This window comes from Melitaea cinxia, chromosome 12 (genome assembly GCF_905220565.1).
Source record: "Melitaea cinxia chromosome 12, ilMelCinx1.1, whole genome shotgun sequence".
Classification (NCBI taxonomy): Eukaryota; Metazoa; Arthropoda; class Insecta; order Lepidoptera; family Nymphalidae; genus Melitaea; species Melitaea cinxia.
This window is the reverse complement of record NC_059405.1, coordinates 5,762,211-5,834,299: the sequence shown is the minus strand read 5'-3', so window position 1 is coordinate 5,834,299 and position 72,089 is coordinate 5,762,211.

Sequence of the window (72,089 nt, the reverse complement as noted above, 5' to 3'; positions counted from 1 at the left end):
TTTTGAATATCATATCAAAAATTGACCGCTCCAGCGGGATTCGAACCCGCGTCTTCGACATACCGTGTCGACGCTCTAGCCAATTAAGCTATGGAACGATATACTCGCTAGAGCGAAACTTTTGATATGATGATTTTTACTTTCGGTTAAAATGTTTAGAATTCCTAATTGTGGGTAACACAAAAATAAAAATCGTACATATTAAAAATAGCATGGTGTCGTCTCCTGTCAAAGATTTTCATTGTAATATGAAACTTTGAATAGTTACGAGTCTCTGTAAAGAACTCACTATAGACGGCGCCACGGTTCGCTTAAACCGAAAGTAAAAATCATCATATCAAAAGTTTCGCTCTAGCGAGTATATCGTTCCATAGCTTAATTGGCTAGAGCGTCGACACGGTATGTCGAAGACGCGGGTTCGAATCCCGCTGGAGCGGTCAATTTTTGATATGATATTCAAAAATGTTTAGAATTCCTAATTGTGGGTAACACAAAAATAAAAATCGTACATATTAAAAATAGCATGGTGTCGTCTCCTGTCAAAGATTTTCATTGTAATATGAAACTTTGAATAGTTACGAGTCTCTGTAAAGAACTCACTATAGACGGCGCCACGGTTCGCTTAAACCGAAAGTAAAAATCATCATATCAAAAGTTTCGCTCTAGCGAGTATATCGTTCCATAGCTTAATTGGCTAGAGCGTCGACACGGTATGTCGAAGACGCGGGTTCGAATCCCGCTGGAGCGGTCAATTTTTGATATGATATTCAAAAATGTTTAGAATTCCTAATTGTGGGTAACACAAAAATAAAAATCGTACATATTAAAAATAGCATGGTGTCGTCTCCTGTCAAAGATTTTCATTGTAATATGAAACTTTCAATAGTTACGAGTCTCTGTAAAGAACTCACTATAGACGGCGCCACGGTTCGCTTAAACCGAAAGTAAAAATCATCATATCAAAAGTTTCGCTCTAGCGAGTATATCGTTCCATAGCTTAATTGGCTAGAGCGTCGACACGGTATGTCGAAGACGCGGGTTCGAATCCCGCTGGAGCGGTCAATTTTTGATATGATATTCAAAAATGTTTAGAATTCCTAATTGTGGGTAACACAAAAATAAAAATCGTACATATTAAAAATAGCATGGTGTCGTCTCCTGTCAAAGATTTTCATTGTAATATGAAACTTTGAATAGTTACGAGTCTCTGTAAAGAACTCACTATAGACGGCGCCACGGTTCGCTTAAACCGAAAGTAAAAATCATCATATCAAAAGTTTCGCTCTAGCGAGTATATCGTTCCATAGCTTAATTGGCTAGAGCGTCGACACGGTATGTCGAAGACGCGGGTTCGAATCCCGCTGGAGCGGTCAATTTTTGATATGATATTCAAAAATGTTTAGAATTCCTAATTGTGGGTAACACAAAAATAAAAATCGTACATATTAAAAATAGCATGGTGTCGTCTCCTGTCAAAGATTTTCATTGTAATATGAAACTTTGAATAGTTACGAGTCTCTGTAAAGAACTCACTATAGACGGCGCCACGGTTCGCTTAAACCGAAAGTAAAAATCATCATATCAAAAGTTTCGCTCTAGCGAGTATATCGTTCCATAGCTTAATTGGCTAGAGCGTCGACACGGTATGTCGAAGACGCGGGTTCGAATCCCGCTGGAGCGGTCAATTTTTGATATGATATTCAAAAATGTTTAGAATTCCTAATTGTGGGTAACACAAAAATAAAAATCGTACATATTAAAAATAGCATGGTGTCGTCTCCTGTCAAAGATTTTCATTGTAATATGAAACTTTGAATAGTTACGAGTCTCTGTAAAGAACTCACTATAGACGGCGCCACGGTTCGCTTAAACCGAAAGTAAAAATCATCATATCAAAAGTTTCGCTCTAGCGAGTATATCGTTCCATAGCTTAATTGGCTAGAGCGTCGACACGGTATGTCGAAGACGCGGGTTCGAATCCCGCTGGAGCGGTCAATTTTTGATATGATATTCAAAAATGTTTAGAATTCCTAATTGTGGGTAACACAAAAATAAAAATCGTACATATTAAAAATAGCATGGTGTCGTCTCCTGTCAAAGATTTTCATTGTAATATGAAACTTTGAATAGTTACGAGTCTCTGTAAAGAACTCACTATAGACGGCGCCACGGTTCGCTTAAACCGAAAGTAAAAATCATCATATCAAAAGTTTCGCTCTAGCGAGTATATCGTTCCATAGCTTAATTGGCTAGAGCGTCGACACGGTATGTCGAAGACGCGGGTTCGAATCCCGCTGGAGCGGTCAATTTTTGATATGATATTCAAAAATGTTTAATGCGTTTAATTAAAAGAAAACCGCTTTTTCGATTTTATAACAAATCAATGATCGAGCAATTACAAATTATCTTCGCATAAACTCCAATGAAAATCAGTATAGTCAATATTATACGAGGAACTTTTGTAACAGTTCGTTAAGAGTGATCTGTAATTAAAAAAGTTAATTAACCTGTCAAATTAAAAATAGTATTATTATTTCTAATCCCTTATTGAATTACTAAATGTGGTAAAAGTTTAATTATTTTTCTGACTATTAACAGTCATAAACTTGTACCTTATTACGGCCCAAATGAAGTACATACTTTAATTCCAGTAAGCACAGTAAAAATAGAAGCTAGAATAATGATAAAAGGTTCATCTTAATGGGAATCGAATTAAACTTCGATACGATGCTGCACTCGGACATGTTATAAACTACCTGTTATCTCATCTATTATAAAGATAGAATAAAAGAAGAAATAAAACTAAATTAATTTTATTAATGCAAAATCTTACTCCCGGGTTATTCGCAACTTAAGGCTATAGTTGCGTTCGTGTAATTTAAGGCATAAAAATACAATTTTTTTTTTAAATATAACCAACTGAAAATCGCTTCAGCCTGTAATATCCCACTAGTGGGCATAGGCCTCTTTCCCCATGCAGGAGAAGGATCAGAGCTTAATCCACCACGCTGCTCCAATGTGGATTGGCGGCTATATAAATTTATATATATATTTATATAAGCAAGCTATATAAATTTATAATATTTCTAAATAACAATATTTTATTATGTTCAACCCTGAAAGAAATTTTCTCAAGAAAAAATCTTGATAATAATTACTTCTATGATAGAAGATAAAGACGTTTAATTTAAAACATTTTATAAGACTTTCATATATAAACATCTCAGCAAGTATCGTGGAAAACAATTTAATGAAGCCATCAACTTGCAACTTGTTAACTTATAAAAGGGCTTATAAATGCATTTTGTGAGCGAACAGCACGTCAATCCGCCGTGAACAAATAAAGAAAGCTTCATTCCTTCAACAGCTGCAAACTGCGGCCAATCTTTTGATCAATCACCACCAACGTTTACATAATTTAAATAATGTTTTACTTTTGAATTATTTTATATTTTAAGAAATTAAATTATTGTTGGTAGTAATCCGATTAATTTTAATATTTAGTTAAATCTAAAAATGACTTTCTTAATTCAACTGTATATTTTTTGCTTGTATTTGTTACGAAAAACAGAATATAAAAACATTGTTACCAGATTATACATTATTATTACAAAGATCTGGAAGTTGTTTATCTGACCTTTTTATTTGTTCGGGTTTTGGCGGTCGTATTTGTCCGGTGGTTGCATTACCTGCGTTGTCTACTGTATCCTTGTCCATAGGTCTGGGTTAAATACAGTGCAAGTAGGAGTTCACACGAGAGAGGAGCTTTGTTCGATAATTATGCATGGGGATAAACTACTTCATAGATAAATGTACAAGTACGAGTACCAACGCGAGAGAGCACGCGTTGCTTCACGGTAGGCACCCTGGTGACCTATCAATGACGTCATTCCTGACTAACCACGCACCTAGAACAAGCAGGTTGGTAAACTAATAGGTTGGTCAATATTAACAAGCTTAAATATAGTGTAATCGTTTATTTTAATATGTCTTTTTGTTTATCTGGAGTTTCGCGAAATTTTTGTTACGAACATATTAATTAAATGTTTCTAACGTTTCCAAAATATATTACAGGTTTTGTACAGTAATACAAGTATAAAGGTTTCGCGTTTCCCTCTGTACTATAAAATCTTTGTTAAGTTTGAGAATGGACAAGGCAATGCCTACAACAGAAGATTTGTTTTTATTTATTTCTTTATTTTAATTTCAAAATGTAATTTTCACTTTACATTACTTAATTATAAAAGTTTCTTTAATTTTACCAGAGTAAAATGCCGGTTCAGAAGTTTAATTTTGATAAAATCAAATAAAATGTTAGTTTTTATCTAAATTGAATTGCATACCACAATATAATCACATATCTCCCGACACCAATATTGAAGACCTTTATCAGAAATTAAAAAAAAAAGATATTTCGCGCCGGTATCTACTTATAAGCCTTACAGGTGTGTGATTTCAAATACTTTTCTGAACGTCACAAAGTTGAATTTCGAACGAGTCGTAAAATTAAACATACCGAGTGTTTATTTTGCGAAATGCAATTTTCTGCTGACATCTCATCTGTCAAAAGTGAACCTGGGGTGTTATATGGGTGTCCGAGTAACATCGCTTGACGGTAACTTATGTACTTCGAAGATTGAGCGATTGTGAGAATAAAATGACAGCTAAATTTAAAATTTGATTAGGTATTGAAAAATACGTTCGACATGTTTAACTGCCTTTTTTTGAATAGTCTGGTTTGGAGAGTTTAATTTTAAATTACCATCATCGTTCATATTTGACAACGCGTTGTCGCAGCGATCACAGCACTGGTTGTTGCGCTGGTGGTGTGAAGCGTTTATAGAAATAGAGCTTCCTTGTATATACTATATTGTGTGTATTTTATAACGTAACTACAACATATATATGTCTGAAATTGTAAAAAATATTTTCTGTTTCGGTTTCTGTTTAATAAATTTCATTTCAAATTTAGTTATTTATGTAGAATTAATATTACTATTTACTTTTTTATTAGAAATATTAAGCATTTCTGGACAATTCGATTTATAGTTGGTCCAGTTATGATTTAATACGATTGTTACGTAAGACTAAATTAAAGCAAGCTAAAGTACCTTAAACACCTTCAGCGAAACGCTCCAGCTGGAGCAACCGGGGAGGATCGTCAGGGAACTCTTTCCTGACGAACCCGAGAGCTTGATGCCACCAGGATGGCTCGGCATACGCCAGACGACGAGGAGGAGAGTGTTCTGCCACCCGTCACAGTGGCTGAAATGGAGGCGACTCTGTCCCGTTTTCAAAATAAGAAGAGGGCGCCGGGTCCAGACTGAGTGCACGGGTGAGTACTTAGTCGGACGGCCCACAGGGAGCCGACGAATGGATGTCACGATTGTGATTCGGCGGTGGACTCGGCCCAGCACACCCTCGAGGTGTGCCCGACATATTGCACTCCCAAATGCTGAAGCCGACATACGGTCTAGGGCTGCCTACCCGGGCGTCCTGGATATCACCCGTAAATGGTTTCCCCTGCTATATCATAAAAAAAAAAACTTAAATACCGTAGGTACAGTTCGAATTGTCGACATACATAGGTGCACTTGACAAATAAATGGACTACGAGTACCTATTTACAAAACGCATAATAGATCAGAATACGAAGGGTCTAATAAAAGTCGTTTTTACCATAAAATAAATATTCATTAAAATTGATAAAATAGAGACTTTCCATTTTTCATATCTCATGTTAATATAGTTATTATAAACATCATGTCACTTCAAACTTTCTAGATAATCTTTACCGAAGATTTATTTTGTTAAGCTCAACACACACTACCGCCGAACAATGAATCTCAAGCCCTCAAGGGAAATCTCACATTATTTGAAAACTCGCAATGGCTACGGCGAAATATACACGCTTCCCTTCCGACTAACTTTTACTTCATAAAACCTTATTTACGCTTTTAACGACATGAGTTTTTCATTAAAAATATCAGTTCCTGCTTTGTTTCTAACGTTCTCACTACTTTTATATTACACTTATTCAAACTGGGTATATTTATACACAAAAATAATATTGTATCTGTCATCACTTATCACAGGTCTTCCTAATACGTTAAATATATCATTGCAATATAAGATCACTTTAAAACTTACTCAATGCAAAATTGTTCTTCGTTAGCAATTCAAAATAGTTCCATCTGAATCAAACGACTCACTGGTTCTGTACACTTAAGAGCAATCCTTATTTTTTAAAGAGCTAAAATTAGCCTGGTTAGGAGTTAAAACGATATAAATGTAAATGTATAACGTTATAAAGAACGCGTTCCGCCTTATAAACCCCGGCAAAGAATCGCATGCTCGCCAATTCGAAATATCCACAAACCACCAACCCGCGGACCGAAATTAAACGAGTAATTACAGTGCTTATCCAATTTGGCAGTGCAGAAAAACGCGACCCCCCCGTTCTGCAGGAAATTTGTTTTAAATTTCGACAACAATGGGAGATTGCAACTTGGATAATTGCGTACGGGAACCGTCCGTGACGCCAGCTCGGAATAAATCTACAAGCAATGAACAGTTAATGATAGCTTGCTTAGCTTAAACAGGGCTTTCAATGGAACATCACGGCGAAGCAATCAGCTAAATCTTCAATTTGGAATTGCGTGTAGTGCGCCGTTTTAGTGCATCGCTGCATACGCAAATGAAGATATTCAGATTTTACATAACGAGTTGTTTTGTACTCCTGAAGAATCAATGCAAATACCTTAAACCTTACTATACTTCAAGAACATAAATACATCAAAGCGTGAATCCTATAAAAAAGACGGTAAAATACAATCATACTCAAAGATTATTTTTAAAGTTTTACAATCTCATAAATCAAACAATTTTAAATAAGATTACTACCGGTAGAGGATCGTGAAAACGATAATAAATCACATTATAGTTATATTTTTAAGCTCAGCCCCTTGATGGAGGTTTACTTGAAGGGATACCTGATGACAAACTTGCACAAATGATAAATTTGTTACAGATCGTATTTATTGTAAAATATTTTTTGAAAATAAAATCATGGAAAAATTAGTAATAAATAGCTCATTATTAGAGTTACATGAACTATATTTATAATTGAATTGAAATATAACGTAATAAAAAAATATCTTAAAAGTAACTTAACCTAGACTATATATCATATCTTAAAATAATGTACACATTTAAGAGCATAGCACTTCTACATTAAGTTCTAAGAGTTTGTAATTTTATTTGACCAGATTCAACAGAACAAAAAGTCATCTGCGTAAGTCTTTAAAAATCGAAAGTAATTTTACACATACTCGGTGAAATATTATACTGTTAAAACCAACAATGATAACGAACTATCGTCATAAAAATATACATTTCCACAATCAAAATAAATCCATGGATGTAATGATGTCTATCAATCATAACAGAAATAACGCCACCGCAGAAATCAGAAATTGCTTTCATATATAACTTATAATACTTTAAGACTTAATATCTTCAAACCGTTTTGATACTCTAGACTTTATAAATAAAGTTGAAAATGTAAGTGACATTTATATAATCCCTAATATCTTTTATTATAATCTTAAATGTCCACAGAAACATTACCAACTAGATATTAGTGTAAATCAGCGACATTTAACGCAAACCAGCAATTTGATATTTTAAACTTTACTGCGCTAGTATTAAAGATTAAAATCAATAAAACATTCAAGTGTATTACGAACAGAAAAATTGCCAAATTATTTAAATGACTATATATATTAATGAAAATAATAAATAAAGAGCACATTTTTAACAGCCTTGTTCACGAAACTAGTTAACTATCTGATAACGACATTTAGATCTTGATAACATTGATAAGTTATTGTTATAGATAAAACGGTATAATTTTATCCTTTTTCTTCATCATTTTTAAGTTTTTTTTTTCTATTGATAACTTCTAGTAAAATCGTTATTAAGGCTTAGAACACTGCGTGCCTCTCATATCAAGAACTGTGATGTTATAAAGATCGTTAAAAAAATATAATTAAAAAATTTAACAATTAATATATATTTTTCATAATCTGTAATTAATTTGAAACATTTTTTAAATACAAATAAAATATTGTTTCACTTCGTATGAATATTTTTTTTAATCCGTTTCTTATATATTGTTTTAAAATAGTTTGTTACGAAAACATTACAGCATATAGAAAAACAAATTAGTTCTTCTTTTTTGAAATTGTGATAAATTTGTGTGAAAATAATTTTAGAACACTTCATGTTCTTTTTGCCCGATAACAATTTTTGGTGTATTGCTAATTCAATCCGTCTGTAGAGTAACTGAATTTGTCATCTTACACAATTACTGAATACGAAATTTTAACGAACGTCTGAACTTTTAACCTTTAATAACAAGAGACCAATTTTTTTATAATAAAGTCTGCTAAATTAGAAGTCAGTAGCAATGAGAATAAATACTAATTCAATTAGAACTTCAACTGAATCTTAATTGAAGTTTATTAGATTTCATGACGTGTAATAATGATTTTGAATGACGCAGAGGAAATAATTTTGTAAACAACGACTGGTCACGCGATAAGTCAACAAACAATAAAAGGTTTCGTAGTCGAAATTGTTTCATAGATTTTTTGTTAATGAGGGTGAGAACCCTTACATAAAAACCCGTATACATATCCGTTTGTCACAGTCAATTCACGCGACAGTTACAATAATTTTGTTAAAATTTTGAATTCATAGAAACATCTATGAACTAGGTAAGGACGTAAAATCACTGATGCGTTTATAAACCTATGTAGATATAAATAAATATAAATCGCCGAAATTTATTTAGGTAAGCGCAAAATTTTCGAACGCCAAATTGGATTAAAAAAAATTAACTGACTTCCAAAAAAGGAGGAGGTTCTCAACTCAACTGTATTTTTTAATGTATGTTACCTCAGAACTTTTTACTGGGTAGACCGATTTCGATGATTCTTTTTTTAATTGAAAGTTAGTTGGTACTTGTTATGTGGTCCAAATTAAATTTAATCAAGATCTGATATTGAGATCGGTTCTTTTTGAGTTATCTAATAATCCATCGTTGTAGGACTGGTCGATGTAATTGAAGTTGATTTTTTTTTTGTTTACGAGCAAGCACAATTATTTTAGCCAGTACTAAGTTTAAATGTTATTAAATTTTTTCTTAGAAAAAAAAATATACAGACACACGTATAGAGTTCACCGGTTCACCTAGTTTAAAACACTCGCATAGTTCACGTGTTTATAAAAACATGCCTCTTTAAACGTACCAATTGCATAATTTATTAATTTTAAAATAAATACTGTTGAAGATATTTAAGACAATAAATGAATGTGATCATTTCACCGTTAATTTATAAAACAAAAAAAAAATAAGCAACGCTTCTTGTAACTCATAATATTAAGCTATGTCTAAGTTACGGACATAATTTTCAAAACTAGTCTACTTTCACAATTCCACTCACGAAAACATTTGCAATTTAACACATGTATATTTTAAAATATAGAAAAAGTTAAAATAATTTTTTGAGGAACACAGTTTATATCAGACTAAATTTAATTTATTCCAACACTTAGTAAATTTATCTAACCAATTTTGTTGAAAAAAAATAATAATTTGAAAACAAATATTGATATTTTTTTCTACCGTTTTTCACAAAAATCGGTCCAACAATTGCGCCATTACAGCACGACAGTAAAAAAGTTATCCCTTTGCTAAAATTATATTATAGATCAATAAGTATTACGAAAGACGCTTGTACAACTGCTTGTACTACACTTTACATATGACTTTAATACCTAGTAGTACAAAGCACATCACAATCACATACGGTAGGTAAAATAAACCGATTACGGACAGACGTCAATATGACACGCACACAATAGTCCGCAGAGGATTTAAAAACAAGATATCTCCGTTTAGATTTTAATCATCTAATATAGATTGTTATCGTATATATTTCAAACGAAATCAATAACATAATGAGGCTTTGAATAGTTTATAAATATTTAATAACAATAAATACTAAACTACTTACTGTAGTGATTTGTAAGTTGATTTTAATGTTACGCTTCATTCCTTTTTTACGGGTACTAATGTCATTTCGAATATCTGATCATAAATGTTATTCTTCCTAGTGTGTATATCAAACGTATCTTGTATGGTTTTATAAAACTTAGGTAAGTTATTGCTTATAACGTAAATTGAAAAATTTCTATGTATATTTATAACCCAGGGAATTAAATGTGTTAAAAAATCGCCATATGAAAAGCAAACCATTTCTAGGTAACAGTCAGCTATGTCACATTCACTACCAACCAAACAAAGAAGCGAGCACAGAAACTTGTTTTTTAATAAAATAATGCATTTGAAATTTTTTCATAAAGGTATCCCCATAAATTTCCCATTCGTCCGTGGATAGTAAATATAGAAGATAAACAAACAAAAGATATATTTCAGTAATAAAACACAGATTGGCCATAGCGCAAGCACAATTGCAAAAGTTTGCATCAAATTATAGCGATGCCTCAATTTTGTAATATTCAATAGTAAAATAAGACGATCAAATAGAGGGCGGACTAAATTGCAGTCCTCGGTCAGTTGATCGAGCTGTATAGATAAAACGCAAAGCGACGGGAACAATAACCGATGCACTTCCTTTGACAATACGGGCTAAGCGACCGGGGTTCGTAATTTATACGACGCCACGAGATCGCAACGATATGCTTCACTAAATCGATCAATAATCCTAGAAAGTGATAAGGAATAGGTACCATCGAATTGAAACGTCAGCGAAGTATAATCAAACCCGATACGCAATTTATAATGCGGTCAGTTCGCCGTTCACGGCTGTGCCGAATGGTTAGTTTTCATATAATTACTAAGGTAGCCGATATTCACAGCGTCGGTGGTCCACAGTACTCCTTTCTATTTTGTTCACGTTTGAATAAGATACGCATCCACCACTGTTATTTAAAGGTATTTCCACTAAACATGTATTATTGTAATGTTAAGACAGACGTGAAACTTAATAGAATTTAATATCTACATTTGAATCAGCTTCATCTGTGATATCATTCTAAAGATAGCATTATCATATACGGCGACTTCGCGTTCGATTTCATATTTTTGTTGTAAATTTTAAATTATTTTATATCTACATTTCAGTATCCTGTTTTATTAATTTAATTCATTGCTTATGACTTGTTACGGAGACCTTATTCCAATGTATAATCTCAATACCTCATTTATATTATCTTAATATTTTTATATAAAAAGTGGGACAAACAGCACCATCAGATGCTAAATGCTTATTGCCGCTTATGGACATCTGCAGCGTTTGAGGAGTTACGGGCACGTTTCCGGCCTTATTATTCATAACGGTGAATTTGGTAGCACGACTTAAGTATATAAAAATCACTTGCTCACTACTTTCGATAGATTACTATTATTAATCGGAATTTATTTCCTTAAACTATTTCAACGTAATTAACTCACCGCTGGACAAAAGATTGTTCTCCATTAGGGTACAGGACTTACTTTTTAAAGGGTTAACGATAGATGTATGTCTTAGACGTTGTATTATAAGATGGCAAATGTACATAGACAGTTGAAATTTTCACAAATTTTGTATTTCTGTTGCCGCTAGGACAACAAATACTAAAAACAAAATAAAATAAATATTGAAGGGTTGCTCCCATACAAAAAAAACGCCATTTTTTGCCTATTTTTGCTCGATATCAATAAATGGCAACAGGTAGGCACTTGAAATTTTTACAAAATACTTAATTGTATTTTTAATTTAACAATAAATATTAAATTTAAAATAAAAAAATATTTAGACAAAAATTTTTGTCTAAATATTTTACCTAGTCTCCGACTCGCACTTGGCCGGTTTTTTCTTTCAGTAAATGAAATCACGAGAGTAAGTTTAGATAATTAAAATATCCAAGTGCGAAACTCTGTATTTGATGTAAGAGCCATTTACTGTTTTACAAATATCAAAATACATGCAATTAATCTCATAGTTATCACAGCGTGCTGATATCTATCCATGTACGCGAATTTTTTATTTCAATGATATTTGAGTCAAACTTTGTATTGCTTGCATTGTATATTCCCAGGTTCAATCGATGTTAGGATGGGACTCTTGAAGGAGATGCATTTATCTAAGACGCTACGTGGACCACAACTAGTGAAATAGGATGGCTACTATGGTTTATGTTACTGTAAATAGCTTAACAAGTATAGTTAATATATATTAAGAAAAAATCGAAACTATACTTACAACTTATAGTTTTTTGAACTATAATTTTTTTTCGATAATGTCGCTGCCGCTTAACACTATGCAGGACGTTAGGAATTATGCGTACTTCCCTTTTGCCAAGTAATATTTTTCCATATTTTTGGCAAATCCCCTACCTTTTGCTTGTAAACTTCAAACTACTTAAAAATTAAAAAAAAAAAAACATTTCGTAATCAAATTATGATACAAAAGCAAGAAGTAATATGACCTACATTAACCAAATTAGAATGTAGCATGTAGATTGGCTTAAAACCAAAAATATATTTTTTAAATAAAATTTTCCCTCGTAAGTAGGTAATGGCATGGATATGTTAGAACGAGTACCAACATCGAGTTTGTCTTAAGCGACAAACACAAATATTAGACACGAACAAGCGAGGCAACGGAATAGCAAATCGCGGGATATTTGTTTAAGAAGTACTTTGATGCTGAAGTAAACAGAACAGAAATGTTCAATACAGTTAGTTGTCAATGAAGGAATGTGTACAAATATTAACTGTATTTTGTCACACACACACAATTTTATTGAAAATGTACATTTATATATAGGTACTTTACGAACTCCTTCAACCGCTCTGATGTAGTAACAACAGTTTTAGTTGTGTGGTGCGTGCGCCGTTTAGGTGCCTAAACTCGAGATGGATATTTGTATTTACATAAATATTTGTTTCCGGTTTGAATGTCTGTCCTTGTGGCTCTCTCCACTGCAGTTCTCTCCACCTCGGAGAGCACGCTTAGCTATCGGTCCCGGTGGTTATCATAGATACTTGATAATCGGTACCTGATGGCAATCGTTACTCATAGTATTCCGCCAACTCGTAGTGGAGCAGCGTGATGGACGAAGCTCCTATTCCTCTCCTACATGGGGAAAGAGGCCTATGGCCAACAGTGGAATGTTACAGGCTGAATTGTGATCGTGATCATGAACGCATTCACTACAAATATATTTGTATATGTTTCAAAATACATATATACAATAGCTTAAACTTCATGTCAACTGTGCGTTAATGTTATGTTATATTAATGTTATGTTAATGTAACTATGTTTAGAACCTACGCTTATTGAAAATGGAAAACTTAAAGAAAAAAGTCCAGAAATATTGAAATCGCATAATTAGCTATAAATCTATACTAATATTATAAAACTGAAGAGTTTGTTTGTTTGTTTATTTGCTAGTCTCAGGAACTACTGATCCGATTTAAAAAGAATTCAGTTTTAGATAGATCATTTATTGAGAAAGACAATAGGCTATATAATACTTTAGTACATCCTTTTTCTTAAATTAGCGTGGGTAAAACCGCGTGGCACGTCTAGTGTAATAAACAGGCGATAACTATATCATTTATATAAACTAATTATTAATTAAATAGTTCTTAATTTTGAATTTTATTGTTAATAGGTGATTTTTAACACTTTAATTTATCTTAAGCGACAATTAATATTTACGACAGTATTATTAGCTTAATTGCATTTATTTATTGTTTGAAGCAATATTTCATCATTATATATTAAATTATGATAGAATGAATTATTGAATTATTATATAATAAAAATACGCTAAGAAATATTCAATTCAATTTTCATCGGTTCCTCATATAGCTGTATCGTGTAAAAAGTTCTCGATCAATATACATCTGCTATATGTCTCGGAAGAAATAAAAAGTTGTTCCATCATGGAGCCGCATCAGAGTCGGTCTTGCGAGTGAAATAAAAAATTGTATTTTATTCATGGTATAAACTTTAACATCAGGTTTATGTTAAATTTCGTAGTGTAATGGAAACAATGTATAATGCATCGAACAGGCCTGACACGATGACATATGGAGTAAGTTGCTTTGACGTTAGGGACAAACTGGAATATCGAAATAATGAATGCCAACTGAAGTACCGAAATGTTTTTCACAGTTTTTCTTTCGCCGTTAATGTTTTTGGCGCAATGATTTTTGCTTTGTATTTTACCAAAAGGCAAAGTCGATGTACGATTTAAAGAAAACGAAATGAGACTGCGTTCGCGCATAATTGGAAGAACTTTTTGCACACGAACTGAATATAAAGTAAGTTCGATATAATTCAAGTTTTTTTAATGCGCCGCAAATCTTCGGTCCCGTCTTTTAAGTTTCGTGATATGTAGAATACAAAAACTGATCGGTATTTTTATAAAACAAATGTCCAAATTATAAGAAAAGTGCAGGTACATGGTGGTTTGTTTTAACAAAAATAAGTTATGTTTAAGAATGTTTCTGATATTAAACATTTGCGATTTTTACTTCAGGATGAACTGCTACTTCAGCCTGTAATATCTGCTGGGCATAGGCCTCTTTCCCATGTAGGAGAAGGATCAGAACTTAATCTACCACGCTGCTCCAATGCGGGTTGGTGGATATATTCCCTACTATGAGTAACGATCGCTATCAGGTGTACATGATAACAACCGAGACCGACGGCTTAACGTGCTCTCCGAGGCACGATGGGGAGACCCACAAGGACTGCACAAACACCCAGATCACGGCAAACACCTGTATGGCCAATACAAATGTTTGTCATGTGCGGGGATCGAACCCGCAACCGCCAGCTCAACAGGTACAATCCAAGGCTGTGACCGTTTGGAATTATTAGTACAACGACAAAAATATAAATATAAGTATTATATTTATTATGTCAAATTTCACAAAAAGATAATTAAATTTATGTATGAAAACGCATGAAACCTTTAAGATAAGAGACTGTAATGTACTGGAGCTGTTCTGTACTGGTATATCTCACCAATGGACGTTAGCCACTATTCTATGAAAAAAAAGGTTTGGAGCGTAACCCGAAACTGCTATACTGTGGATTAGTGAATAAACAATTCGGAGAATTTATTTTAATTATTTGTTAAGTGAATAGGTTCTTCTGAAATACGCAGATTTCCTCACGAACTTTACCTTCTAAGCATGAGATGAATTTTAAAGGCAGTTTCAAAAGCTCAGATTTGAATCCGCAACCGTTTGGTGTCGTTCGTAATCTATCGCCTATTTAATCTCGAACAGAGCAATACATTATAGGTAAGTTGAAATATTTGTTCGCTTAATATGCACATTTATCTATAAATAACAAATAAAGTCACATAAAACTTAACCTCGGAGAGTATGTACGTCACGATTGGATCTATAAGCATTCTTGAAGCCATCGATGATCAAGATAGCGTACCTATGAACAATGTATGATCGCTGAGGGGCGTGACCTGCGCGTGGGCATGCGCGTCGGTGGACATTGTTTAACATAACCGATATCTGAGCCCAAATATTGAGAGCGAGATGCTATCGTAGGTTATAATGTTCTTTTACTAGTATTTACATAAGTATAGTCATTTGGGTATCTCACGATCAGCAAATGAATTGTCGGAGTTCCCTACGTTTGTTGAGAAAACCCCCAAAATGTAATAATTTTATAGCGTACTATTTATTCTAACAAAACTTTTAATATGTTAATAGATTACATTTAATCATTGCTTCAGCAATATCATAATAAACAGTATCTGTCTTTGATACAGTTTTTAACTTTAGTATAAAATTCGAACATAGTGCGTACAAAATATACGAGTATTATGTAGTATTACGCTTCAGCCTGTAATATCCCACTACTGGGCATAGGCCTATTTCCCCATGTAGGAGAAGGATCAGAGCTTAATCCACCACGCTGCTCCAATGCGGGTTGGCGGATATATTCTCTACTATGAGTAACGATAGCTATCAGGTGTACATGATAACAACCGGGACCGACGGCTTAACGTGATCTCCGAGGCACGGTGGGGAGACCCACAAGGACTGCACAAACACCCAGACCACGGCAAACACCTGTATGGCCAGTACAAATGTTTGTCATGTGTGGGGATCGAAACCGCAACCGCCAGCGCAACAGGTACAATCCATGGCTGTAACCGTTGTGTACAAAGTACATATTTTTACAATATTAAATTAATAAAAATTTATACAAAAGAAAATAAATACACAAGAAATGAAAATCGAATGAGTAACTAGTCACAAGAGATAGTTGTGTTAATAACTGGAATCAAATATACAGAACCTTTGGCTAAATTGCCCTAAACCTTGGTTAGTTTTTTTTTTTCGTGTAGTTTTATAATAGATGTTCTATCCTCAGAATATTTCTTAGATCAATTAATTTTTATTATGATAAGATTTCATCACTCTCTTCTAAAAACGTTTCGGGGGCATAAACAACTAAATTAATTTTCATACTTTATTGTTTATGTTATTAATATTTCTTAAGAGATTACTATCAGTGATAAGACTGCTTTTGTACTTTTTAAGTAAGAATATAGATATTTTCTTAAAGTACTAAATCATTAAAATAAAATTTAAAAAGTTGATTTTACTAAACTAGATCATAGCGAGTTACGAATCAAAGCAGAACTTACTGATAACAATCATCACTACATACTATAAAACAAAGTCGCTTTCTCTGTCCCTATGTATGCTTAAATCTTTAAAACTACGCAACGGATTTTGATGTGGATTTTTTAATAGATAGAGTGATTGAAGAGGAAGGTTTATATGTATAATACATGTATAATATAATAGAGGAACACTGATAGTTTTAGCAACCCTGCGAAGCCCGGGCGGGTCGCTAGTATAAAATAAAAGGGTGAATACAAACAGAGTACTAGAAAAACCAGAACGAGCATTACTTTAACTAGTTTAGTTGGAGATAAAGGCAATGTTGCTCTAAATCGGTGCTAACAATGCAACAGAATGGAGTCCTCAAACGCAGTATTCAAATTCGCACGTGAGCAAAGTATCGCGATGCGCCGAGTTCGATGCTAATTAAGCGGATCACGACGCTGCGTCACCGCGTCATGGCTGCCATTGATGTCAGATCCAAGGGATACGATATTTAAAAAAAGTTTCTGCAAACATTTTCTGATAACCTTAAAAATAAAGTGTACAGGGTTTCATTAAAACAACATCAAAAATTATTATTTTAGAGGATCAAATTAATTTATTAAATTAATAGTGCAAGCTACTGAAGTCATTCTTTTGTTACATATTAATATCAACGACGAAAATAAAATCAGCAGTTAAACATAATACTGCTACGTTTTTAGTAACGCAACAAAAATTTTATGACAACCTAGCTCATCAAATTTTTAATTTTTGTCACATTGGCGTTGAAAAATACATTGCGATGTTGCTCAAAAACAAAATTCACATATCATCCTATCGACGAATATTAATAAAATCTATATCAAAGTTACGTGTTCAGTGTCATATAACAAGTTAGGCACTTGACTGTGCGAAGCTTTGTATGTTAGTTTGACAAATTTACTAATTTTTAAAATAGTTTCTACAGTATTATCTATTATCTATCAATCTACAGTTGAAATTGCTAATTTTTAAATGTTAACTTTAGCTTTTAATCTTCGTTTCATCCTTGGCTAAAAAAAATAACTTGAGGGAGCCACACTCGTATTTCAAAATAATTTTAACGATGATTTATTCGCCAGCGAAGGTGAAGTACCGTAGTGGGTCAAATTCAGTCCTATATTTAAGGCTGAAACTAGGCAATTAACTTTAAAATTTGATCTACAGTCAATTGTAATCCTGAAAATTGAAATCGGTCACAAGATCCAATATTTAATTATTTTTTTTGAAAATAACAGCACTATTGAACGATAGAGCATCGTTCTTAAGTGTACGAGTCCTTTGAGGCTGAGATAAAAGATTTCATTGATAGTTTTCAGCCATTTAAATTAGCGATGCATTTTAGTGAAAGTATTTAACTCTGTTTACAGATGAAACAATACTGAAGTGCTGTGATGATGACTAATTGTGCGAGAATTTAAGTATTTTACATTTTAGTTACTTGCAGAAAACCAAGAAACGTAAAGGTTCAAACTGACCGGATTGAACCGTAACATCGGTCCGGTTCGATTGAAAACAACACCGGATTGCAATCCCTAAATACTAATTGCTTAGTAAGGATTTCCCATTTCTTATACTACTTTTTATTAAATATGCTATTGCATCATAATATATTTAGTGATATTTATTTAACGATACACAAGGCGTCATTATAATAAACATATAATTGGGTTACTTTATTTTATACCTCAACGGCAGCTGCTATTACAAACATTACTCTTAATAACAATTTCCTGTTTTTAACCTAATTTTGAAACGTATAAGCGCAGTAAGTATCTACACTGCCTAATGAAACATTTATTATATTTTTTTATATCGTTAATACTTCCTGGACTTATAACCTACTACTATCTATTCGACTTATTATTTACAACTAGCTGACCCGGCGAACTTCGTATCGCCTAACACAAACTTTATCGTATGGTATTAAAGTTCAAATTCACTTTTAAGTATTATCACAAATCTTTTGTATGGGAGTATAGAAAAGTGTTGTTTTTAGACTTTTTCAGGAAATTTATTTTTTTTTTTTTTAGAATTTTTCTCTCCGTAAGAACCATCCTCGTACTTCAAGGAATATTTTAAAAAAAGAATGAGCGAAATCGGTCCAACCGTTTTCGAGTTTTGCGCTTAGCAACACATTCAGCGACTCATTTTTATATTATAGAAGAAGATTAGGCCCATTAGACACAGACAAACCGAAAATGTACGACGAGTCAATTTACGAATTTTAAAGTAGTTATTTCGAAATTAAATGACATACAGATAAGACATGGCGTTAAAAAATAACCTAAAAAATATTTTAAAAGAATGTATAAAAAAATATTTTCTTATATGCATGTTTTTCGAATTCCAGAACCAGATGACTACTTCGAGTGAGCAAATGGGACCTATTAGTACTTGCCACGTAGTTCCCAGCACTCATCTTATTAGCTCGAGACGTGTGAAAAATGTTTTTTTTTTTGAAAATTAAAAAAAGGTATTAAGGAATGTCCTAACTTACAAAAAAATACATAATTTATTACTAAGCGGAAAATAATAACGATAAAAGTATAACAGGAAATTTTCTTCTCAAAAAATGGAGCAGCCCGACTGGGGTAGTACCTCGACCTTACAGAAGATCACATTTCAGAGATAAGTAATACTGTTTTTAAGCAGTGTTGTGTTCCCGTTGGTAAGGTGACCAGAGCTCCTGGGGAGAGATCGGGGATAGAGTCGGCAACGCGCTTACGATGCTTCTGGTGTTGCAGACGTCTATAAGCTGCGGCAATTGCTTACTATCAGATGAGCCGTACGCTTGTTTGCCGACCTTATATTTTTAAAAAACTCTCAATATCTATGAGGACAGAGATAGGGTTATTGTGTGCACACAGCCAGTTCCTGACAGCAGCAACTGTAATTACTAAAAGAATAATTGCCATAAGAATTCAAAGCTTAAAATAAACTAGAGCTAAGTGACGAATTGAAGTTTGAAATGAATGTGATAAAAATATCGACGGCAAAACGTCATGTTTATCTGTTATTTATTTATTTAATTTCAATGAATATGCAGACAACTAGCAACAGTTTTCTACCTAGACGCTCAAAAAACATAAATTTAAACATATTCTAAGCAATTACACAACTAATCCTTGATCCTTCGATCCTACCAAAATAATTTACCGTAATATGATCGTTACAGAGATTATGACAATTCTTACAAACTAAAATACACTAAATCTTTAACCTAACAGTCATTTTCTTAAAGAATAATCCCTTATTTACCTACTTGGTTAAAAGGAATAAAATATTTCGAAATGTTACTTAAAATTCAAGTGAACATTAAATCGTTCACCTATCTTATAACGGATGCAGTAATTTGCCCATACGTCTTGTTATGGCCGTTTCGTAAGATTAAAACGCTTCCCACCCTTCATAAATCCTACCCAACACACCTAACTTCATTTATAATTCACTCTGATCCCTGAAATACGGAAAAACCTGACCAAGTTTCCAGTAAATTGTCAATACGGCGAGTTCGTCGGTTACCACTTTTTACTAGGATTTTCAGAGTTAATCTCAAATAAAATGGATTCTATGCATATTATAGTATCATCATCCGAACCGAACGGTGGTTTATTTGAGAGAAGGGTCGAGTTTATAGTGTCGTTTTTATTGGTGAAAATTCGATAGTAAAAGCAAATGTGGGCATTTACGTTTCCGATGCTGCAAATTCTTGAAAGTACCTTCATAAAGGGGTACAAGCCAATATGTGCCGGTTTTATTATGTGCATTTAACTCAATTTATGTTTTATTGCTTTAATAGATATTGAGTAATCAATTTAATTACTTCATTTAAATGAAATATACGAAATTAAAGATAATAACTGAAATAGCATAAATGAAATACTGATTACTGAACTGAAACAAGTTTCATTATATATGTATGTATATATAAATATATATATATATATATATATATATATATATATTCTATGACCTACTAACAGACAGTAAATACTGTAGAAATAACAATATTGCTTAAAATTTTTAAGTCTAAAATAGTCACAGAAAACATTATCAAAGTTACGAATATGTACAAAAGGCTTATGTTCGTATGTTACTATAAAAGTAGAACAAGTCTTTTATACTTGTTACTGCTTAATAATTGAAAAACATACTGCATTCCCAACAAAGAACCTACTTATAATATTTGACGGGAACAAATAATTTAAAGAAGTTCAAATCTGTGTTGTTTAGTACGTAGAATTATAAAGCAACTTTTTTTTGTGTTTGAACGTGCTGATATCTTAAACTAATTTTTTTTAATTTAAAAATATGTTTATTTGTTAGATAGCTCCTTGTGGAGTATCGGGAATAAACCTTAAAAAATTAATTTATTCATTTTACAGTATAACATATGGGATAATTTAAAATTTCTACAGAAACGAGTTTGTGGTGGCTATTACGTACATATTTTCGATTTTTATAGGGTTAATCATAAATATCCGTAACAAAGTGGATCAAGTGAGTGTACTAAATATACTAAAAGCACGCATAAAATTCAATTATGTTCGCGGGCGGTTACAGTTCTGTTACAATAATATTTTATGGTGACGTTGCTCCCACGCCGTCACGATTCGAATGTGTGCGTTGGAATTTTCGAATTATTTGTAACTTTGTATTGCGGAAAATAATGATATATAATTTTGAAGAGTATTTGATTAAGAATCTCCACTTCCCTAGTCAATTTTTGTGATTATTTTTGTGAAAATCTACATCATCCTCGTTTTTCAGTCCGCTAATTTCATCAATATTTAGTAATGATGATCTGAATGAATCTGGTTGTGTTATTATAACATTACCTCGGTTATTTTCTTATGAACATTACTAATGAATATTGACGTAAGGATTATAATAAACCTTCAACAGTTATCGTAAACTTTATTTTATTTCTTTGAAAATATGAAAACTGTTTGGGTAGAAAGAGAAAAAAAAACTTCAACAATTAATTACTCTATTTACTAAAATTGTCATAAGACCGTAAGTTACGCAAGTAAAAAATCAAATAAATAGGTATATCATGTCATGCTGTACTTCAAAAAAGTAATTTAAAATACTACAAAGAAATATTTAAAAAAAACGCACTTTTTCAAATATAATTTAGAATCTAAAATGTAGTATCTCCTTAAATATTTCACGTTTCTGCAAGTTCAACTTGATTTACGCCTTCACTGCAAGATACTTTGAAATATGAAACTGAAATAAAATTTATTACTGGGCGATAAATTTCATTTCACTTATAACATGTGTAATTCAATGTTAAAAACTACAAGACTAGTCAGACAAGCTATCCTTGGATATTAAATTTTTTAATTGATTAGGAATGTTAACATTCGATAAAACTGTTCATTTCTACCAAAGCAGGCGTTATTAGCCATTCAAACTATAATGTTTAATCCGTGTTGACGAATATTTTTACTTATTTAAAAGGTCAAGATCGTTCAAAGATAGCTGATTGATTTTTATTGACAATATTTCACTCTGATGTCTTTTGCCTGGTTTTATTTAATATACGTTTACAATATAACGTTTATTGGCGTATAGCAAATAACGTATTATTGCTATTTATTTGTCTATAAAAGAAGTATCTACGTCGAGAATTATATAATAACTCAGAATATAAAATATCATTTATTTATAATAATATCAAGTCGAATCTACATATGAGATGAAAACCAGTTCCATATATTTAAAACATCTTAAAGCTAATGTCATCAAATCAAGTCACATTGCTTACCGTTTTCGGCACATAAAATAAGATTTAAATTGATTAGATATGGCATAAAATAGTAATAATTTCATAGATGACCGGACAGCGTAAACTTCCATGGATCATTGAGTAGAGGTGGTCACTCTTCATTTTTTAATTTTAAAAACAGGTGGTTCACACCTGCATAAATATTAATCAAGTTTTTGTTTTGCTTTGTTTTGTTACGCGATGACTTCATATCGAGCTAATTATTGATCCTTAAGCATGTTTCTTTATCTTTGAAAAGTAAAGGGTTATTTAAGGTACTTGTACACTATTCATTATAGAAGACACTATTCATTCAGAAGTTTAATCGCGCCTTCAATGAAAACATTAGTAATAAAATAGTCTCGACTATTAAAATCGCCTTTGAATTAACACGTTCCAATTTTTGATTTTAAAACATAAGTAGATTAAGATTAAGATAAACGTTAAGTATTTATGAGATGAATCTTCAATGACTCCATTAATCACATATTATTTTACTGTAAAAAAATAGTTCTAAGTGAATTAGCACCTATCCTATTGATTTAAACTAAAGAAATAGAAGGTACTGTAAACGCACACTAAAATATGTAGGATAATCTGTATGTAACTTTAGTTTCTAATCACGGGCATCAATCAAACAGCCCCTAATAAATTGTCCAAACCGAGGGTGTCTTTATAATCTTACGGTTGATAGAGTTACACAATGGGTGGTTTTATGTCCATTTTTTATCGAAACTTGTTTTTGACGGAAACCGATGGAGTATTGTGAAGATGAAATGGATTTTGAATAAAGTAATAAGCCCAATAAAAAACATATATTTAAATGGACATATATTCATAATAAAAATACACCAGCCAGGAGCATTACCACTAGGCTATTATATTGCCTATTAGGTATTTAAGTAATAGGTTACATCATAGGATTAATAACAATCAAGTAATTAAAAGGCAGTCAAAACAATCACTTCACACGCGAGATTAGACTTAACTAAGAACAAAATGATGGATGAACGTATTGATACCAATCACATGCGCTACTATATAATCTATTCCATTGTAATACAATTGTCGTTTTATATTTATACAAGATCAATATCGTATGAGTGATGTTTTCTATCACTTATCATTCAAGTGGGTCATTTTATATTAAAAAGTCTATTCCACTTTCTAATATACGAGTTATTTTATCAATTTGCTAGGTACCATGAGTAATTATAATGAATGAGCGCTCTTGACAAATGTGTAGTGAAGTATGTACCGCACGAATTCGATTGGTTTCGCTTTGAGATCCAAAGTATGCCGTAGATGAATATACTATTTTGTGGTATTATATTCCTTATGCTCATATGTGTAAGGTTTGGACTTTTAGTACCGTGGATCATCTTTATAAGATGGCGCCCAAATTTTGCTATAATTTTTTCAACAAGTGATTGAATGAAAAAAAATAGATAAATACGAAAAAAGTACTATTTCTTACAATATACGTAGATGATGCTTTTATTTACATAATGCCTATCTCAACTTGTTTTGAAAATGTGTTTATTTATAAACATATCTAAAAATAAGCATTTTTTTAGAGACTATATAATACAAATATAAACATTACACTTAATAAAACTCTTACACAGAAGATCAGGTAATACAGAAATACCAATTGTGACCCTATTAGCTGCTCTGCGATAATCGCACATTTATTGCTCGATCGATTGCTCTAAGTTAATTTGAACCAAAATAAATAACAAATTTACATTAACAGGATAATTTATGGATTAAAGCTATCCAAAACACATTTAATTACGGCAACTTGTTCTAATATTTTAGGACACAAATATATAATTATTTAATAATACTAGCTCTGCCCGCGACTTTTCCGCGTGGAATTTAACAAAAAAGTTATGGTTCAATTTACAGAGATATAAAATAAATAAATTTCTAAAATAAAAGTAGCTTAAGTTACTTCTTATTACATCAGCCATCTGTCAGCCTTCTAGTGAAAGTCCCGTCAAAATCGGTCCAAGCGTTTCAGAGATTAGCCGGAACAAACAGACAGACAAAAATTGTAAAAAATGTTATTTTGGTATATGTACCGTGTATACATCCATATGCATTTAGTAAAAAGCGGTTATTTTAGTATAACAAACAGACACTACAATTTTATTTATTTGTATGGATTTATAGATTAATATAACAACGATATCACTTGCAAAAGTTGTACATTCGTATATTATTACTACTACTATTTCAACACGTCTGCCATTAGTCTTTACTATAAATAAAAATAACTCGAAATAAATAAGCATAAAAAGATAAAATGAAAGGCAAAACTTCATATTATGAGTATTTTACATATATATACTAAAAACAGAGAAATTATAATACAGTAGAACAAAAATTATAAGGTATCAACGACATACTCATAAGAGGCTGTCAAATATCATTATCAGTAAATGATGGATGGCAAATTCTTTAACAGTATCTGATAGAAACCCGTATAAAGATGCGTGGGACACTACATACAATGCATCATTTAAACCAAGTAGCTGTATCAGAAGTGAATCAAATCCTTCATAAAGCTTTTAACCTCAAAAGGTCATTGAAATCCTATTAAAGTACAATGGTATGCATTTAATAACTAACTGTATGACATTCTTTATTTCTAAATTATTACAGTCATGCAAATAAAAAATCGATAATTGTTTCCATTTAATTCTCTTTTGCTTACAAGAAAATGATAAACATTTAAGTATGGTCTTATCTGAATTGGGCTATTTCCATCTTTTTTATTTCCATGAGTTGAATTTACTTCGATTAAGCTTACCGTTTTACGTAAAATACCAATTAGGCGGGAACGCTTCTTTGGTGTATATCGCATAATAAACGAATTTTAAGTCCTGCGCTCGCATTTAAAGTAATATATATTACCATTTATCTTGACATGTAAATTATTAACGTGCATCGAAATCTTCATGTAGATATTATTATTTAATGTAAGATCCATAATTCCGCCGACGCTAATGCTCAACAAAACCTGAAGCAAGCAAACAAATTTACCGAAATTGTTCACCAACCCGTGAGTAAAAATTACGACCAATATATGCGCCTGCGGCTTGCTGCGAGTTCGAGCATGCACCGAGGACATACGTAGAAGAATATCGTCTTCGATATATTATAAAAAACAAACAATTAATTGAATTTAGTGGCTTTACTTTGAAGTAAGAAAAGAATATTTAGTCATACTTTAAAATTAATATAAAATAAAAAGTATTTCTAAAATTTGACTACTTTCCTTAGGTACTATTTTTATCAACAATTATAAAATGAAAAAGATAGATGACACAGTATTCTATTATCACGTTATTTTATTATTACTATAAGACGCCTAATCGTTCTTATATAATAAAAAAACACACATATATTACAAATTCATTTTCAATAAAATTGTTATGTATCTAGTACTTAGTGACAACAAGAGTTTAAAATGAAAACGACATTAAATTAATGACACGAAACAATTGCATCGTAAACGCTACAAATATGATCCCGTATATTTGGGAGACGAACCGCGACATACCAATATTTATGTGATCGTAAAATTCGAACATGCTCTGTATGCCCACTAAACGGACAGCCGACGTTTGTATCCTTCGATCAAAAGAAATTGAATAATAAAACGTGCATCTACATTTGGTGAATCATTAACATTATTCTATATGAGTGCAACACTTATTTACTGTTTATGGTTTCTAACTACATAAATGTCACGAGCTTTATTATTGTGTTCAAAGTCTAATGTCTATGGTTTTGTTTATTTATGGTCTACTTTAGAGTTGTGACTTATATTGTAAATCTATTGAAAAATATATTTTTTGGAATACATAACATGAAAGCAGTCTAATGAACCCCATATTTTATCACTATCGAAGGGAAATTATATGTTAAATACATATTTCTTGTATGTCTTAAACAAGAAATTTGGAAGTTTCAGCATTAAATTACTTCCACTTTACAGAAGATCACATATTATAGTCCTTAAATCCGAATCTTAGTGTTTTATTTCTATGTTTAGTAAGGTGTTTACGATTTTTCGCTACACAATCTTTTTCCCGATCTAAAAATAAGTAACTTTTAATCGACGGTTAAAATATAAATAATAAATAAACGCTTCACACTCAACGGCCCCCAGTAAGAATCTCTCCTGTGTCGGGGGTCCGGAAACGCACACAATACACAAGCACAAACGCCCAGACCACGACAAACATCTACATGGCCAATACAAATATCTATTGTGAGCGGGGATCGAACCCGCGACCGCCAGCGCAACAGTCAGTACCTACTGTGACCGCTGCGCCATCGCAAATATATAACATTAACAATGACTAAGCACCGCATTCAATATTTTCATTAGACAGTCGATATTTATTTTGTTTAAGACAAACCTAATCAAGCAAAAAACAAATAGTTAACAATGCCAAAAATACTGTAACTTTTCATCAAACAAATTTATTTTAGCCAAAATTCCATTTAAGTAGGTACATAAATATAATTTTAGTTTATCAGGCGCCATTATTTAAATTAATTGTTGACAAAACTAATATTTTAATTAATTGTTTATGGGCATAAGGTTACTAACTGAAAATTATAATATACGTAGTTGAAGTACAAACGAAACCGTGAATAGCTAGCGGAGATTTTCGATTAATTCACTATATTGCCAAACTTTATTCGCCATTTGACAACTTAATGGGATTTTTAGTGTCGATCGTTCTTAATTAGATAGCGCAGTGGCCCGAGGCTTGACAAATATTTTAATTTTAATGTCCGCTACGCGCCACCCACGAGTCGTAGCACGTTTCTATGACTGCGCGTTTTATAATAATACAAAATGAAATATTTTATTAAGTTTAAGTATTATATTTACGAGAACACGTACAATTGTTCAATTAAAATAAAGCATTTATTTAAGTTGAATATTAAAAATATACTGATATAAATTTTTTAAGTAAAAGCCACGAAACAGTATACAGTCATACATAATTTTTCCTGCCATAATTACGCCAAATGCATCTTGAATTCTGACTAATCTATTAATCTCATGGCTCTTGAAATAATACCCTTTCAAATCATACATATCTACAAACACAAACACAACCAAAAACTACTTGAACTATGATATAAAATTTAATTAAAATTCCAACAGAGATATTGGTAGTCAAATCACCCAAGGATGAAAACTATTAATTACGTAATTAAAAATAAAAGACATTACTCAATATTCTTGTATCCTAACCGGTGACAGATCGTGACACGCGTCAGAACTAAATAAAATGTGGACGACAGATTACTGGCGAGTACTACAGATGTCGTGTCGATAACGTCCTATCGACGGTGATGGTTTAATTCGGATGTTTTCAATTACTTAACATAGCTTCTTGTAACGGTTGACGTAATGGGATCAATGAATTTGTAGCTGTTATTTAATTGGGATTTAATTTGCATAAATGTTTGTTTAATCAATAAGTAAAATTAGCAGGCCAGCTCGAAATGATATCGCAAATGAGTGTTTTGTTCTAATGTACGGTATGTACCTTTATTTATTTATTTATTTTATTTGCACTTTTGCACACCCATACAAAGTTTCAACAAATACTTGACATTAGAAAAATACAAGCATCAGTTGCTTATGGCGGCCTTATCGCTAATACAGTGATCTCTTCCAGGCAACCTTTGGGTAGAGGACTAACATAAGGAGTTAGGAGGGAAGGGGTGCAAAATTTTTTTATGTAACATACATACAAATAAACATACACATATTCATATATACATATATTTGTGTATGTATACATGATGTCATGACCACGACCGCTCTGTCACCACAATCTCTCTAATATAGAGAAAGACGTTTATGCCCAGCAGTGGGATGCTAGAGGCTGAATGTGATTTTACTGTATAATAAGCAAAATAATATAGTATTTCCATTTTAAATATAGTATTAACTTTTCTCTTCTTAAGTACCAGTTAAAATATAAAATTGAAATTTGAAATGAAAAAATATTCGTTTTTGACGTTAATAAATTTATTTAATTCTTATCAACACAACTATCCGTGAACTACCAAACAGAACTGATCTAATTCACCAAGACTATTTTAACATTTTAGTGTCAAGACTATTTTATATTTTAGACTTTTTTGTTTTTTTTTTTTTTATTCTGACTGGTCTGTTTTACATATCCTGGAGAAATATAAAGAGGGTATTAAACATTATTTTAATATGGCCTCAACACGATCGTAAACTCTATTAACTTCCAAATAAAAATACATGATTAGTTCGTATTTCACAAAATAATGAACAATTTAATAGATGATTATAAAATCTATTTCATCTCCGAGCGCTTTTAACAAAGAGCAATTTAATTAACCAATGATTAATCCCACCTATAAACATTACAGCCTGATAAAGGTAACGTAACTTTTATTGAGAATCGCAAGAACTCTTTATAGGCCATTATTGCTTGTAAACGAATGAAATCCCATTAAATTATACCGAAACAATCTTTTCAATTTTTAAAGTCGGTGTAACCAGGTAGGGGGTTCAAGAATTAATTGCACCTTTCATCGGGATCGCATTCAAAGTTGAGTTTTAAATTCTCGTTATCTTTTTGCTGCCATATCGGAATTATTGGTCGATTAATTAAATTATTATTTTGTTTATGCTATTAAAATACATTTAGCCAAGTTTTATTTCTTTTTTTATAAATTTATTGGTTTGCTGAAGTTGTTGTTAGCATATAATGCGTAAGTACCAGAATCATTTAAATGTATTTTATTATTATTATTATTATATATCTTATAACATTAATATTATTTACATTTTATGCTCTAAGATTTCTATAGCCAATTAATTATTCACATAAGTAAAAAAGTTAACTTTGCTTACATTTGGAAAATAATATGTATCTAATCAGAAAACAGTATAACTTAAATATGTAGTAGTAGTATATAGCGCATTCAGCCTGTAACATCCTACTGCTGAGCATAGACCTCTTTTTCCATATAAGAGAAGGGTTAGAGCTTAATCCACCACGCTACTAAGCTGTGGGTTGATGGAGATGTTCCCTAATATGAGTGACGATTGCTATCAAGTATATATGATAACAACAGGGACCACGGGAGGCACGGTAGGGAGACCCACAAGGACAGATATCCAAACTGGGAAGAAATATTTATACAAATACGAATATCCACCCCGAGCGGGAACCAAACTGGTAAACCGTCGATGTTTTGGGCAACTACACGTACCGCAATACCAGAGCGGTTGTTACACCAGTAAGTAATATGTGTGAGTATTTTTAACTTTAATATGTAGTTCTAAAACAAAAAAAAATCGATACACATTGGAATTCAATAAGACACAGCTTTTCAAGTCAGGCAGGAAACGAATTCTCGTGAAAAAAAAAGAGTTGAATGAACGAACAAAAAGTTTATATAAAAACAAAAGATTAGATCGATCTAAATATATTACAGTATGTACACAGTACCTATGTATGTAACCATATTGGTCTGATTAAGTTTGATGTTGATAAAATTCCTTATATAGTAGGAAACTGGGATATATGAAAGTGATCTTCTTTTACTCGTGAAGTTTGACGAAGTTTTTTATAGTTATTTCCTTCTCTCCTTTCCATTACCGTAAGATTTTTAAAACGATATTTTATTTAAAATAATAATAATGACACAAACGTAAAAATTGTTATTACACTATAAATTAAATGAAACGTAAAAGACGTACAACTAGAACAAACGTTCCACTATGCTATATATCAACTGTAAGTAACATGTCTTAACATCCTGGCATGTCCCGAGTAACGGAACGGAAGGCGGAACAGTTTTCTCATAAACGGTAGCTGTCACTACTGTGGTCCACAGTTCTTTCCACTCTGTTAGAACTTCAACATGCATTAGACCTCATACAGGACTTGTTTAAGATCGTATCTCGCTACTGATTGCCGCTGACCGATAATCGTATATTTGTAATGGATGTATTGTTGATATCTTGTACACATGTTATTATGTTTAATTAATATGGATTGCCGTGATGTTACTTTTGCGTGAATGAGCAGATATGTTTGTGTAGTTATTAGTGTACATTGACAAAAAATAGAACAGTTATTAAATTGCTATGTAATCTATTTGCTTAAGATAAACTTCTCAAACTTCTGTGAGGTCGCAATTAACAAAAAAAAATCGAACTAAGAATTGGGTAGGAAATACTTTGAACCTTACAATAAATTCTCACATTTTCAAGTCGCCAGTAAAGCACCAAGCCTAGTTGCACTACCAGTTTCCTTAATATATTCCTTTTTTAATAAAAACCTGATCTTGATTATATCATCAGACCGAGTTATTATTATTGTTTTTGCAAATATATATTACGTAATTTTACAATACATTTGCAATTTACAACTTAAGAACTAAATAAACTTATGTAATAATAATATTTTAATAAAACCTAGTTTAATTAAAATTTAAATAATGATTTAGACAGGGATAAAACTTTCAAAAACTAAGTGTTTAAAATCTACTTTTTCCTTATTACACACATTTTACTTACGTAATACAAGTACTTCAAGTTGTTTTAATTTTTTTTTTCAAATAAGCTTAGTTCGCTGCGACTAGTAGATATTTAAGTTTCAGAATATATATATAAAATGTAACTTTAAAATCTTTCCACTTCTATAAAGGTCAAATAGTGCATCACGTTACAATGACCAATATTAAGAGTCATTAATTTTATTTTTTAGGCTGAATTGAAAATCTTTATATATTTTTTATTTCGCTTTTTAAAAATTAATAATTACAAGCCATTTTTACAAAGGATGTTGGCAAGGGCGAACTTATCTCTGTAAGAGATGTCTACCAGTCTACCCATGGTGATCAGAAATGATGTTACTTCTAATCTTTGTTAATTTTTATTGCTTATAGAGATTCATCATCATCATCATCATTTCAGCCTATTGCAGTCCACTGCTGGACGTAGGCTTCGACAAGTTAGCGCCAGAAATGGCGCGAACTCATGTGTGTTGCCCATAGTCACCACGCTGGGCAGGCGGGTTGGTGACCGCAGGGCTGGCTTTGTCGCACCGAAGACACTACTGCCCGTCTTCGGCCTTTGTATTCCAAAGCTAGCAGTTGGATTGTTATCCCGACATCAGTTGGCTTTTTAAGTTCCAAGGTGGAATTGGAACTGTGTTATCCCTTAATCGCCTCTTACGACACCCGCGGGAAGAGAGGGGGTGGCTATATTCTTTACTGCCGTAACCACACAGCAGCATAGAGATTAGCTTTCGATTAGATTAGGTTACTTGTTTAGAAATGTTAATTTTATGTTAAAATGAATATTATAATTAGTATATCTCTCGTAGAGAACTGTTCTGCTGTCATTCCCGCGGCTTCTTTTAGAATATATGCATATAATTGTAAGCATTTTGTGTACCACCAAACACAATATATTAATGCTAATTTTCGTTATTATAGTACGGAGACTCTAATGCAAATTTAATTTTTGAGAAAACTAGATTTTCCCAAAATATTCTTTAACTAAAGTATATGTATCGAAAAAATAGAGATATATTAGAATATTTTTTTAGAATGGTGCAAAACCTGAATGTAAGAGCACTACTCGATCTTGACCGGCTTTATTTTTTCCTCCAAGACGTGTAAGCCGGTTGTTGTCACTTCCCGCGGGATTCCTCCTCGTCGTACTCGCTCGATCGCTCGCACCTAATTGATCTCAATGGTCGCGACGAATCGACTCGCTACGGAAATGACTTACACAAATCACGCCGTTGAGTCATCGTTACGGTAAGCCTTTACCACTTCACTCACGAAACAATATATTACCTCGTATTTTACGAATTAATAACTTTAGCTACGATTCCATTATACCAAAAGTCGTAAAACAAGTATATTCAACCTAAACACCGAAGCTGTTCAAGGTTAAACAAAAGTATACTCATAATTTTTAGTCAACTTCATAAACAGCTGAAAAAGTAGGCAATATAAACACTTATCTATATAATAAATTCAAACGGTCGGTGGGATATTCGGTTCTACCGCAACGAAATTGAGCTGAAAATAGCATAAATAATTTGACAAGCAGCATGCGTGCCGCTTCGCTTTATTGGGCCGTACTCCGATAAATTGGCAACAAGGCCGTAACTTGCTGTACAAAGTACGGCTGGAAGGATTCATCGAATAATTGTACTGCCAATAGCTTACGCAGAAAGCCCTTTATTTTTACCAAAGCAATGCGAAGTAGCCAATGGCATTTTAATGTAATGGTTGAACACATAACCGCACTTAATTTTGTCCTAATGCGTGGCCGAGTATAAGAATCTTGTATTTTGGCTCGCTCCGTTTTTCTCGGGAATATCTGAATCGTCGATGAGCCAGATAAAGCGAATATTCTTTAAATATGCAAAGCGCAAACTTTGTGGTGCAGTCTTCCGACAGGATACTGAATAATTTTACACGCTCTTAAGGCTTGCGTGTCTTGTTAATTTAAGAGTCTTACATTGACACAGTTAAAAGGCTTTTAATTATGCAAAGAATGAAAGAGAGTTATTGCTATCGATAAAGGCAACGAAGACAGAAACTGAGAACACTAGAACTTATCTCGATCACAGAGAATCAATCAATGTTTGCATTGATTATATTAAAATCGAAACTGGATTCTTCTGCATTGGTACTGGTTTAGAAGACAAGAATTAAAGATACGTTATTAAATTAAGGTAACGCTTTGAATTAAATAATAACTAACTTTCATTTATATTTAATCAAACAACAAACTCAATTTCAAACTTATAACAGCCAAATTTAAAAATTAAATACCAGGTTTCATAATATTAAATAATTTAAATTTAAAACAACTATCCATTAACTGTGTTCCAGAGTTAGACAGTAAAATCTATGGGATCACTAGATAATGAACAAGGATAAACGGGCATCTGCGATAGAGCTCCTGTCTCTGTCAAGGCAGTGTGTTGCCAACACCGGCGAGACATAATTTAGCACCAAAGTCAACACAGGCATTTTTCCAAAGACAATACAAGCCCTACGGCCAATGGAATATTCAGAGTGCTTGAAGAATTCTTATTCTCGCACCCGCTAATGAATAGCTATTCTTTGGGCATTTTAACTATGGCCGACGGAATGGCATTTGTGTGTACAGGTTTCTTAAAAGGTCTCCCGATATGCGTCGGACCCTTTCCGCTTCGTTTAATTTATGGACACACATACTTTTTACTTTGTTTTGATTAATTATTGTCCTCATTACGATTTTGCTCATCGTACTCTGAGGTTTCAGATTTTTTATTATATTAGTTATGTCTTAAACCTGCATCTGCGTTAGCTTTTTCTTTAGTTTCATCTAATATCCTTTAATTATTTCCTGTGATCTCACTTTTGTCTGTTTTTGTTTGTTTTTCGAATTTGGCTATATTGCAGATGCCATGGTCATTGGTGACTGACGATCACATATTCATATGACCTACTTTTGTGTTCATTATAATGAGTATTTTAAATGAACCAGGTACAATTGTAACTATTTATTCAATATACATAAACAACCTTAAGTAGATTATAAAATCTAATAAATGTGACGTCAGTTAAATTCAAACAAATTACTTTGTGGTTTATAAGAAACATTTGTCAAAGATTGGCAGATTATAATGCTACGGCTTGCCATTCTGTATAAACAGCTTATACTTCTGTGTAAATTATCATCCATATATTAGCTGTAAAAACTTCAGGTGCTGTTCACGAAGACGATTTCAATAGCTGCCTGTTTGTACTAGAGTACCAGCATTAATAAAATTATTAAATAGCTTTTTATTAATCTTCCCGTTACTAAAGTATCCATACTGATCATTACTACAAGTTTGGTTTGTTGTCAAACATTTTAATTGATTTATAACTGATCGCGGTATATTAAGTTTCTAGAAAATTCAACACAATCTTGTACAGAATTATATACCTAACTGTCGTAATAAATCTTGTGGCATTACCACAGTAAGCGAAAGGTTCTCAATTTTAAAATCGTCCATTATTGTATTTAACAAAATTCTTTTCGATTTATCGAAGAAAAATAACTAATTTATATTTTGTAACAACAATGAACCATAAACCTCCGAAATCTCTTCGTAAACAAAATAATCTACCGCGAATAGCGAACGATGGTTTATTTAAAAAATTCACTCAACTTCGGACAGGGCTGCGTATAATCATTTCTTTTTAATCTGAATTAAAGGCAGTATTGTAATTTATAAGGTGAGTATACGTTTAACATTCCCAAAGAAAGTTTATTCTGTATTTATAATGACTTCGATCGAATAAACAACACTAAATTGGGCGCCACTCACAGCACAACATAACTTGAAAGTAAAAATCTGTCAATTTCATTTCAATCACGTATCTACCGTTTCATTTGTATGCTCGGCAAAGGAGCGGATGCATAAATATATACGAGTATCTTGTCCTATATGAATCTCATCGGGTGTTAGTAAATAAATCGCCCTCTTATACTTCCATAACTTATAAACAATCCATTCAAGCTATTATACTTTATCAATATACTTAAGTTAGACCCTCTTTTATATGCGTCTGACACCTCATTAAACGTTATACAATTTCCCTATCTGCATTAAGAGTTTTACAATGAGATAAAAAGTACGTATACAAAGTGTGCCGCTCGGGTCCGAATGCAGAATATAGAACTGTCGACTAAGTTATTCAAATGTTTTACACTCGTTGCAGTGGTTCGGCTGTGACATATTCGATAATTTATACGACAGATGGAATGGAATTCTGTATACATTACGTTTATTGAAAAGAAGTTGGTCCCTACATAATATTTATCAATCATGGCGATACAAGTTAAACAATGATCTATGGTAACTTTAGAATATTTTAAAAAAGTGTAATCCGTCACTTAAGCTGTCAAGATGACTGAGTCATTATAATATGATAATCGATAACAGAAGATCGCGAGTTCAAATCGGATTTAGCTTAGACAGATTTATCTTTAAAATTAGCATTGGAAATTGTTAAGCTTCTATCATTTTATAGTAGAGTCGTTTAAACATATTGTAGTCCTAGAATAACAACAAGTAAATCTTAATTAAAAAACATATTTTACAATATTAATTAAATAAAACAATACAGCGTAAATATTTAAAAATAAAATAGTTGTACAACCTACAAGCACGATAATTATTTTTATTTTAAAAATAGCCTTGCGCGGTATGTAGGCTATTTGAGATAAAAAGATATTTTCCATTCAACTACCGTTTACTGAGATTAGTATAGATTTCACATGTTTTCTAAACTATATACAAAGTGGAATATACTTAAATTAAATAATAGTTAAGTTGTTTTTTATTTTATTAAAACTGATACAAAATTTTATTCATTAGTTTTCTCATTTATATATTTAAATCAATCTTCACAATCACAAAATAAAAATACTACAATAAAAAATTCTAAAAATTAATATGTATATCCAATCTTCATATTATTCCGGTAGTAAAAATTCTATTAAGATTCCATGATCGCCATAAAGTATTCAAGTATTCTATAAAAGCAATGAGATTTTTACGGCACTTCTACGGACATTCTACAGGTGCACTTTGGAACGCATGAATACGGCGACGTCAAGTAATATGCAGATGTTTTGTATACAAAATTATCAGTGACATATTGAAATTTATAGATCTTAGTATAATAGGAACGGGTTCATTTAATAAAATTATCGTTTGTGACATATTTTATATATATTTTATCATATATTTTTTTTTATTATTATTAAATGACTTAAAGCATGACGACGCGTTGGCGCAACGGTCACAGCACTGGTTTGTGGCTGTTTCGCTGGCGATTGAGGGTTCGATCCCCACACATGACAAACATTTGTATTGGCCATACAGGTGTTTGCCGTGATCTGGGTGTTTGTGCAGTCCTTGTGGGTCTCCCCACCGTGCCTCGGAGAGCACGTTAAGCAGTCGTCATACGTTAGTCATAGTCATAAGGGCGAAATAAATACTTTCATTTAATTTCATTTCAGCTATTTATCAGATTGCCTGAAATCTACATGGCGATATTCACAATGTCGAAGCAATAAGGAAGTTCGAATTATAATTATGTATTCCACCCTAAGCATTATTAATGAAATGTTATTTATTACTTGGTCCATAACATCTATAAGAACTACTAACTAAGAACTAAACAAAAACATATAAATTTTGCTGTGCATACCATTTGAAGTTTTAAGTATTTTAATAGGAAACATACTGCAAGAAAAGTTATTTCTTCTGCAAGAATGTTTAATTTGCTGTGCAATCATTCAGTATATTTCATATGAAATTAGTTTATTTTGATTATAAAACAATTTTTCGTCTTACATCTGAGAAAATAATACTATTGATGTTACTTTTTGAAATATTTGTAATGTTAGTATCGATAGTCAATTGGTTTACTTGCTGTAAAATTATATCATTTAGCCTCTAACATCCCCCTGCTGAGCATAGGCCTCTTTCTCCATTTAGGAGAAGGATTGGAGTTTAATCCGCCACGCTGCTCCACTGCGGGTTGCCGGATATGTTCCCTACTATGAGTAAAGAACGCTATCAGGTTTTTATGATAATAACCGAGACCGACTGCTTAACGTGCTCTCCGAGGCAGGGTGGGAAGACCCACATGAACAAACATCCCGAGTGAGAATCGAACCCACAGTCCGTCGGTGCTGTAGGCGACTACTCGCAACACTACACCAGAGCGGTTGCTGCGATGAAGTGATATATTTGATGTAAAAATAATTTTATTTGATGGACCTGTATTGCTGGGTGATATGTGTTTTGATGTGCAATTAAAAATATTCCTTGAAAAATAAACCTTTCACCTGTAATGGAACGTACATTGTAATTACTGAGACTTAAGTCCTTAACCTTATATTTATAATAAATACGAAAACCAAAAAGTTTTTACAAAGCATTAAATTAATGTTTATTTGAACGTAAATTTTCCCCAACTTTATTTTTTAATTAAAAATAATCAAGTTATTTTAGTAAATGTTCACTAATTGTACATACGGTTAGGCCAATCCAGTTAATTTGTGTCCAAGCGGATCTCGCAGCGGGATTACAATCCCAACCTTCGTTAACAAGAGATTTGCCCCTTTGCGAGTACGTTAACTACTATAATTTAATATCTTTGATACACATACGCACGTATGTATTATTATATGAGTTGAAATTAATGAGACTATCGTTATTTTTAGAACTGTTTGATTAAAATGAAATAACTTTTTCTGGTTATATTAGTATCTAGGCTAATATTACATATATAAAAGTAAGCATTCCTATCTACTTAACTGTTTGATAACATTTTAATATATTTTAGTTGCTAATAAGCAGATTACTAAAGCTATTAATTCAAAAATAGAAAAGAAAAGATACTAACTTTAAAAAAATGTTTTCAATATTTTACGGAGACACTTTCCCAAAAAAAAAAAATAATGTCGCTAAAAATTATTTGTTTCTAAATATATTCCTTATTTTAGCCAGATCAAAATCCAAGCAAGCAGAGCTGCGAGCAAAAGATAGTTATACACAACGAAATAAAAACAAACATTACTATCTTATAACTGTTACAAAAAGCGAGTAGGTTAAGCTAATAACCTAGATTTGAACGTTTAACTTAGATACTAGAGATAATTAGGTTTTTTTTTCATTTTACCCTGATTACGACTTGAGCGTTATGCACACAGAGTATTTGTTCTGTCTCATACAACTGTTCATCATTCTAAAAGGTTTAAATATTTGAAAGTAAGTACTTTACATACATATAATTCATTAATAATAGTTAGTGCAAAAAATCGTCAAAGAAATATATAAATTAAAAATGATTTGATTTACTCGCAAAGTAACTACATCCGAGTATAATTAATTAATTAATTTATTTATTTAATAAAAAGGTTTACCAACAGTGTTTGTACTAATACATTCATAAAAATTAAAAAAAAAGTCTAAAAACTAACACTAAATACAAAAACCAATTAAAGGTAAACACAGCATGCAAATATACAAAAAAAAAATTCACCGAGTAAATAAAAAGAAGTTAGTGTATGAAAATTTATGAATAAACTCTTTTAGTTTAATCACAATTACGTTTCGTCAATGAGAATCTAACGAATTGACTTAAACATAAATAATAATTAATTAATAAAGCAAGTGAGCTTTAGACCACACGACTGAAGTAAAGCTTCTTTAGCTCTATCTAACTTATATCTCCCTCTCAATTTCCGTTCGCCTCACCAGTTCACACTTTTCGTAACGCTCTCGTCACGCATTCACCAGCTTACTCCCTATATCAATCGTGCGTAAAGAAGTTTTAATTTAATAATATTGTAACATTCCGTTGGTTCGTCTCTTTTCATTATTCAATATAATTGTTTTTTTTTTTTATTAATTGTTTTTTTTTTTTATAGTTACAACCATTATTTACAGTTTGTAACGTATACATATTTACAAACACTAATCAAAAATTAAATAAATGTGGGGTATTATTTAAATAATACTTTTAAGTTTAGTCACTAAGTAGAGACACTGAACTATTTAAAATGTAATAAAATTAGAAGCAGCAGTAGACATCATGATCAGGACGAAAATAACGACAGTCACGACCTTGTGTTGAAGGCAGCGATGCCATTTGTCCTGGCGACGATCGGGGGATAAAGGAAATGTCCCAGGGCTAGATCACAAAAACACAGGTTTATCTCAAGCGGCCCCCGTTGTTTGCTCTCTCTAATTGGCTAATTGGCATACGATAGATAGATCCAAGTTCCCGATTCCTTCCTCGTTCGAGATAATCGTGGCCACCGCTGTCGCACTGATGGAATACTTGATCGATATCATCCGCCCATTGAATTACGCTACTTGAAATATTATCGTGAAATTACGAGATCTTTTATTGTATTTTGCCAAAGTTTATTGCCGTAAGCTGCTCACCAACTTGTTTTGTTTCACTTTTGTTTAATACCATCTGTTTTAAGTATTGGTTTTATAAAGCTTCTCTTAAGCATCGCGCTGTGTAAGGATCTCTCTATTATAATGTCTCGTTTATAATACACAAAATCAAAGAAATATTCTTAAAAATACAAATAAATTAGTTCACGCGTCTTATAGTGTATGACAGTTACGAGTATATTTAATATATTAATGTGATATTTTCATTTCAATTCCTACTTTCGATATAAACCTTCTTGAATACTTCACTTCCACAGAAAAATATTTAAATGAACCTATAAATGTCATAAATTAAAGTAAATAGATTTGGTTGGTTGGTTTGGTTTTATTGATTGATTTATGAAAATATAATTTTAGTTGATTGTTAACGCATTATTCACATTTCTTTAATATTGTCCAAATAATAAAAAAATCTAATAAACATATAGCAATATAATACGTACTCTAAATCTATGATCATAGAAACTACGACGTTTATAACGATATAACAATAGTCGAGTACATTCACGTCTCGAAGGGTTGCGTTAACCAGAAAATTCCTTAACAAATCATGATACCCCATGTCACGTCTGGAATACCCGCCCTCTGCGAATACATTTTTAAAGCAATACGCACATGAAAGGGACTACGAGAGTTATTCGAAAGTGCGGAAATGCGTCACATACATCAACTGAGAAAATAGAAAAACAAAGTAAAGATAAAATGCTCGCTCCCTCTGATATGTTGCTACAATTTGGACAAGACGAATGAAAAAGTCCGTTGAATTATATATTAATTTCGCGAGTTTTCATTCGAAGATTGTAGTAGAAATAAATTGTATATATGTTATGAGATAACTTGCCCGTGATTCTTGTTAGGAATATTAAAACATTTTTTATTGTTATGGTAGTTGAAATACATAAATTATTTAATTAAAATGTACCTTAGTGAAACATTTTGAATTAATTGAGGCCTTTTGCGTTAGTTATGTTTTTTAACCAACAATCACTCGCCTACCGATTCCCATCACAAACATTGTATTGTGTATATTCTTATTAGATCTATATAGCATGTCCCATTATATATATATTAATATTCCAATAGGAAAGCAATTACTAGCCACAAATATTTTTAACATATTTACAGTACCTATATTATATTATTTTCTTGATGATCTAGTATGCACAAAATTTTCTCTTTATAATACACAAATTTTTCTTATTTAACTACTTAACATTACGTAAATTCAAAAATACGTTCAATTTAACCCCGTACTACAAATCCTTTTATATTTCACTTCATGATAGGTTTAAAAAAAACCGTATCAAACAAGCTACTGATTTAGGAACATTTTAATTACACAGTTAACACTCGTGAAAAAAATAATAATTTTAACAAATGCTGACACTGCGAAATCAAACGATTTGCGCAACCTATTAGCTATAACAATAAATACTACACACAAACTTACCTACATACATTTATAAACATATACATTTACATACACACAGCTCAAAAGGGTGTCTTCTCTTTTGATAGCCTAATAAAAATGACACACCTTTCAAATGGTAGGGATCTTCAAAGAAATTAAATATTAAAACTATCGTAAAGAAAAAAAAACTGAGGTATTTGTAAATTCGTTGGCATAACAGTAAAATGAGAATTATTTACGTTTCGTTGTTTTATATTGTTCAGATTTTTTTTATCCGTAGTGTACTGAGCTGAACTCAATCAGCCTGTAAAGTCTTGCAATTGGCAAATAGTAAATACATACAGAAAAAAATAGTGCTTCATCTTATAGCTAATAAATTACTTTACATATGTATAATAAATAATTAACATAATCTCTTAAAAACATTTTTTTTTAAGTTTGTACATACAAAACTTTAGAATAGGATCAGAAATCAACAATATCCGACTAATCCAACTTATCTTATAAGGCGTCTAATGCATTACAAAATTACAATAATGCCGGAAACTATTACAATGAACTACGCAACATTTTGTAATATATTGCAAGCAATTAGTAGACTGAAATGATTCGAAAGTGCTCAAGTCGCTGTTACCTGTACCTATATTCTAGAGATTGTCTAATAAATCGTTCAACGCGCTATGATTGTTCGCAGCATGCTTCAGTGTTACACAACACGCAATTAGAGGTACATCTAAGGTCAGTGAAAGCACGTGGATTTTGGTTTCACTGCTTCCAATCAGATTTAATTTATTTTAGAGATTACGTTCAGTGATTCATTGTGGCTTAACTTTTATGTTGACATTTGAGACGTAAGTGTGGACTTATGATATAAATTTTGTGTAACGTTTAATCTTCAAAGTAATAAAATAACTTTTTACAGATATTAAAACTAGTATATACACGTATGTACGCACACGTAGTTACTCAACTAGAGCTATTATTATAATTATTAAGTCACCCACCGTTGGCCAAAAGCCCTTTTTTTCAGTGGTTATGTCTTCAAGCTTAATCTGCTTAGTCGCTGCTTCACTGCATTTTGTCGGAAACATAAGTACATTTCCTTAACAATTTCTTATTTTTAATATGAAACATTATATTAATTAGAAATATCTTTCTATTTCACTCGTACTTTGAGTTAAATTTCTCATCTATACAATTAAACAAAATTGGACTGCCTGTTTGTAATATTAAAATAACCGCTTTTTAGATACATATGGATGTTTCACGATTCACGATACATATACCGAAATAACATTTTTTACAATTTTTGTCTGTGTGTCTATCTGTTTGTTCCGGCTCATCTCTGAAACGGCTGGATTGATTTTGACGGGAATTTCACTGGCAGATAGCTGATGTAATAAAGAGTAACCTAGGCTGCTTTTATTATAGAAATTTATTTCTTTTATAGCTCTACAAACTGAACAATAACTTTTTTGTTAAATTCCACGCGGATGAAGTCGCGGGCACAGCTAGTTTTAAAGAAATAAGCTGACATAAAATTAGCATTTCACATGAAGATAGCCGTAGTTTATTCATTCCAATTAGTATTGTTCAAGTTCAAAGGTTTATGTTGCAAAAGGCTGATTGTAAGTTATCTTAAGAGTCGTAAAATGTCAACCACTTTTACCCTTAACTAATTTTGTTTAACCGTGATATAATTTGTTAAAGAGCTTACGACATTATGAAAGATATATTTTTAAAAAATCTCAATCTTCTAAAAATGTGTTATTAATAATTCACAGAATTGTAGCCCTTATACAATTAACAGTAAAGCTCAAAAGGCTGTAACAATGTCTTAGGTTGTATCTCGTGTGAACAAATATAGAGCTTGTTTGGTTAAAATGTGGTTCCGTATATCCGTTTCCTTTACCAGCAGTTACCGCAGAGTTCCGTTTGGACAATTGTTCTACAGATATAGGACATCCTCCTTCGTATTATAAAATAATTTATCCAAGCATAACCTGCGCGTATCGTATATTTCAAAACCTCCTCGATAAAGCTGCGCTCCTGCTGTTCTGAAAAATAAAATTTAAAAAATTTAAGAGATATTTAAATATGAGATTTATATATTATTATAAACATAAATTATTGCATACTCACGAATTATACTACTTACTTACTAACTTATGTGTAAAATAAAAAAAACAAACCTAGTTAAAGTAAACTAATAAATGTGGATCTACTATAAATATATATCTAATTATATACTAATTACAATAATTGTGTTACTGGATTAAATATATTAGTTCAATCAAAGAAAACGACTGGTGTTCGATACTTTTCTGTCATAAAGTCAATTTAGAGAAATTTACATTAAAATATTAAACGAATATTTTATTAAATAATGTCCAAGCAAGAAGAACTCCCAGAGCGCAAAAGAATAAACGCAATTAATACGCAATATTCGTTCCGATGTATTTTACGACCAATAAAAACTACATGAGATGAATATTGTTGTAAATTGAAAACTGAAATAAAAAGAATGTGACTTTTTTAAGATGTCGGTTCCTGTATATGAACGCTTGATGTTTATTTTATGCCTTTTAAAACAAGGGTCAGAAAGAAATCGATGCATTTGGCCTGTCCGACATGTAGAGCTTGTCACATAAATCACTACATTAATAACAGTAAAACGACTGTTAATACAAGTTATAAATTTGAAAATGATTAAGGCCTTACAAGAATGCCATGTCTCAATATTCTTATAATTTGTTTTAGCGTTCTTTTAGAATGATCGTTTGATATTAATTATATATCCTCAAGCTAAAATTAAAACGTGAACTTATAAGAATTCTCTGTGATTGTCGGATGTGTAGAACTTGGATTTTATATTAAATGTTATCTTATAATATGTAGTACCAAACAATTTATTTAAAGGAACGATGTTTATCTTTTTATAGGTATTATTATAAGTTATATTATAAATTTATAATTATAAATATAAAATATAATTTATTATATATATTATGTATTAATAATATACTATAAATTTTATATTTATATTTTATCTATTTATAGGTTTTTAGCAGGTACTAACCTACTACTTCTTTACCGTTGAAAGTTAAACCTTTTTGTATTATGTATTGACATTTGTTTATAGTCATTCATATTTAAAAATCCAACTATACGAAAGAAAGCTGACGGAATACATTTATGATAGTTCTATTTTTATTTATTTATCTTGACGTATTTTCCTTCCTTTTAATATTCTATTAAAATACTACTTAATAAAACTGTCCATATATCCACAAAAAATGTGACAAAATTATTATTCATATTTCTATGACCGAAATAAGTAACAATATAATTACGTATTGACTTTAATAAAAAAAAATCTTCCGCAAAGTAATACAGCTTTGAATTGATTATTAGCAGCCTCGTAAAACTTGAATCGGTCTTAAGATCACTGTAGGCGTACGTTATTTTATGGTAAATCCAATTGAATATCGTAATAACGACTCAACTTAGTGATCATTCTCTCAATTAGCAGATATTCACGAAAACCAATTGTTAGTGATACTTCCTACGGTCATGCAAAACTCGGACCACACGGCGTGCCACATAATAATAATTGCTATTATTAATGACATAAAAGCTATTCTGCTTCGGATTTCGCTATTTTCGATACAATAAAAAAAAATTCACGTTCATATACGAAATTCGTTAATCGTTAGCGAAAATTCTTTTGACTTACGCTCGTAATATTTAAATGAGTCATTGAACGGTTTTTTTATTATTATTATTAAACTGTTATTAATAACATAAAAGCTATTCTACTTCGGCCTTCGCGATTTTCAAAATAATAAAAAAAAATTACGTTCGTATATGACATTCGTTAATCGTTAGCGAAAATTCTTTTGTGTTACGTTGGTAATATTTAAGTGAGTCAAGGAACTTTTTTTTATTATAAATAATATCTTATTTTAATTCTTAATATAAAAATAAAATATGACAAAAAAATTAAAAGAAATAACGAACTACTACTACATTTTCCATAAAAATATCCTAACAAATATTTTTACTGTACCTGCTATCAAAGTTATCTTAAGTATCTTAAAAGAACAGTACATTGACATTACCAAATTACCGATGATCGAAACAAAGATAATAATAAAACACAGACTTATAAACATTGTCTTCTATTACAAACATTGTATATGCAAAACTGATAATACGTATCTAACAAGCTCCACATTGCACACAATGGCTTGTTTCCTTCAACAAATAAGTACTACATTAACTATGACTTGAAATCAGGGTTCGCCAAACCGATTCATAAAGGTAACCGTTTGAAACGGTTACCGTATGAATCGGTTACCGATTGAAAAGGTTACCGTTTTATTTCGGTTCCAAAACCGTAATAAAACGGTTACCGATTAAACTGTAATACCGAAATATAACGTTATGTATTTCGGTTTTAAATGATTCGGAGAAGTACAGAGGGTGACAAAATCTGTGAGCCATCGTTTGAAATGAAGAATCTGTAATATTCCTTTGCTTTTTTTGACAATGCTTGATTTTTCATAAGACTGGCTTCTTTAACTATGAAAGTAATTAAGTTTTTTGTTTTGAATTATTCGTTATATGCAATGTAAACATTAACGCGAAAAAGAGATGAAAACTTGCTCGCGCCACGCCCGGGGCCTGTCGTCTATCACAAATAAATAAGTTTTAAGTAAAATCACGCAACACACGGGAGCGAATGAGATAGAGATATGGTGTACGTTCGGACCGCAATCCGAGCTAGCGCAGCGCAGCTACAAGAACGGGAATTGCCCGCTTAAACTTACGACGCGAACGTTATGCCTACTACCGGTTTATTTCGATACTGTATTACCGATATGATTCGGTTACCGAATGATTCTCTTACCGTTATTTTGATTCGATAAGTACCGTTTTATAAAGGTAAATAACCCATACCGGAATATCCCTGCTTGAAATTACTTAATAGCTAACCAGATGAGCTTACTATTAAACTGTATTCAAATTTTTTGTATGTTTATCTATTACAAAATGCAGTTATTCTATGATTATAATAAATAATAAAATAATATCTTGGACATAGTGAAATAAAATCAATATCTTTAACATATGCTCTTCTGTTTCTTATGTGCGGTTTTAAGATGTGTCATGTAGGCTATTTTATTTAAATAAACAGTTATGAAAAATCGAACGCGCAACCCCTGGATCTGTAATGAGGGCCAATGCACACTACGCCAACAGTCTAGTATTTTAATGATTATGAAATATTAATTATCGTCAAAATAAAAATCAAAAGTATAAGTCATCAAAGGGCTCTTTCCAAGAGGGTACGGAAAATTATTCGCCGAGACCTCCGCTGCTCAAATACGAGAGAGGTTGCTACTCTGATTGAGCAGAATAGGGGGTCCAAAGTTTTCCAAAGACCATTGGGGAGAAGCCTTCTTGCGAAGCTTAAAACAGCAGATGGCAGAACCGTCTGCTCTCGCCCTCAGGTCCGAGAAGAGGTTGAGAATTTTTATGGACAGCTGTACTCGTCGAGCGCACGCAAGCCTGCGACTTGGGACACCGAAGATCCACGGGCACCATTGTTGCGCCATTATTCGGAGTGTATCCCGGACTTCGAAGAGGATGAGATTGGTGCAGCGCTCGGGCAGCTTAAAAACGGAAGGGCCCCGGGGGATGACGGAGTTACCACTGAACTCCTTAAAGCCGCAGGGCGACCTGTCCTGAAAGCCTTGGCAAGACTATTTAACGCCGTCATCCACCGAGGTACCACGCCGGAGGCGTGGTCCAGGAGTGTGGTGGTGCTGTTCTTTAAGAGAGGCGATAAGTCTCTGTTAAAGAATTACAGACCGATCTCACTTCTGAGCCACGTCTATAAGCTGTTTTCGAGGGTTGTTACGAATCGTCTCGCCAGAAGACTCGACGAATTCCAACCACCAGAGCAGGCTGGGTTTCGAAATGGCTACAGCACCGTGGACCACATCCATACTGTTCGGCAGATTATCCAAAAGACGGAAGAATATAATCAACCGCTGTGTATGGCATTTGTGGACTACGAGAAAGCCTTCGACTCCGTCGAGACCTGGGCTGTCCTGGACTCTCTGCAGAGATGTCATATCGACTGGCGATATATCGAAGTACTAAAATCTATGTACGACGCGGCGACGATGACCGTTCATGTCAATGACCAAAGAACAAGACCTATTTCCCTCCGGCGCGGGGTAAGACAGGGGGATGTAATATCACCGAAACTGTTTACCACTGCGCTAGAGGATGTTTTTAAGACCTTGGATTGGGGGGAACGGGGCATCAACGTCAACGGTGAATTCATCTCTCACCTTCGTTTCGCCGACGATATTATCATCTTTGCGGAGACGCTGGATGAGTTAGGCCAAATGCTGGCCGGCCTAAACGAGTCCTCCCGACGTGTCGGTCTCTGTATGAACTTGGATAAGACGAAAGTTATGTTTAACAACCAAGTCATACCGATACCGGTATCGGTCGATGGTACCCTTCTCGAAGTTGTTCAGGATTATATTTACCTAGGCCATACTATCCAACTAGGCCGCAACAACTTCGAGAAGGAGGCCGATAGGAGGATTCGGTTGGGCTGGGCGGCGTTTGGCAGACTCCGTCGAGTCTTCACTTCGAAGATTCCGCAATGCTTGAAGACAAAAGTTTTCGAGCAATGCGTCCTGCCTGTGTTAACATACGGAGCCGAGACGTGGACACTGACCAAGGGACTGGTCCACAAGTTTAAAGTCGCTCAACGTGCAATGGAACGGGCTATGCTTGGGGTCTCTCTCAAAGACAGGATTAGAAATGAGACTATCCGCGAGAGAACGAAGGTAACCGACATAGCCCACAGAATTAGCAAGTTGAAGTGGCAGTGGGCTGGTCATCTGTGTCGCAGGACCGATGGCCGTTGGAGTAGACGGGTCCTAGAGTGGAGACCGCGTCTTGGCAAACGCAGTGTGGGACGTCCTCCGGCCCGTTGGACCGACGATCTACGTAAAATTGCCGGTGTAGGCTGGATGAGGATTGCGGAAGACCGGGATGTGTGGCGCGAACTTGGGGAGGCCTATGTCCAGCAGTGGACTGCGATAGGCTGAAGTGAAGTCATCAAAGCGGAATTTCCATAAAACTCATCAGGACTGTTTTTCTGTGACTTTTCGCAAAAACTTAAATTATTATATGATATCTCGGATTCTTTAATTTCCACGAATAATATATGATCATTGCAAAGTATATACATATGTACCTATATAGTTAAAGTTATAACTCATGTTTATTTGGAATAGTCGCAGATACGAAATTATAATAACGTAAACACTATAGCTTATTTTGTAACTTACTTTACCTGGTTAATATTGGGTACATTAATATTAGGTTCGTTAATTTAAGTAATTATTAGTAATTATATTCTATCAAATGAGTAAAAAATTATAATTATTCAAATTACAAATTATAAATATTATTCAAGATAAAGTGAAAGGAAAAGACATAACGAATAATAAAATTATGTAGTGTCATGGGACACCAGGTAGGAACGAAGCTCCTTCGGATAGTATAGAAGTAACAAAATTTGAAAAAAAAATGTTGAATTTTATATATATTTTCTAGTTCTTGATTTTTTTTTTTAATTTTGTTGATTGGTTTTTAATTAAGTACATAAGAGTATTTAGAAAATTTTGTATTTTAGAAAATAACAAATACCGTAAAATAAAATAAATCAAACATAATAATAATAATAATAATTCAAACTATTAAGTGAAATAAAATAACATGTGTCTTTATTAATTTTTGTCGACAGTATAAAATTACATAAATAATTTAAAATAAAGTTTACTAGTAATATTTTAGTTTTACAAACGTCATATTATACAGTCGTGTGACTGATATTACGTAACTTCCGTTATATATTTTTCTTACGGTTTTAGTATCACATTTTTTTCAGTTCGGTCGCCCAGCTATGTATATATATAAATGTCAAGCCTGCTGTAAGGAACTTCGTTCCAGTTAAAAAACTATGAAATAATTGAGTTACAAAGAATTCTTCAAAGTAAAATGACAACTAATAATAATTAGTATCGGAACATTTTATCAAAGAAAGAGATTATAAGCTTAATAAGTGAACAAAGAGTGACAATAGAATTTTAAGTCACTTTTGGATACGAATTCTAAACTGAAAATGTCATTCAACTAACAATTTTACCTGTCAGAAAACTAATCCTCGAGCAGAATAAGACAAGAATAAAATGCTTTTATGCAAAAAAGGAATTATATCAGCACCAATAGTGGACAAAAATTAAATCTTTTGTACGCTAAGTTGCACTTAAAGTTAACTTTTCGTATTCTTGCATACCGCGAAATAATTCAAAACCCTAAAATGCTGGTTGTAAAGTTCATTTCTCTTTAATAAATTTCTTTACAAAGTGGATACGACATATTTATTTTACGAAATCCAATTTTCTGCTGACATCTCATCTGTCGACTTTAAGCGTTAGGGACTGTTTGTATGTCTACACGGTTTCACGCTTATTCCTCACGTGTGATCCTTACTGCGAAGAATTAAAATATTAAAAGTGCAATGATTAGTTCTTTTTTTTTTTGACGTAAAATTAATCTTCAAATGCAGCAAAAATAATCTCGTTAGTATAATATATTGAATTATTATAAAACGGTTGTCAACCTAAAAGATAGAAACTTTACTTAAAATATGTTTATTTTTGTTTCTTCTCTGTTTCTTCATTAATTATTTTTGTATACTGATGTTTGATTGTATGGACTTATTATTATTTTTATATTATTATCAAAGGATAACTGATCAATGCATATAATAAAAATATAACGGGTCGATGTCTGTACATTTAAGATATATGAAAAAAAAATATTATTGGGACCTTTATTAACGCAGATAGCACCCAAAACAATGATTGTCAGAATATCTGTCTGTTTGTTTGTCTGTGCGTTTGAGCACGCTAATCTCAGAAACGGCTTATCCAATTTAGATATGGTTTTTACTAATATATTGTAGCAAGCTTAACTTAACATTTAGTGTTTGTTTCATGTCAATCGGTTCATAAATAAAAAAGTTATGTCAATTCAAACGTGTTACATTTTTTCACTTTTATAATAATGATATTGTGCACTGGTTTTTGTGGCTGTCGCGCTGGCGGTTGCGGGCTCGATCCCCGCATATGACATACATTTGAATTGGCCATACAGATGTTTGCCGTGATCTGGGTGTTTGTGCGGTCTTTGTGGGTCTCCCCACCGTGCCTCGGAGAGCACGTTAAGCCGTCGGTCCCGGTTTTTATCATGTACACCTGATAACGATTGTTACTCATAGTAGGTAGAACCCGCATTGGAGCAGCGTGATGGATTAAGCTCTGATCCTTCTCCTACATGGGGCAAGAGGCCTATGCCCAGCAATGCGTTGTTACAGGCTGAAGCATTTTTTATATAGACATAATGTACTATGATCAGCAAAAAATTAAAACTTTAAGCTACTCTCAATGTACGAGCAATGTTTTCACTGTTAATCTGAAATTAAATTTCACTAAATGCTTTATTTTAATTTTACGCTTTTTTAGATTAAAAATGGAAATTAATGAAATTTACGAATATAAATTTACCTAAAAGACAAGAAAAAGTTTATGCAGCCATCTAGGTTATAAGTTACATACAATGCAAGTGTCTTGTCAACAAGCGAATTAATTTAATGACAACATTTTTTTCCAAACTCACAAAAGGTCAAATAAAACCGCTTAGCGAATCCATAATAGTTTTCCTGGCCGGTGACGTATGTAGGTGTCGCAACGGTACATTTATTTATTGCGCCATAACTCACATAAAACTCTAAGCTCCCGGTATAACGATAGCATCTTGAATTCCTACCGAGCGGGCCTGTGGTCGAACTATGGACGGTTTGAGAATGCATCAAAGCCGCTTATGTTTAAGGTTAACGAGAATGTTGTGATTGCGACTCGAATACTTGAAATTTATATTCAAATTTATTATTAAAATTATATCGGGAAGCCTTTTCTTTGTGCGGTCACATTCTCCGATTGTTTATGAGGATGACGATATTATTTCTTGCGTCTTCAAAGCATTACACCGGCTTATTAGTTCACAAAAATAGTAAAAATGTTAGTTGTCTTATCTTTCCGTTCGGTAATTAGTTTTTGAATACTTTTCGAACACTTTCAACACAGCAGTTTATTCGTTCTGATTTAATTTGGACCATACACAAAATTGTTACAAATGAGGCCTTTCCTTAATAAGACTTTCAGAGATAAAGACCACCATGAAACAAAAACAGAAGCTAAATAAGATGTCGAGATACATATCTTTTATATTTCGACAAAATAATCCCTCATCGTTAACCGCATTAATGATTACGACAGCAGTAAAATAGTCTTAAAAGTCGATTAAACTAGGATACTATCCCTTTACTCATCGTTTATGTTTCCCAATCCGCACTATTATAGTTTATGAAGTTAGAGGTAATAAAACCAAAGGTACTAATTCCTGAATACGAGTGTACATATGACAGAGCCCGTAACGCGGCTATTTAACTACTCTCAGTGGAGCCGTTGCGTTTCATATCACAAACAATACATATAAACAAATAAACATATGTCGTTTTTACGCATCGTTTGCTTGGTACGATCATATTTTGAACTTGGTCCAAATATGAAGTTACGTTGTACATAATCACTGATTTTAACTTCTAACTTTATAGTTTTAAACTTAGGCTAATCTACTCAAAGTCCTAATATTGTACATTTAAAAGCGAGTTAGTTTAATCTCGTGATTCAATTGCACTAATTACTGCCATCAAACTCACCACGTATGAAGGTTAAGACTTCGTACCGAATATAGGATAGATTAATGACAAAAAATACGCAATTCACAAGTGATTATACATCTGTAAACATTCCAACAGATCTCAAATAAATTTGCAAAAAAACAAAATCTAAACGTCTTTTAAATAGGCAAAGGTTTTTGGAATTTTAGTTTTTAACTAATCAATGCCTTCTAGTTTCAGCAACAAAAATATATAGCTTCCTAAAATTAAAAAAAAATACATGTTTTATTTGAAACTAGCCGTGCCCGCAACTTCGTCCGCGTGGAATTAAAAAAAATTGTTCAGTTCGTGGAATAACAAAATAAATAAATTTCTAGAATAAAAGTGGCCTAAGTTACTCCGTATTACATCAGCTATCTTCCAGTGAAAGTCCTGACAAAATCAGTCCAGCCCTTTTGGAGATTAGCCGTAACAAACAGACAGACAGATAGACAAATATTTAAAAAAAAATGTTTTTTTGGTATATGTACCGTATATACATGTAGTAAAAAGTTTTAGTTTAATATTAAAAACAGACACTTCAATTTTATTTATTTGTATAGATAATCTCATCCCATCTCGAAATAAATATTACAATTTTGTTTGTTTTTTAAATCACTCTTGCATAAGCGGAGTCATAATAATCTCATAGATCTTCAAATCTATGATAACATTCAGGTATCAGAGTTGCAGCTCTCTTCTCTGTCTTATGTCAATAAGAACTGGCTTAGCACTCTAATCGTAATGTATTCAGATGTCCTTTCCTTGATATGTCAATTCTAAACCAGTCTTTAGTACGTTGATACAATTTACAACTGGATACTTACGACTGAAAGATTGATGAAAATTAAAAATAAGATTAAATACAATATAGTAAAGATGAACATATGTTTGTTATTTGATTTTTTGACTTTTTACGGTGACAGTAATTTAGTTTTATTTGCTTTAAATAGTTGCTTAGTTGTGAATTAAGTCATAACATCCCACTGTAGTAGAAAACACTTTTTTTTCTATACGCGATTGAAACTTAGAGACTAATTTCACTGTTTTTAATTACAGGTTGAGAATAATCAAGAGAACGACATCCGGTGATTACTATAACAAATATAACGATTTTGTCCAATGCTCTGGGATATGTTTAAAAGAAAAATCCAAACTATAATAGATACGATGACCGTCAGCTTTAATTAATCGTTCTTCACCACTACACTGTAACGAAGAATAAGAGAGATATAGTATAAGAACTATGCAATGAATGTCAATGATTCAACTTATCGCGACTAATACCGAAGAACGCATCTAGTTATATTTATTATCAACAACTATAAAGCTTTCACGTCGTTAAACTAACTCACTCTGGAAACTTGTTCGCATTCAATTTAATTTAATAAACGCGCACACAGATTATTTCCAATAATCACCGTCACGCTCCCGAAACGAAGTCTATCGATCCGTAACGAACTGAAGTCCGATGTCAATCACAAATACTATTTGGAATTGTCGCTTATACTGCTCCATAGATGAAGCAGTTCAACAGAAGGGACATCATATAATGAAACAATTTTTTCGGGTTTTTTTCGAAAGTCCTTTTGTGACCATGGTTGCTGTAAAGTATCCGAAGCGTCGTACCTATATGTAAAAAAAAATTTATAAACCGCAATAACGTTAGATAAAGTTGTTTCATTATAATAAGTGAAATTTGCGGAGACATTAGAAAAATAATAAGGGAAGTCATAATTTAAATTTTTATTCATTTAATTTAATTTTGTAATAGCTTACTTTTCGACTTTGCCTGTGTGAATTAGGTACACGATTTTGGCTAATTCGTTTTCTCCCGTTAAAATATAGCCTATGTCGCTCTGTGCTAATGTATCATTCCACTAGTGACAATAAAATTAGGTTTTGATTTTATCAATTACAAACAAATAACAAGTACAATTTTCTAGTTTATGATATTTGTATATATACCTATTACATCGCTTTGCTTTACCCTATAACACTCCACTGCTGAACGAAGGCCTCTCCAAGCTCGCGCCAAACTTCCCGGTCCTCATCCAGCCACCACCGGCGATCTTACGTAGATTGTCGCTCCAGCGGGCCGGATGACGTCCCACGCTGCATTTGCCAACACGTGGTCTCCACTCGAGGTCACGTCTACTCCAGTGGTTACCGGTTCTGTTACTCAGGTGACCAGCCCACTGCCACTTCAACTTGCTCATTCTACAGCCATGCTTATGTCGCTTATTTTCTTTCTCTCGCGAATAGTCTCAATTCTAATCGTATCTTTAAGAAAGACCCCAAGCCCGTTCCATAGCACCGTATTACTTATTGCATAGTGTTTTTTTTTTGCTGCTAATTTTTACCTCGTAATGTACTGTATTTCGTGATATATGAGACAGTTTCTTATAACTAAGAATTAATTGAAACGTTCTTATGCCAGTTCTAAAACATTCCAGTTCTTAACGCCTAGCAACTCAAATCATCTAATCCGAACCGTCTTCCGTCTTTGACGTTCAATTACAACCTTCTTATTACAGTACTCCGTTGAACTGATCGGATTAAACTAAAAGGCTGTTATGTAGACACGGTCTAACGTGTCGCTTAACTGTTGATTGAGAAGAGCTTAGATTCGAGAATTTGTCGAATGTCCCGTACTTATATGGCATGTGATTTCGATTACGAATATTCCGAAATAATTTGAAATGACATCTTACGACATAACGCTTATAATTTAAATTCAATCTGTAGGTACTGTAATGTGCGATGGTAATGGCTTAAATCGTAGATATCGGAAATAACGTAATAAGGGCATATCACGGAATTCAGAGAATCGCAATATCCTGACTTGTAAAGTTGAAATAGTTATAATGGCATTTCAATGGAATTGTGCTTAATATTATTAGCAAACAGTCCGTAACGGTTACAGGATTCTAACTACTCAATTTCCGGTTTTGAAAAAAGAATGCTGTCATCATTTGGGATCCGCAAAAAAAGTAAGGTAAGACGCGGAACGAGCGTCTCCCCTGTTTAAAAACTCTCGACTGCAGATGTCACGCGCGCCCAATCCGCATACAAATAGTATAAAAATACAATAACACTAGTTTGGAGGTAAATACAGCTATAGGTTCTCTATCTATCTGTAATACACCCCGTAGGAAACGCGCGACGTGTATGGAGTTAGAATGGGATTCGAAGAAACGAGCCGCGGGAATGCGTTGCGAATAAACCAATTTCGTGGCTAAAAAATATATTACGAATGAAATATCACGTATCACTATTTTAATATGTGTTCGAATCTTTCAAATAAATATTTCCGTGCATTATTTTCTGGATGAATCGCTCGGGTCTCGGTAGCTGTAATTAAATTTGCATAGATTAAAAAAATCTTTATATATTTCTTATCATAATATATATTTGTAATATAACGTTATTGTTAAAACCAAATTACTAACTAATATTGTATATTTGTCTAGGTTTATTTAAATATGTATAAATAATTTTAATAGTCAATAATAACAAAGTATCCTTTGTTTAATATGAAGTATAAAACTAATATAATTAACAATTTCGCACAAAGGAGATTGAATATAGACTGTTGTTAAGAATTCTTACGAAATTAAATTCTAATTACTATAACAATTCCCTTTGATAGTTATCATTAAAGAACTATTACTATTGACTTAAAAAGACAAGAAAAAAGTATTTTTTTATGTTATAGTATCATTAAAAAGACAATAAATACAGTACAATGAATAATAAATTTGTAAGATGAAAATAATTATTTAAACAATACAAACTACACTAATTAGATGTAGACCAGGCAAACCTGGACAAGATCATACATCATCCTAACATAATTATTACTATCCATTAGCAAAGAGTATTCCTTTACGACTAGTCTGAGCGCAATAAATAAAACCACACTTCGACTAAGGCATAATTACGAGAATAATACAAATGAAAAGTGCAACTGAATGCACGTACTGCAGTATCCTGCGGCATTATTTATTGACGTTTTATCTTACAACCGTACGGATAAAAGAAAAGAAATGTCAGGGCTCTCTGATCGCGATTATCACGATGCAATCATTGAAGCTACCCCACCCGGTTACTTCGGACTGAAATATAATCGCAAAATGAACACATGCATTCCATTGTCTTCTTTTAAGAAACCGTCGCTGTCAACTTATTTACTTTACCAGCAATGGAAGTGGACTCGTATGCAAGCATCAAATCAGATTTACATAGTAATACGGTAAGCGGTTAAACAAATACACATTGAAAAGTTGAACTTACATTATAGAACATGGTATTGGTAGTCAGTCATTGACTGGAAAGAAAGGCTTGTATAGCTTGTGCTTCGTGTTCCATGGACAGCCACGATCATTGTGTAAGAGAATGTCTCTTTAATTAGCACATTTAGACCGAGATTATCAACAAGCGACGTCAGAAGTTACGACAACTGAATAATGACACTGAATACGGGCGTAGCCTTAAATTATAATTTTAAGTTACAGCGTTAATCAAGCAAAGAATGGACGGAAGTTTCCTTCTTCATTAATATCAATTAATTTGCTCGTCGATGCTTAACAGATCTTTCCTGTTCGGAATATATTGTACATAATGTTAATATTCTTGCACTAACATTGTATGCTTTTGTTAATAGGAATTTTCTGTACAGAAATGCTCTTTGTTAATTAAGTTTCTTATAGCGAATTTAATAAGGCTACTAAGTAAGGATGCGGCCTTTAAAATTGTGGTTTGGTGCAGCTAAATTGCTTCTTATTTTTTATATAAACGAGTAAATTAACCTCAACCACAAACTTCGTAAATACAAGATAAAATGATGTTAAAACGTTGTCGAAAGCTAAACGAAGGTAGCAATAACAGTATTGATATGTGGGCATGATGCACGATTTGTGGCGAAACATCTGTTAGACTAATACCAAACCCTTCATTAAGAGTTATCTAAAACAGACAGAGATACATTATTACGGTAACAAATAAATTGGATGCCTGTATCATCGAACAAATTTCTTCGAGGTAAACAACTCCATTACTTTAGCAAATTCATTTTAATTGATATTATAAAATGTTACCATATAAATAAACCCTAAAAATATTAGCAAATTTAAGATAACACACTAAGAGCCAATACGTTAAGTACTCTCTGATGGAAAACATAAATTACAAGCTAAATAAAGTCCGAACCGGGACCAAGCTTTAAGCATTCTATTTCGAGAACATAAAACTAGCATAAAACTCGGAATTCATGGGAACGTGCGTTTTAGAGATCACGTTTATGAAATATTAAATCTAGGGGTCTATCTTTTTGAAGATCTCGTTACCGAGAAAGACACGCAAGCAGGTGCGCTACCAGCGCCCACTCGTTCACTGTTGGGCCCTCGGAACAATTATCATTCCGTATGCTTGCGAAACATGCTTCGTCACTATCTGTCTGCCCATCATCACGACTCCACGATTTACATATAATGACTTTTCAACAATAAACAACGAAATGTTCAACGACGCCTCTATTTACAACATAATTTAATGTTTCTTTTACTTTGGCAAAATATAATTAAATTTAAAATTATAATCTTAAAAAAGTTTTATATATATTAGATAATAATAAACAAAAGAGTATATAAATGCGTGTGTGTCTGAAATACATGATAGTGTGTGTAATATTTTTTTTTTATTGATTTAATGTATTTTTTATGCATAAATAAAAAAATGTATCAGCATTCTGCACTCCTTCTATATATAAAAACTATAAGTGTACGAAATTCAAAGAGTTTGCTTTACGTATATAGATTATAGTAATTGCCAATATCTTTAAACTTAACCGCTTATCATGTAAACACATTTGACTCATTTATATTCCTATAATTATATTTAATATAATTTTTACGAAGACCTTATTTAATATTTGCATGTAATTAAAATAAAGAAATGCTAACAGAAACCTATCTCTAACACTCCGCTATCCTTCTATCGTATGTTTTGAATTCTAATATAAATACGATACTATAATTCGACACTAATAAAATAATGCTAAATTACAAAAAAAAAATCGTTATACGCGACAAAAAAGAAACCACATGCCTTAAAAAAGAAATCTTAAATATTACAGGGCTATGAATTATGAAACAGCGAGTAAGTATTGCACGGCTGACAAAAACCTTCTAAACATTATGAATTACACGTTAAATAAGGTGGTGAGATAACTACCAAGATACTGATCGTTTTATCGTTATCATATATTTTTGATAACATCATGAACTAACTGGAATGAGGGACATGTGGAGAGTTACGTGCTATCTAAAGCACGGTGGGAAGACCTTTATAGATTATCTCTATAGATAAGCGCCCTTGAAACAAATATTTGTGTAAATAAGTTTGCCTAGTAGGATTCAATCTCGCCACACGCATTGATTAAACTTTCATCATCACAAAATTAGCTTACCATTTAAATTGTACGGTGACACGGGCACTGTTTGAGTCCAACTTTCATTTAGCGTCATTGTATCGTTCAACAGAGAGTACACAGTGTAGACTATAACATTATAATAATATATAACAATATATAAATTAAGAATTTACATAATACGTCTAATTAGCGAAATATAAGCATATGTTAAGGAACTCTACATTTTTTTTTAACTTGTGAATTCTTTTTAGTGCCTTTTTAGGAGAATTCACAATGACAGTTTGTATTGTGTAGATATAAAAAAAAGATATATAAAGTCAAAAGCATAAAATATGTAGTGAAATGAATCCACAAGGTACTCACGAAAAACGTTTCACCTCAAACTTTACAAATATCGCAGCTTCAGAGAATTTTGGTCGTACTTCAAAGCAACAAATTAGGATCTTAACGTGAGCATACATCACTCCACCGACACGTTGTCATTTGTGTCTCTGGAACATGAAGCAAGATAGTCACCAACCAAGCGTTTTCGCTTGAGGAGAAATATATAAATTAAGTACGACAGCTAACTCCACAATGGCTATGAACATATAAGTTTATGCGACAGGTTTTACAGTTTCGTCGTTCTTCATACAACATCTAGAAAGATAAGTCAAATATTTAACTGCAAAGACGAGCTATGTGAACTATTTAAACTAAATTCCATTGTTTCCTTAATATACGTTGTTCGTCAATTTAAAATTAATTGTTAAAATTAACGTATTTACCAAATGCCTCAATAATAAATCATTTGCTGGTAAAAATAACGAATAACTTTTTTTAATATTTTCTTCTACCTTACATAAAATTCACTTAATTAAAAACAACTTCTGTACAATTTCGAGGGTGAAATATAAAAAACAACCTAATAATCTATATAAAAAAGCCTACATCTAATCCTCGTTAACTTTTTAAACACAAAAAAATATATACTGGTTAATAACGGAACGAGAAAAATTGCTCTTAAACACACGAACCTTTCGTCATAACTCGGTACAAATTATATCGAATAACGTGGATATTATTTTTTATGAGACGAAAACAACATGTGGTAAATTGGAGTCCCTATTATTAAGAACAAAATAAACAATGTAACGATGCCACACAGTTCAGCAAGGAAAAAACTAATGACCCCCTTCGGACGAGTGTCGCGCTCAAGTTTACGGTTCGAAGAATCTAGTTTATATTTGAATTATATATTACCTTTTATTGTTGCAATACCGTAAAAAACCATTCGGACCGAATATTAATTTCAATAAACTTTTTCCGTCTCGCTCGTTCTATCCGAAATAAAACGAGATAGCTGACTCGATAAAAATAATTTACTGAGTCGAAAATTCATTTGGTCGTATAAAGGGCGAGACCGGTTCAGTGGGAATCTTGCATAGTCATTATAAGCTCAAGTTTTACTTAATTACTACGGAAATTGAGTGGTTTCTCGTGATGATCTATCGAAGGATTAGTGATGCTTACATGTTAACTATGTTTAGTACAAGATTGCGTAATTATATCGCTGTAGATTACTTTCAATATTGAGTTTTGTAACATTTTTTGCTGTATAAGTTTTTTTATTTATTTATTTATTAAACTTTATTGCACACACAAAAAAGAAGATACATTTTAAAACGATTAGATACAAAAACAAATAATGTATGCAAAGGCGGCCTTATCGCTTATAGCGATCTCTTCCAGGCGACTTTTAATAAAAGTAGGTTAGGTTAGGTAGATAGGTAGTAGGTTTCTATTATTTTATAAATAAGTGTAGGTACGTAATACACGGTTTATAATTGTTTAAAACATTTTTTTATTGCAAAATATAGAACAAATTCAATATATTTAGCAGGAAAAATTCAAAAACTATAATTTTAAAAACGCAAGTCAAAAACGTATACTAATTGGTAGGTAATGTCAACAGTCATCTTCCGCTTTACTTGTTATTTCCTTATTCATGTTTGTATGCCCTGGTACGACCTCCCACGGTATGTTGTTTAACTTCGATAATTATTCAAATTCAAGAAATAGTATCCATGCTTCCTATCAATGTCACCTAAGTTTAAAATTTTCTAAGAAAATATATTTAATCTATTACATCTATTTTAAAGGCACTTACTAATGTTTTGTCTGTCCATGCGTATTGTTACTAGTTTCTTGTAAGATTTCAACTATAAATGTTTGCTTTAAACTTAGTAATTTTGTACGATTAAAGTGCGTTATATATCAACTAATAGTTCAAAAATGTTAAATAATTATCATCACACAAGAACAAATCAATTATGGACTAAAAGCCCGCGAGCGCTCGTGATCAGCTAAATAATGTTCAACTCGAGGGACAAGTATTATGAAACGATTCGACCCAAACTGATCAGATACCTAGCAAATAACTGAGTCAATGATGTAGAAATAATTGAAGATCCCAAATATCAGAATTTCAATTATTCTAGTAACAATTAAACGATGATCATTTTTTTTAATTGGGCTCTTAAATCACTTTTGAAAAATTTTAAGCACATATATAAACTAAACACCAGCTGGTTTGATTCCTCCTCGAGACAGATATATATGTATTTGAACAAATATTTCGGGTCTGCGTGTGTCTTCTTTTTTTTATACAATTAAGATACATCCACAGGCTTTTGAAACCCATGTCCTTTTTTATTTATGTACTCGTATATCCTTTTGGGTCTCCCCGCCGTGCCTCGGAGAGCACGTTAAGCAGTTGGTAGATATTATCATAGATAGGATATAACTGAGGTAGAGCACAGCAGAAAATTTCCTGCTCAAAATATCGAGCAGCCCGCTAGGGTAGTACCTCGACCTTACAGAAGATCACAGCTAAATAATACTGTTTTCAGGCAGTGTTGTTTTCCTGTTGGTGAATAAGATAACCGAGCTCCTGGGGGGAATTGGGGTTAGGCCCGGCAATCAGCAATTCTGGTGTTACAGACGAAAAAAGATCTGATATGCGATTGTTACTCATAGTAGTAGACTATATCCGCTAACCTGCAGTGGAGCAGCGTGGTGGATTAAGAGTGAACGCATAAACTATAGAGGCTTAACCAGAGAATATTTAAGTTAATAACATAATAATTGCAGAACATTTCAAACTGCCGTGGTCTAAGTGTATGTGCAGTCCTTCTGGGTCTCCTCACCGTGCCTCGGAGAGCACGTTAAGCCGTCGGTCCCGGCTGTTATCATGTACACACCTGATAGCGATCGTTACTCATAGTAGGGAATATATCCGCCAACCCACATTGGAGCAGCGTGGTGGATTAAGCTCTGATCCTTCTCCTACATGGGGAAAGAGGTCTATGCCCAGTAGTAGGATATTACAAGCTGAAGCGTAAGCGTATGTCAAACTCGTTTATCAGGTATAATTATAATATCTGTATTTCGAAGCACTTTAAGCAGTTTCAGTATGCATTTAATATATAACTTCTCATCCCAACAACGCTAGCCTGGTGTATTCAGTTAATATTTAGAATTTTATTGACTTCATACAGCTGTACCTAGTAGCAAAATCGTGATGAAACAGATGATGTCTAGATTATTCCTTGGAAGCAAATATGGATGCTCTTCAATTATCGTAAAAGACGTGCTTCGAACGCTTGCCAAATGTCGCTTGTGTGATAAACAAGCTCACCGCTGTCGAGGTGTTCGCTAAACCGACCGTTTGGTTTACACCTCATCTCATATTTCGCAAAACAAATATACGTTAAAAACCGTGATAAAAAATGTAAACAAACAGTACTCTGATTGAAACCAATATCAATATAAATTTTCGGTTATTTTATCGACAGATCAGACGTTAAAATTTATTTCGTAGTCTCTAATAAACACCGTTGCCCTAATCTGAAACTCAACGCAGATAAAAACCACGCGGGCTAATAAATATTTATTAATATTATAATAGTTCTATAACTCTACAACTTTTAGATAACTTACATAGATCGATAAAAACTACCCATAAAAATAATACTTAGTATAATACATATTAAGCTCATTTTTTACAACAAAAATTTCATCATCATCATCATTACAGCCTATACAGTCCACTGCTGGACATAGGCCTCCACAAGTTTACGCCAAAAATAACGTGAACTCATGTGTTTTGCCCATAGTCACCACGCTGGGCAGGCGGGTTGGTGACCGCAGTACTTACTGGCTTTGTCGCACCGAAGACGCTGCTGCCCGTCTTCGGCCTGTGTATTTCAAAGCCAGCAGTTGGATGGTTATCCCGCCATCGGTCGGCTTCTTAAGTTCCAAGGTGGTTGTGGAACCTTGTTATCCCTTAGTCGCCTCTTCGACACCCACGGGAGGAGAGGGAGTGGCTAAATTCTTTAGTGCCGTAGCCACACAGCACAACAAAAATTTAAATAAAACAAAATAATAAAATAATTAGCTTTTAACGTTAGAACTCCGAACCTTTTCAATCTCAGTTTAATTAAACATTCAATAAAAAATTTATATTACAGGTATCATATTCGAATTTATATTCGTGTAATATATAGATTTGTTGAGTTTGTTCGGCAGACAGATTAGCGATGCCGTGTTATCTCATTGTTGCAGTTAACTCGAAGTTTAGTCAGCGTGCAGCGATATGCGCAAAAATAACAGTTTTGAATATAATACGCGACACGAAATTGAAGCTGCAAAATGCTTTATGTCATACAAATCTATTTATTAATACGTGAAACAAAAACTTTGTACCCCTTTTTACGAAAATTACGCGGGCGGAGAAGTATGAAATTCCACAAACTCATAATATATATATACAGAAAAAAAGTGCAGAATGCTCATTTTTTTTTATGCATAAAAAATAAAAAGTAAATAAAATCAATAAAAAAAACATTACAGACACTACCATGTATTTGACACACACACGCTTATTAATTGAAATTTTTTAAAAGGTTTAAATTTTTTAAAAGGTTCTTTATTTTCATTATTTTTTGGTTTCTGAAAGTCTCGGTATTTATCTAGCCGCTTGTAACCAAAGATTGATTGGAATCAAAATCATTTTATCAATTAAGTACCACCGATTCGTAATGTAGATTCTGTGGAGAAGAATCGATAATAAATTCCATCTTCAAAAAAAAATTTTTGTTATAAATTTAGTCATAACTTGCATGAAATAATTTCAGTCCCAAAGAAACACTTTCACAAAACATTCGACAACTTTTTGAATTGTTATCATATTATTTAATGTTCGAATTTTAGTTTTTTATCTGGAAAGTTAAATTATTGTTCTAAGCACATATAAACAATATTTTCCACGTTTTACTGTAATACCATATGTGACAGGAACTCTTTAAAAAGAAATTAATATTTTCTATTTTTAAAATTCAAAAAACATTGTTAATTCATTTATTGTTAAAACTTTTAGTATAACAAACTATATCGTATTTATTTCTAATATTTTTCGTCAGGCGGCTATCAAGTGTCTACATATGTCTTACGTCTATTAAAACAACATTCATTTACTCAAAAGGTAAATAGATTTGACGAGCTATCATCATCGTAAAATTAACTAGTTATGACTGATACCGTTACAGAACATAACTTGACAATTGCGTGCCTAGAGGTACACATGTTTTAACAACATAATCTTTCTGTCAACGTCTCTAGGGCTGGCATATTTTTCGACGCACTTGCCTCACATCAAGTCACGATTTGACCTGACTTTTTTTTCACAAGTCAAAACTTAACACACTGTTACGTAAGAGATAAACTCATTCTGTAATTGATTTGATTGCGCTTTAGTAATTTAAGAGTAATTGAACATGTCTTATCTTGTCAGGTCTTTTGAATACAAATGACTTTTTAGTAGTCTAATTTCAATAATTATATGAACCATTATTGCTTAATTTCGACAATCACACCTTAATTTTGTTTTTTGATCTCATTACCAAATAAAAAATGTAATCAGCAATTAAGTCTACGTGAAAACATTCTAAGACATATTGATACAACAAGAACTTAAACGGAACTTCAAACAAAATTAGACAAGAAACTAACAACGTCAATCACTTTGGCTAATGGCTCACAATACGATCTTATCGGAAGAACCATAAGCACAGTTGTCAGCAACGTGATACAGCGCTCATTGAAAAGTTTTGAATTCAAAGCAGTAGCCACCGGTCCGAAGAACAAATGATGCGTGTAGATATAGCAGCGGACTTCCGAAGCCGCGGGCGAGTCGAGGTTCGTTACGACTGATACAAGTCGTGCGCCTAATACACACACCGTTACTCGCCAGATATTAATCATAATTTCCAATGACGCGACCCTCTCGAGTGTTTTAGAGGACCGCTATTATCTAAAACACTCGAAGCGAATAAACGCCCCGTGATTGACGATGCAATGTTACGGGAAATTGTTGGCAATATGTTTGCATTGCCTTAGAGAGTTACCTGTCGAAATATTCTATTAAATTCGCATAGTTTATGTGTGAGCGAACGCAATGTGAACGATGACTGAAATTGGATAATTGGCCAGTCAAGTTTCCCACACAATGCGTATCCGTGGCTAGTGGAGCCCTATTCAACAACCAATCAAAATGTATTAAGCTATTGAATCATTAATCACACAGTCACAAATTGATAAACTCTGTTTGATTACAAGGTTAGCTCGGGTAAAGGTTAATTTGATACCTCCTAATTTTTTTCTAAATTTTTAGTCATATAAACACATCAATTAGAAGTAACCCATAGATAAATATATTAATTACTCAAGTGAGTGACGAAAGTTTTAGTAATGCTATGTATTATATGTCAACAACGAGTTTCAAGTATCATGACACGTGTTTCGAACAGTATAAATACAATTTTTGATAATAATATATGCTCACAATATATTTTGACGTATACACTTACAAAAAGCACAGAGATACAAAAAGTATCATTAGTTTCCATTGTGAGGCCGCGTGATTGACAGCTGGATCAGGGCCAATCATCCCAATTTGTATTGACGCTCAACGCTTAGATGCGAGAGTGCTTGAATACCTCGCCAATAATTCTACACGATGACTGTACAAACAACAAATTATACGTTATTTACAATCGGCACTTGCGGTCACTTATGTCGCCTTTATACAGAATTACTTGGAAATAAAGCACAAAATCGCATATTTATTAATAACATATGTAACACAAGAATGTGATACAGCAGAAATAATAAAATCTGCAACTCTGACGAGCTTTCTGTTAAAAGATAGCATTATACAAATTACAAAAGAAGCAGACGGGGTCAATTAATTGAGGCAAGTCTGTACCTTTTTGTTTTTTGAAATGCTTTATGAAGTGTAAACGATATGAATAAAGAATTAGTTTTATCTTAAAAGCTTTACCCTTTACCGAAAGAAACACTAATTTAAAAAGTAGCTGATATCTGAACACCCGTAGAAAACAAAAATGTACCTAATAAAGTGACTCTAGCTATAATAAATGGCAGTCAGATACTCTAATATTAATCTACGTAGTAATAAACAACTGCGCTTAACGATGATAATCTTTAAGTATTTAACTGCTATGTTAAAGAATGAGATTCTTGAAACTATATTACCAAAATTAAACTATAAATTAAAGTGATAGGACATTACCATTACTGCCAACAGAGACAGCTCGGTCATAAATTATTCAAGTGTTAAAGCTATCTCTATATCAGATATGTGATGTTTAAGGATTTAATATATCAACCACCTGCATAAAATTAAGCTTACGTATTTAAAATTTCATTATTTATAATGACTCGCGAAACTTTATCGTGGCCTTTAAGTTTTGATTAGTAAAGAATGCTTTGTCAAAAAATCTGAATGAAGTTATCAATACATATAATAAAAATGTAAATGTAATATGTTTGTGCATGCTAATCTCAGAAGCAGCTTATCCGATTTAGATGCAGCTTTCACTAATATATTTTGGTAAGCTTCACTTAACATTTAGTGTTTGTTTTTATCAATCAGTCCATAAGTAAAAAAGTTATGCCAATTTAAAGAATCACGTTGAACATGTAAATACGCAAACTACGGTGTTTATAATCAAAAATAAACCAAAAAATACATCCAAAAAATGCTATCCAAAGAAACTATTCCACGCAAACGAAATCGTAGGCACAGCTAGTTTGTTAATACATGTAGACCACATTCCAAACTAATATATTCAATTTTAAGACTGAATAATAGGTAGATTTTTTGCAAGGTAATAAATAGTACAGAGATATATCGTGGCATAATAAAGAATACATTATAACTGAATACATTATCGTTAATTAACTTGCAAATGACTGTAAACAATATTCTTAAATGAAGTAGATTGCCTTTTTTATTATATATTTGTTATATTATAAATACGATCTTTATCTTTGTAATAGGTGTTCTAAATTGTATAGGAAAATGCTTAGAATTGAATCTGCCAGGCTGCACTATTGAAAATCTTCGAATAAATTTTTTTACTCAGAAAAACGACTGATATATTTTTTTAAAACATTGAACGGTTTTACGTGCGGAGAGTGGAAAGTAATGTCGGGAGAACCAATAGAAAGAAGAACACAAATGAATACTGTCATGTTTCGTTAAGTCACGGAAGCTTCTGCTCATCAGCTCAGCTCATCAGCAGTTCTGAAGATCTTAAAACTTTGATAATTTGATTACATGTATGTTGTGATTATATATATCATCACTTAGCAATCGGCTCAGATATCGCGTGACTTTCTTAAAATCGATTACAAATAATAAAAATTAATACCAGATTATTTTCTTCGGCTTCATGATATTTATAAACTGTTAAAATGGCGTTAGTTCGTAGTCGTTTATCATTTCAAAAAATCCACTTAACTTGGCCAATGCTAATGAATCATGGTCTAATCTCCACACACTATGGTGAACGTTTTAAAAGGGAAGTGATAAGACGTCGTCGTACACCGAACCCAAAATTGAACCATTGTTTAGTCATATCTTATCAAACTCGTCATACATGAAGCAACTCATTAAGTACATACTGACGAATAATGAAAGTACTGTTAAATTTTTGTTTTAGATAAAACTTACAAAATAAACTCCCATCTAATTCGTTTAAATTTTAACATCCCAAGTGTCAATCAAAATTACACATTTTTAAGGAAAGCAAATAATGTCAATACTTTATAACAGACACCTTTCTTCTTTATTTTACAAATATCTGATGAGTCTTGTTTAAATTAAAAATATAAAAAATGTCAATAAAGGACTTACATAGTGTCAAAATTTCAATGACGATATACCTAGGTATCTATAACATTAAACTCCAAATTTAGATACGTTTTTAAAAATTTTTAAAATAAATAGTTTAACGAACTCGTTGTTCAAAGCAAATACACTAAAAGTATGCTAAAATATGGAGAATGCTTTTTACTACAATATTTGTTACTGACATGTTAATAAGCAATAGGCTACGTGCATTTCTCACTTATAAAATCACGGTTCGTACATAAAATGCTATTGTTCTAATAGCATTTCGTCGTTATTCTTTCGTAAAAAAAATATTGTTGCATTCGTGTTCAAATAACATTTGATTTTATTTCAAAAATCATTTTAATATAACTTGACTGATAAATTAATAACATATTCAATAGTAAGCAATTTATTTTCAAACTGATTATATATCGTAGTTTCGATTCTCGTGAGTAATATATATTTCTTATAATAATAACATATCTTCAGTCGCATTTACTACAAACAAAAAGGAAAAATACAGAAATCGTAAAGATAAAAATAGATACGTAATTGAAAAAAGAAATAAACGAAAATGACCAAACTCTAACGATAAGCTTACAGTCTAATAAAACATCAATACAAATACATTTGCAATATATCTATGATAAAAAATCAATTCAGTAAAATAAAATACATATGTTGTAAAATACAACCCATAGATGTCCGAACTATATCGTATCAAATAAGTTATTTGAAATTTAATTTAAACAAGAATCAAATACGACGCAACTGCATCATAACAGTCAAAATTCTATAACAGATATTCCTTGCTATGACGTAACAGTGTGTATGTAGTATAAGTTATGGTTCAATGATATTTATTACACATCAAAAATAGTTGTAATTTCTACTAAGCCATGTGTATAAAAATATTAATTCCTTAGTTGTTGTTATCATGTCTGTACGAAACAATGTTTAAAGATATTATAACAGTCTTCGAAAATTAAAGTTTTTCTCTTATCTGTCCAAAATAGTCTCAAAAAAAGTCAAAACGACTTTTGTTTTTTTAGATAGGACACAACAGGAAATATTTGTCTCAAAATCTGAAGCAGCCTGACTAGGAAAGTTAACACTTGTGATGCTCCTGGTGTTGTAGGAGTGTACAAGCTACGCTAACTGATTACCATTAGGCGGGTTGTACACTTGTTTATCAAGAATGATGCATTTGTAGAAAAAACACAGTAGATCGGAAAAAAACACATTATGAACTCAAATTCAACCACATGTTTCAGGAAACTAAATTTCTCAATACACTAGTATAACGGATATTTCCGAACAAAGCGACCCTGTTTTGTTCTGCCACAAAGTAAGACAATATCATGTGCGTGATGAACAGAAACCCAAGTGGCTTAACATTTACTTGGAAGGCAGCTTCATAGTGTTAAAAAAATTCACATGGCAAAAATTATTCGTTTCTTGAATTCAAATCAATACCATATGATTCTTAGTCTAGAATTTGAATTCTTTGTCTTGTTCGTATTCGGAATGTGTTGATTAGGGCTGCTTAGCACAGGTGTTTAATTAAAGGCAAATGTAATATTTGCCGTGACCGTGACCGGAATGATTTCGTCTAGAACAAAACAACCCAAGCGTAGTAGGAAATTCATTAAATTAAATTTTATTTTGTTTAGGACTTGGCACCAACTTCAGACTTATCAGTAGATAGCACATGCAAATAATAGTATTATTTTTTTTTGTTTTTCTTTTTACTTAGCCTTTGACTCACATGCTTGGGATGGAAATTGTTCTTAAGTTAACTCATTCATTCCAGTTCTTTCAATTATACTTCTCGTATTTTCATTATTTATACTGTGTCTTTCTTTCATTCATCATCGTTCATTCTCTGGGTGAGTTCACAATTACTCTAAGCTTTATTATTGTATTATATTTCTATGTATTACTAAAATTAACTACAACTGGCTAGAGAAACCTAAGGGAAGACTATTTTTCACACAATTGTTCCATGAAGCGTGATTTGAGAGCTTTGCGAGCAGTCTGTTAGTTCTAACGCACGAAAGGTTAATCAAATATGTGATACAAAGATGTCATGAATTGTAGTAATATAATGATTATACACTTCGTTAACCGTTATTTGTAAATATTCTACGCTATCAATTTCTACGCGAACGAAGCCGTGGGCAACTGTAAGTAACTTATATACAAGAGCCAATGTTTTTACACTAATCTTATATCAACATATTTGCAATCCTATATCTTATCCTTACTATTGTTTTATAAAAATAAAATTATTCTATACAACAATATGCTGTATAATATAAATGTGCTGTGTGGCTACGGCACTAAAGAATTTAGCCACCCCCTCTCTTCCCGTGGGTGTCGTAAGAGGCGACTAAGTGATAACAAGGTTCCACAACCACCTTGGAACTTAAGAAGCCGACCGATGGCGGGATAACCATCCAACTGCTGGCTTTGAAATACACAGGCCGAAGACGGGCAGCAGCGTCTTCGGTGCGACAAAGCCAGTACTGCGGTCACCAACCCGCCTGCCCAGCGTGGTAATTATGGGCAAAACACATGAGTTCACGTTATTTTTGGCGTAAACTTGTGGAGGCCTATGTCCAGCAGTGGACTGTATAGGCTGTAATGATTGATTGATTGATGATTTATACAACAATATTATTAGCTAACTTAACTTACGTTCATAATTTCTTACATTGGTACATGTGTTATTACTAAATATATTATTAAATCTTAAAAATATCAAATAAAATAGTTTTTATATCTTATTTCTATTATTTACCAATTTGCACAGTTTCTGTTAGTACTCCAGGAACATATCTCTCGTAATATTAATTATACATCAAAGCGCACTTTTTCCGTTTTTACACCCATCTCTGCAACTTTTACATCTCATACGCAGGGGACGAGCAGTCTAGAAGACAGGAAAATTAACAGTTACAAACACTAATAAATAATCGAAATTTAATACCAATCACAAGGCATATCCAGTCCAAAGTAACTTTCTGAAATGCTCTTAAAGGATATTTAAGTTCGATGTACGCTCCGGCAGCGACGCAAACCATCACGAAACCTCACAAAGACCTTGATGCAAGGATACGGAGCGAGCTAAAGGCAGGTGTAATATCAGCGCACAAAAGAGCCAAGTGACTTCGGTTCATATTTAATGACGTCATTAACTGTAAGACACGGAATCTCGCTGGCGCATATAGCTTACCATATATCGCTTTGTCACGTGAAGGATACAGACTTGAGTAAGTACTTTATGTTTTGTGTTTGTAACTTGTTCTAGGAAATTTTTGTGTTGGCCCATATTACATTTACAGACTAGCCCGTTGGCGCAGTTTGTAGTGACCCTGCTTTCTGCTCCGAGGGTTGTGGGTTCGATTCCCACCCCGAGTCTGGGTGTAATATAAATATTTATTTATATATTTATATATGTATTATTTATAAGTATGTTTATCGAAAACAAAAATATGTAGCTATATACCAGTCGGCTGTTACCTATAACACAAGCATTAAGTTGCTTACTTTAGGAACAGACGACCGTGTGTGTATTGTGTAAATATTTATTTATTTATTATTTATTTATTTATTATAATATTATTATTTTTTTGTATAACCTGATTAAAATAAACTGAAAATAAGGCTTAGTTTATGTATTAAATTTTTCATAACTTTTATTTTAAAATATGTTTATTGATAGCATAACAAATTTTTATCGTTCCTTAAAATATTGTCACTCAACACATTTATATATGATATTAAAACGTGATTTAAAAATAATAATTATTGAGATATATAAATAACAATATAATGGAAAATCAACTATTTACACAATCAACCGTTGAAATATAACATATTAAAAAATAAAAAATAACGATTATAATTTTAACGCACGTGCTCTCTGCCCCCTCCTAGGAATTGCTAAGTCAATGAACGTATGGGACGTTACACATCGTAACCTTAAGCTTGCCTTAAAGCTAACATCTGCCTAGTCTTACCTTATTTATATTACACAACTAAAAATACAGACCTCAGTTATCGGTTCTTTTGTATTCAATTAGCCTTGCATTTAGGAGGGTGATGCCTTTCACGACAACAGTGGTAACGAGAGTGGTCAGCTGTCAAAACGTCCAAATAATCAGCTATGAACCTTCATCTTCTTATACGTTTCTAACAATTTGACCAAATTTTACGATTACATTGCGAGTTGAAAATAGACTGAGTATTTTCTTTTGTATTCTAAGACAGCAATAGATGCCATATTTCAAATACAGTCTATCATTTCAACATCCTAATTCGGATGATAGCCGAGCTGCATTGTACGATCTATTTAAACTCTTTTAGAGGTAGGTCAATTTGGGCAGTGCGTGATCAAATTTCGTAATGTAACTATCCATATATTTGTGGATTACAGCGCATTGTAATAATTGTGATGTGAATGCATTCATAACAAGAATTTAAATGACAATTGGTTA